At 41.2% G+C, this 58,573-nt stretch overlaps 1 protein-coding gene across 2 annotated transcripts; it reads left to right on the forward strand.

Annotated features, from left to right (window-relative positions):
* The first annotated feature begins 11,359 nt into the window (after positions 1-11,359).
* smarca2 (SWI/SNF related, matrix associated, actin dependent regulator of chromatin, subfamily a, member 2) lies at positions 11,360-56,644 on the forward strand. 2 transcript variants are annotated; one of them, XM_068604508.1, is made up of 34 exons: positions 11,360-11,490; positions 13,113-13,370; positions 14,087-14,216; positions 14,516-14,902; positions 16,140-16,241; positions 17,877-18,129; positions 20,257-20,383; positions 20,747-20,920; positions 21,568-21,741; positions 22,414-22,581; positions 23,359-23,409; positions 24,523-24,653; positions 25,403-25,460; positions 25,718-25,815; positions 26,323-26,470; positions 29,038-29,201; positions 30,357-30,423; positions 30,513-30,623; positions 32,649-32,891; positions 34,273-34,386; positions 35,637-35,741; positions 36,169-36,255; positions 36,540-36,586; positions 37,668-37,834; positions 41,645-41,808; positions 41,915-42,142; positions 42,502-42,579; positions 44,223-44,441; positions 46,021-46,244; positions 49,001-49,106; positions 49,863-49,964; positions 50,895-51,027; positions 51,536-51,669; positions 54,917-56,644. In XM_068604508.1, exons 2-34 carry the CDS (start codon positions 13,143-13,145, stop codon positions 54,944-54,946), a joined length of 4,752 nt encoding a protein of 1,583 aa, XP_068460609.1. In that variant the 5' UTR covers positions 11,360-11,490; positions 13,113-13,142; the 3' UTR covers positions 54,947-56,644. The 2 variants fall into 2 exon arrangements, with proteins under 2 accessions (XP_068460609.1, XP_068460610.1); XM_068604509.1 differs by lacking the exons at positions 11,360-11,490; positions 13,113-13,370; positions 14,087-14,216; ... (6 more) ...; positions 22,414-22,581; positions 23,359-23,409 and adding an exon at positions 24,112-24,239.
* Positions 56,645-58,573: the final 1,929 nt, after the last annotated feature.

Here is a 58,573-nt window from a genome sequence, read left to right on the forward strand (position 1 = left end):
AAAGAAGTTCTTGTTCACGTACTTTAAGTATACAGTATTTTGAGGCTCGTGCTTTTTTACATTTATATAAGAATTGTACTTGTAGGATTTTACAGTTTAGTATTGCTACACTTAACTTATTAGTTTATCTATAGTTATTGTAGTTTATGTGAAATAGGCAAATAACTCTACTGACTACTTGACTAAAAAACATGCAGGAGTCACGGGGAAATATATTAAATACTACAAAAAATGGGACAATAGAAGAAGAAGAAGAAGAAGAAGAAGAAGAAGAAGAAGAAGAAGAAGAAGAAGAAGAAGAAGAAGGACTCTGGATGTGAATCAGCCTCCTGTGAACGTTCTCTCTTCTATAATGCCGTAACAAAACCTCAGTCTGACAAATATGACAGCTCAATCTGTTTGTGAGCGACAACAAGTCATCACAAGATTCCTGTGCAGGGTGAAAAAGTTACACACACACACACACACACACACACACACACACACACACATAGAGCCCGAGAGAGGAGGGGAAAATGCCTTTTGAAACTCTGCAGCCTGGAGAATGGCAGAGGGGGATTTGTATTGTGAAAGGCCTGAGAGCGGCGGGGTGGGGCACTTTGACAAGCTCCTTTGTGAGCAGAGGAATCACAAATTAATTGCAGCGCTGGGCGGCTGCCGTCGCTGTCAATGGGCTTTGAGTTCGCAGTGCCAGGTGAAATACCACAGGCTTGGATTCAACAACTAAATACTTATCTCCGGTATTGTTCTGGGAGTGAGCGCTGAGTCGGGAGTGAAAAGATGAAGGCTGATGTATCTGATCCCGCTCGTCTGTCGATACCTCGGTAATGGCTTAAGCCTCGAAACCTGTCAAATGGCACAGGGTTGAGAAAACATACATCATCTTCTTACACACTGTTAACTCGGATAAGAATGGTGTGCATTACAGCAAGTGATAACCTGTATGAATACCTAATGCTAAGACACAATGCAGCGTGAGTGTGTGCATTGAGGAAGCATCAAAGTGACACTTCAGATGTTTCTCTCTGTTCACTTTTTAATCTACGTGGAACATGAACATCACGAAGAAAGCATCGGAATGAATAAAAGCCCCAAACTTCTTTTTTTTAAAGGTGATGCAATCAGAAATTTAAAACAAGTTAAATATGTCTAAAAAGCAATCAAAGTGAAGTTTAAGAATCTATTAAATTCTGAGGTTTTAAATGGGAAAAAGAGAACTGATAAAAAAGACCAACAAAGCCAAAGTACACAGCACTTCAGTCCACAGACAGACAAAGGAGCAGAGGTCACATAGAGGTCACAACAATAAAATAACAGCGTGATATTGTTTCTGTAAAGACGTCAAACAGAAGATGCCAGAAACGTTCAGGCTGATGTTCTGTCTCTCTGCTGTTTGTTTGTCTTACAGTTTCCACTCTCTTGGTGTAGCTTTGCTTTATGAAATAAGCTCAGGCAAAGAAATGCCATTATATCATATTTTCAATATATTAATATTTCACCTCATATCTTATGAAATAGTGTTTTACATGGTTACTGAAAAATACAGACTTCCAACTCTTTGAGGAATTTCTTGCCAGGCGTCAGTTGAGGAGATCGATGTAAATGTATGATGTATGATTGATATAAATTCATTTATTATTAACATGAACCATTTCAAGAAGGTTAGGTGGTGACATTTCATGAGAGGTAGAATAACGAGTGATGAAGCCGAGTCTGAAGACGGAAATTCATTTTTTTTTCTTCTTAGTGCAGATCTTTCAACATGGTGATCTTTGGCTTTTGACACCTTACATCCAAACCAGTGCAGGTCACATGTTGACTAAACAGAAGCAGCTGCCATTTTAAATTGTAGAAGCGTGATTTTTTTTTTACATAAATTCCTTCTATAATGGCATTATTTTGAGGGTGATTCATGGTTGTTATATGACAAAATGTGTCCAATCGATAATTAAAGAGAATAATTTATGAGCGGCAACAAGCAATTAGCCCCCGCATGCCACACATACCGTAATAAATCACCCCTAAAGCTTCTTGTATCGTCATTCTGCACCAATTCAAAGCACCACATTCATGCATTTTCTCCTTTAACACGGCTCACATTCCTTTTCACAAAACGCAGATAGACATATTGCACCCGTCTGTACGTCTTAACACCACTAACCCCACTCCCGTGGATGTGGTGAAGATGAAGTGGTCTTAACAGCTCACAGATGCTCGCCCTGCGCTGACGGCGGGCAGGTATGACTTCACCCCCCCGCCCTCTGAGCTGCAGCGATTCACTGTGACAACGTCAAAACACATGCTGCCGTTGCACTTTCGGCTACAAGTTGAAAGGGTTGGAAACACATTTGGGGTGAAAAAAGAGCCAAACTAACCATTCGGCCATGTTTCGTCCGTTTCACCCGATTCCAACGGGCGGTGAGAGACGAGACAATGGAGGTGTTTCAAAAGCAGTTAATTTGTTGCAGCACATTCTTCAAGAAATGTGTCTCTGCGCTTCATTTGCCGATCAAACGGTTTACTGGGATGTCTGTGTTGATGAAGCGTTTGGGTCTGTGGGAGGCGCTGACCATTAAAAACAAATGTTGGCGGGGTTGAGCCATGTCTTTGAGATTGAGGCCTTAAAGAAATTAGCAGCTATGAGAAACAAATCCCTCCTAGAATATATATAGAGTACCACAGTATGTAAGAAGTGGACGTAGTCACCATGATGTTCGCCATCGGTTTGTAGACGTGTGGTTTTAAAGCTTTTTGGCCGTCGCCATCTTGGTTTTTCTGCAACCAGAGGGGTTGTAATAACGAACGCTTCTACGACCGTCATGTTACGATTAACTTCTATGAACTGAAAACACACAAAAACACCAGCAAATTCTGAGATCACCAAAAAACTCTGAAACCCTGCTTCCATTTTAACATCCTGTCTTTGTGAAGCAGGGTTTGTGTAAAAGAGTAGACTGGACTAAAGGTCTACTCAAGTAAAGCACGCACACCTCAAAACTGTAATTAAACACAGTTCTTGAGTAAATCTTAATGCATTGAAGCTAATGCTAACGTGACTTCAGTACTGTGCTTCAGATCTAAGGAAGGTTTTCCAAATGTAAAGCCGTCGTGGATGAAACATTCATAATGTACAGTCATACCCTGTCAACAGTTTCATAAAGCTGGTCTTGGGGTAAAAGTATTTTTTGGCCACACGAGGACAAACAAGACTTCATTGTGATGCTGAATCGACCTCTCCTAAAACCTTCAAGGAGGCTGCTGTCGCAAACCGTGCACACCTTGAACAGGATGCTTTAGCGTCTCTGGAGAGCTCACAGGTCGCACGAGCAAATGTTCGACAAGCGTTGAAGTGACAGAGTCCTCGATGACTCTTGTCCACTAGGAGCAAGTGTTGTGTTGTTCTAGACTCACGGGGGGAATAGGTTCGCATCTTGTTTCCTCCGGCCCGTCAGGTTTCATTCAACATTTCCATAATTGGTCCCTAACTAAACAACCAGATATTACTTTAACCATGACGACGTAATTTTGTACCTGAACAACATAGACTTGTCCGATGTTTTCTTTTTACAATAATACTTTCTTTTTGTTCCTCTTATGTTCAAACACCATCACAAAAAATGATGTTATTACAAATAGTTAAACAATAATGTCGTTCATGTAGCTTGTGCTCATACTGAAGAAAACTGAATACTTACACATTTACATTGTCATATTATATATTTAAAAAAATCTGCATTATTTTTACCCAATGGATCCTCAAACAAAGTTAATCTTTATTTTTATCTGTCAATGTACCTTGAATACATGCATACAGTCTTTTAAAAATAGACTTCCTTCTTCACAGGAAACAACTCAGTTAAGTTCATGCAACAAAACTACTCGGGCTAAAATAACTACAAAAAATGCCAATACTGAAATACTCAAATGATGTAATAAATGAATCAGCGTTGACTTCTCATTTCACACGATTCCATGGCATATCTAAGAATTATGATGCAATATTTTTTGCAGGTATAGCGAACAGCCTGATTTAAACTAAACCCGAGCTGTCGCAGATAAAACCCTTTAATTTAGAGGACGATAGCAAAGCAAAGTTGAATCAAAACTGCTGCAGATCTTCTGTGAGATTGCTTAACAGTAGGCTATATACAGAGTGTTTACTTATCATCTGCTCATAATCCACATCTGTCCTTGTGTGTAATCTGTCATCAGATATATTATCAGGCAGGGCCATCCCTGATCATCAGGAGCTGCTGCTCTGGTCCGGCGCTGTGGCCTCCAGATGTCAGGCAGCTTGTAGTATTAAACAGCGTGCTTTATTTAACAATGAATGGCAGAACACCTGCAACAAAAGCAACTACAAAGAGACTTCCTCTGACAGCATTTCCTCTCCTCTCGGCCCCCTGCGTGACCCCGGCACCATCTTGGAAAAAGATCTCCGCGGGCTCGTTGCTCTGGACCAGACGCCGGTTCCCCCGAGAGAGAGCTCAAGTGCAGCTCACGCAAATTGAACACCGGCAGGCAGAAATTGAGGGTGGAGTGATGGAGGCCCACACCTGCCCGTAAATCTTGCAGAAGTTTTCCTTTCACGAGAAGCACTTGAAGAGAGAAATAACAAACATCGGTCAGAGGGCCAGGGCATGAAGCCGGAAGAGAGGGAGAGCAGTTAGACAAGAGCAATGTTTAGGAAATCCTTTCCTGAGACGACACAACAGCCGGGGGCCAAACTGGAAACCTCTGAGATCCAAAAGTCAACCATGCAGACAATAAACGTCTGCGTTCTTTTTCTTAACAGTCTGTCTGACTGTGGATTGCTCCCGCCATGTTGCCCAATAACTTGTAAAGGATGACTAACAGATCAAGAACATGAGCATGCCAAAGGAACAATATAAATACATGCTGTCTCATAATAAGCTAATAATGTTATTATTACTACTTCTGTAGTGATGAAAAAGCAGCTTGCCTTTATCGACTACTAGCCTGGCCACACCAGATGTTGCTACGTTGACAGAGATCTTTTTCACGGCGGACATTTTGACATCTCAGGAAAGGAAGATTTATATGTTAAATAATATTGTTGTTGCTCACTGAATTGTGTATATTTTGATCCTTAAATAACATTTATGCTTTTCCTACAAAGACAAGCCCAAAAGCAGTGAAAAAGGTTGATAGCAAGCCATCTCGACAGTCGCGTCCTCGGAGGGAACGGATGGAAAGTCCATAATGAGGAAAGCTAGCTTATTAGCCACGTTGTACGTTGTACTTTTATTCAACAGAAAAATGGTTTTGAATAGAAAGAGTGTGAAATTATTGTCCTGTTTGTGATGAAGGTAACTAGCTTGCTGACTGAGTTAGAGTAGTTTGTCTTTAGTAGTTTCACTGACTAACTAGCGATTCACCTTTTAACAGAGTAAACTGTGTGCACTGTTTGTTTGTGACAGAGATAACTAGGTTGCTAATTGTCAGTAATTATCTTTTTTTTGTTCTTTTGTATCTCTATATTGAATTGAAACATCCAAGTAAAGAACAAATCTACTGTGATTGACTAGCACTAGCAGGGTTGGCTAATAGTTTTGAGACAAGAGTCGATGTCACAAATAAACCTTTTTAAAACAATTAACGGTGTGATTTTTTCCTGTTTGTGATAAAGCTAACTAGCTCTCTAACTTTAAATAAAGAATGACGCTACTGGAGAAAAACAACTCTCTAAATGACAGTTAGCAACTGACAGCAAGCAACAGCTAACTATCATTTAGAGAGTTGTTTTTCTTCAGTAGCCTCAGTCTTTATTTCATTCATTTATGTACAATCCTGTGTACATGTACAAACAATAAGTAAGTTTTAAAACAACGATGACACAAATAAACCTTTTTAATACAGTAAAATGTGTGAACTTTTTGTTTGAGGCAGAGCTAACTAGGTTGCTAATTGTCAGTTATAAAAGACCTTTTTTTGTTCTTCGGTATCTCTTAATTGAATAAAATTAAATAGAAAGCAATGAGTACAAGGTGAAAACAGAACAAATAAAACTGAGGAGGAAAATGTGAAAAGTGTTCTTTCAGCTATATTTATATTGATTGTATATTTGCTCACGGTAATAAAAAAACTATGTGGAGCAGTTAATGTGGAAAAATACAAAACCCACACAAGTAGCGACAGATCTAATGTGCTAAAGGTTACGTTTAACCATAAACACATTCGCCAGTATCACAATGAATATGGCCGCTTTATTATTTTCGATGCAGGCTGTCTTCCCTGTTTAAACATTCACTCCATCATCTGACTCAGTAATAAAAATAAGTGCACCACAATGTAAGCATTGGTTATTCAAATGACACACGAGGACACGGCCAGAGAGCAAACAGCTCGCTGCCAAATGTGGCTCATGTAAAACCAATTATAACACTCCTTTTGTTTACACACACCTGTGAACTGCAAACGTGTGTGTGTGTGTGTGTGTGTGTGTGTGTGTGTGTGTGTGTAATTGTTGACAGTAAAAGTTAAACAAAAAAAAGACGTCTTTGCCAAGCTCCATCATTCAATACACATATCATATAATACATGAAGATTAATAACGCACAGTTTTGTTCCAATAGGTCATCGCTGAGAAACTTCTTTCAAATCATAAAATATTGCCAGATGAACTTTTTTCCCCCGGTCATCTGCTCCTACTCTATCATTCTGAGTTTGCATCGTGTGAGCTGATGGGAGCCGTCCAAAGCATCCAAATGAGACTGACTGCCCTTTTAGCCACTCCAAATGAGTCAAGTTCCACATTTTGTGGCCCGTATGAGAGCGGCTGTGACTCGAATGTCCCTCCTTTTCTTCCTCTACCTTGAACACCTCGTAAAACACGTCAGCAGCGCGACCAGGAAGCGCTCGGTCCTTTGGACCCCTGGTTCTCCCACCATCACCCCTGAATGACGAGCCGCGACCCAAATGGAGGAACATTTTAACTTCTCAAATTGATTTAATAAAAATAAGGTGCAGTTTGAACCTGGGATAGTACAGGATATCACAGAATGCAGGAATTATATTCTTTTTCGTAGTCGATTAAAAAGCAGAAAGTCCATCTTAAGGACACGAGGTAATACAACATGCTTAACAATCCAGTAACTTCAGCTTTTTTTAACAGACTCAGCAGCTTTCATTCCATACATTAAATAAAAAGTCCAACTACTGAGAAGCAATGTCAAAAAGACTAAAATGATGTAACTTTAACCTCAAATACTCACTCACTGACTCTATGACCAACATGGACACATGCAGTGTCCTGAGGAGCAGCTTTATCCACAAACTCCAAATGAATTACACAAAATGTGCAATTGTGTCACAAGACACTGAGAGCAAATCAAATGCACAGACATTTCCACTTATTTCTAAGTTATATTTTCTATATTCTATTGCATATATTATTTTGTTATTTGCATATATCATTGCATATATTTTACAAATATTTCCAGAGAGGAAGAATTCTCTCCAAGCTGCATAGTTGTAATAAGGAGAGTAACCGTAAATACAGCTGATTATTTACCACAGTTTGACTCGGGACGCAGTTAGCCACACACACACACACACACACACACACACACACACACACACACACACACACACACACACACACACACACGGACGTCACTCCCATGGGCAGTGTCAAGAAGGCCGTCTGTTTTTGTCTTTTTTTTTCTGGCCACAACGAACACCAGCTTGACTGCAAGTTTAAATAAAATTCCTCCCTTTAGAAATGTAATTAATCTGCAGCCTTTTTAGTGTTTGTAGCCGGTTGACTAGCTGCTTGTTCAGCCAATCAACTAATCCTTTCTGAAACTTTCCAAGACTTGATGCAGATTCACAAGATTATAAAATGTTTCAACAGTGCAGGGATTTTTCAACCAAAAAAGTAAATTAAAACCACGTTTCTTTCTGTTTTTCCATACATCTGAACAATGTGAAAATATTGTTTTTCTTGTCGAGTAAATATTCTTCATCTAAACTGAACTGATTATTTGAGGTTTAGTTATATTGGTGCCCATACATTCTGAATGCCTTCTTGAAGCCAAAACCCTGAAGAATTCACACTTGAGTCCTTATTATTGTGGAGTTCAATTTAATATTCTTGAACAACATGTATTTAAATTAGAAACGAGAGAGTAAGCGCTGTATGTCTAAGCTATTTGATCCAATATGTGCAAAAACTTTCATCCGTATCACAGAACAAATCACTGAAGTCTGGTTGCTTTTGCACTTTTGCACACAGAGGAAATAACAGCATTTCCGTTAATTAGGACTTTATTATATTCACAAACTTCTATTTATTTGAAAGCTGAAGGTATACAGGACCTAGAATGTCCACACTGTTATGAGCGAGCATCCTGTATGTAATATAAATGTACAGTGTGTGGTCATTGAAAATGTGTTTCGATATAGTTTCTTCACTGAAAATGAGCCGAGGCCAATGAAGACGAAAGAAAGTGAAATGATCTCTTTCCTAACCGCTTCACATAAAAACTAGTTTGTTACTTCTAAATATTAGGCAGGTTTTTATCATATGCCTTTAAGTGGGCCCTTATTACTATTAGTGAAAAAAGTACAAATATTAGCTTTGAGTTCATCCAATTCAGAGGTTTTACCTGAGATTATTTAAATTCAGAACCAGAGATCAAAATTAATTTGCATTTTATGCTTATTAAGTGCTTTTTTCTGAACTATTAATATCAAATATATATTTTAAAAGCAAGACGGAAATTATTCAGTCTACAAACAATCAAAATCAATGTAAATTACCCATTCAAAGCTGCTTTCCCAATAAACAATATATACATTTTATAATGTTCAAAGCATGCTTTCCATAAGTTATAATCAAAATGATTGTGCTGTGAACTAAAACACAATTAATAAATTCATCACTATCTAAATTCCAATAAAGTGCTGAGAAAGTCAGTAATGTTTATTTGATTATAGATGCACATTAGCTCAGGGTTGGTGGTGCATGACATTGTGACATGTATGCTTTGAACGGCACTTGGTCCCTTTCAGATAAAATGTATAAATAATAAATTAGGAAGTCCTAGATAAAGATTTCATCTGCATGAGTGACCTGGGAATAAATGACAGTATACAAAATAACAAAAAGAAGAGTTCAAAGTTTGTATAAGTAACCTTTAAAGCAATTTAAATGACCTTCTACTGCTAAAGGAATAGTACTAACTAATTATTGTTTCTCAACTGGATTCATTATTCAAAAATTAAAATACCAACAAAGAAACATAAGTATTTGTATTTGTTTATTGGTACATTCAATTTGTGTACATCTTGATAAGGATATTACATTTTGCCTTTACAAAGACAACCAAAGAGGGGAATTTATCAAAGAAAAAGTGGGAAGAATGATGCTTCAAGGGACCATCTTTGCACCTGTCAATGAGTGATCCATTGTTCGGCCCTTCCATTTAAAAATCTGTGGGCTTTGAATAAAATGTCACGCCGGTGGTTCACCGGAGCCTTTTTACGAATGGTTTCAAGGTGAATGGAAGCCACAACCACTAGTCCTTTCACTGCCAAATGAATGCGGCCGAGCTCTTTCCTGGCTCAGTGAATTTGAAGGGGGCGTCGGCTTTAACCGCAAAGTTAATTAGGTATGTTTATTTGGGTAAAATTTACATTCAGGAACCCTGTGCACATCCTTTATGGAGACGTATAAGGAAGGGCAGAGTTGTTGAGTAGGGGAAGTCAAGATCAAAGATTAAATGCGGGGCTTTGTTTATTGATATGTGAGGTATTCAAATGATGGGCTGTCGGGCCAGAGTGCTTTGAATGTCTTACAAGGTCACCCAAGTGTCATCGCCTGTATAGATAGATGCCCCATTTTTTTTCTATGAGCTGTTAAATAAGAACGATACGAACATTATTTTCCCGAGAACATTTATACAGTATATATTCTCTCCACTGAAGCTGAAGCCAGTACTTGTGTATCACACAGCATGTGCAGCAGTTTGTTAAAGATAGTGCCAAAAAGATATTTAAAAATATGTATTTACATGTGTGATTTTAAGAAGAGTTTTGAATATTGACATATTTTAGTCCAAAATCAGGTTCCAGTTCTAATATGTATTTTAATCTATTTGGGTAAGATACACTTGATGTAAATGCAGACAAATTATGAACTGTACAATGAAGAAAAAATATAGGCTCAGTCAAGCTGAAGCAAACAAACGGCCAGTACAAACAGCTTTATTTTTTCATAATGAAAACAAAGTTTCTGATATCAGAAAGATGCAAATAGGGCTTGACTAAAAGCTGTGTGTCATTTGCATGGCTGGCCTTTGAAATGCCACGTTGCTGTCATCATACTTACTAAGTTAGTGTACGTAAATGAGGGCGAGCAGTCCATCACTATGGACCTACCATGTTTGTTTAGAGCTCTGAAGTCTGTGGGAGTTCATTACCTGCCAGGTGTTACAGCACAGTGCTGCGGAGGCCAGTTTATTGAGGCACCTGCTGGTCACTGCTGCCATCTTGTGTTCCCTTTAAGGACCGCTCAGAGGAGCGTGAACGTTTCAGAACATTTTAACCTCAAAAATAAATAGTTTCCCAAGTGTAGCTTTTGACTTAGAGACTTGTTAGAAAAGTGCACTGTCCAAACATTACCACATAGTTGTTCCAAATATATAATCTATATCTCTGTAGGTCGCTGCCAGTCAGATTTATTTAATTTAATCATTTGATTTATGACGTTACATTAGATTTTTGACATTTTTGGTGCAGTATTCCTCCTTTTGTTAAAGGGCTGCTAAAATATAAAAAATAAAATAAAATAATAATAATTGCCTATGATTCGAGTTAAGCCATTATATAATGGTTATATGTCCAACAAACCAGGGTTAAAGATTTAACTTGAATCTATACAAATACATCATATTTTTTCCACAAGATTGCAGTCCACAAAGTACCTGGTAACTACCGGTGTAAAAAAAAAATGCAGTGGTGCAAAAAGTATACACATTGCATAGGGTAAAATACTGAAAGTACAAATTCTTCAAAATGAATGCTATTTCGTTGCATATATCTACTGAAATAAATACAATTTTGAACAACATGAACGACAGATCAAAATAACAGTATCTAACACACGTTATTACATTATTATTATAATTTGATCATGGTTGACAAGATCTCCAAATGCGTAGTACACTGTGCGTTGTCTTGTTTGCAATCATGGCCACTCAACCAGAAAGTAACAGTAATGTATATAGGCCAGATAAACGCCCAAGAAAAAAAACATATGATTGACGTGAGATCCAGCTAATCACTGCGCAGAGAAGGTGGGATTTCCGGTGACATTGACAAATCATCAATGGCGATAGAAGAAAAACTTTAACTAGTCAGCAAAACAACAGCCAGGGGGAGTGAACTTTCCGACAGCAGTCATATTTTGAAGAAACATTACAATATATTTCATCTAATTGTGTGGCGTTACAGTTCAGCCAAAAGGTAAATCGCCCAACGGCGCTTCATCCGTGTTAAAGAGCGACATGTAGCGGCTCGACATTCAGCTAAATGTCCAAACTTCCTCAAACGGACAGTTTGCTGGCTGAAGGCTCTGTACTCGGGAGCTAGCTAGCTAGCTGCTATGCTAGCTAACCGACGTTAGCTCAGTTCCACAACGTTTGGTCGAAGCAGACGACCTTAAAGCTCCTCGGTGTTTAGTCCTGAGCGTCTAAATGTAACATGATAAGGGAATTTGTTGGTCTTTTAAGATATCGCACAGGTCGCTTGACTTTCATCGACACATTGTTTTTTGTGTGTTGCCTGCTTGCCTGGCTGTATGCATGTCCGTGATGGCCACCATGATCCAATCAGAGTTATCGTTAGTTCTACGATGAGATGGACGATGTTTGTACCTCCTGCATCTGGCTGTGTGTGATTTGCTGGGAATTGGGTGACATTCGTCGTAATTGTGTCGCTGACCACGTCCCATGTACAAAATCTTTCACATTGAGTGGGAAATGATGTGACGCTCGTGAGTTAAACAACGTTATGTTATCATATTATTATTGTGTGCATTCGGGCACCACCGGTGGCAATGGCTGTGAGCTTTGACAGCAGGAAGTGACAGCCTGACAGAGGATGGACAGATGTGCAGTGATGGAGTGGAAGACGGGCGGTTGTTTACATTGCAAGGCTTGCAGTTCACGTGCTCGATGCAGGCAATATGTTTGTTGTGAAATGTGTCAAGCCACACTGACTATGATTTACATATATTTGGGGGATTTGCGCCTTTTATTGGCAGAGAAGGGAGAGACATGCTTGAGTTATTAATAACGAATTTATTTATCATCGATTGTTTATTCATTCAGATAAGATAAGATAAAAGAAGATATTCCTTTATTAGTCCCTCAGTGGGGAAATCCCAGGATTGCAACAGCACTGCTCACAAGTAAATAAGATTTAATAATAATAATCAAGTAATATAAAATAAACAGTAGAACGGTAACACAATTAAACATTTGCAGTAAAAATACTATTAAGTATACAGATGGAATAAAAATATACAGATGACCAACACTACATATTAATACACTAGATATTAATACTGGCCACTTCGACAATTTGTTGAGCAAGTAAACAGGTTATTGTTGTTTGTATTGATTTATGCCTGTGCTTTAAGCAGAACTCCATTTTATAGATTAAAGATGCCATCTGCTTTGTATTCCCTCAAAAGGGCAAGCTCAGCACCATTATATAAAAACTATAAATAATCTATTATCACCACTCAATTAAATATATTTAGATATGCAATGATGATGATGACATGTGTACACATTGATGCTATCTAATGTCTAGTCTCTGGAGTCAACCGACACATCCAACACATTGTTGGTAAAATATATATACGCGCCTAATGTTATACATGCAACAGAAATAGGAGGACATATAAAGTGTATTATTGTCCAGTGAAGCAGCTGTGTGATAAAGAGTTTCTTTTTTTATAATAAGAATAATCTTTATTTAATATATTTCAACTCAAAAAGACATGAGCATGTTATGGTTGACCTTTTCATTGTTTTGATAGCTTTGAAATTGTCTCTCCTCTCTCTCCTCCCTCCCCGAAGCTGTCTGGTATGCTCCCAGCGGTCCAGTAGATGTCCACCCCTTCAGACACGTCAGGTGGTATGTCACATCCTGGACCTTCTCCGGGGGCTGGTCTATCCCCGGGGCCCATCTTGGGCCCCAGCCCCGGACCGGACCCCTCACCAGGCTCTGTTCACAGTATGATGGGACCTAGTCCTGGACCTGGAACACCCAATGCACCTCATGGCATGCAGGGACAAAGTGAATATTCTCAGGACGGCATGTATCCTATGCACAAGGTACAGTGTGCTGTGAAGTCTCTCACATTGTTATCCAACTGCCACTGTGACTCTCGGTTACCAAAATCTACATACCACTCAACAGATTACCATTGTTGTGTTTTTTTTGGGATGTGTGTAAAGCAAATCCAGCTGCCACTTGCATATTTTACCAGCATTTGACTAAGCTCTTGCTAAATGACAATGTTCTAGTTATTTTATAACTCTTTGATGTATTGGTGTTTATGACAAAATGGTTAGACTGTATTTGTCACCTTTTAATAAAAATAAAAAAAAAAGAAAACCAAGCCTACAAGCAGCTATATATCTCTGTTAGAGTGTTTTCACAATATTGATAAATACACAGCCAGTTTCTAGTAAATCTCTTTAGCCCTTGATCGACTTTGTCAAAGATGTGACTTACAATGAATAGAAAAGAAAAAAAAGTGGTTTAGCTCTGTGCAAGCGGTAATTGAGTCATTTCAATTACATTTTCTATTCAATGTTCTTGGTGTGCCCTGATATCACATCCCATTTGCTTTCAAGGGCTTTACAGTCTGTACAAGCAAACAATGTCGTCTTGTCCTCGGCCCGGTCGCATCCTTTATTATGTGGAATGATTTGAAGACACTCCTCAGTGGTTGTTTCTTCTATTTCATGGTTGCATTAGAGATTACAGTTTGGGGTGAAAATGCGTCGTATACAATGACTGAATCTGGATCTTTTTCTGCTTTCAGACCATGGAGGGGATGAATGAGAAGACCATGGCAGAAGCGATGCACTTTGGCCACATGAAAGGTGTGGGGATGAGATCTCTGCATAGTGGTATGGGGCCTCCACAGAGCCCGATGGACCAGCACAGCCAAGGTATTTATTTTTCTCAGTAGCATCAGAAACTCTGTCACTTAAAACAATCCATCTTCACAGTTTGCATATATCTCCAGACATAACAAGGCCAACCAAATTGTGATTATTCCTCCACGTACTGTGGAATATATTCTCATAAAAATGGGATTCTGTCTTGGTAATAATCTTTTTCAACACCGTAGATTTATTTTACAATCTCTTCGTCGCCGCCGACCGCTTTAAGGGTACTAATGTCAATTTTGGTTCTGTAAAAACCTTTAAAAAAAAAAACCCAACAACTGTTCCCTCCTCTACTGTAGGATACATATCCCCCCATCCATCCCCCATGGGTGTACATGAACATGCATCTAGTCCCATGTCAGGAGGTAGGGGACCCACACCGCCCCACATGCCTCCCTCCCAGTCGGGCCCCATGATGCCCATGGACCCCCAGTCAGCCGCGCCCAACATGTCCAACATGAGCCAGCAGGGCCGGGGACCTTCTGCCTTCAGTCCGGTCCAGCTGCAGCAGCTCAGAGCTCAGATCCTGGCCTACAAGATCCTGGGCCGTGGGCAACCCCTGCCTGATAACCTCCAACTAGCTGTTCAGGGAAAGAGGAGTCTACCCACAATGCAACAGCAACAACAGCAGCAGCAGCAGCAGCAGCAGCAGGCAGCTGGTGCCAGCCCTTACAACAGGCCTCCAGGTAAGAAGACACAGTAATACAAATTGGTTCATTAGATTTCTTTTTGTGTGACTTTGTGATCCAATGCAGCAGAATCTGTACACACTCGACACTTCAATGTGGCTGGCGCTAAGTTCCAACCTTAGCGCTTGCTCGATGACAATGTTCTAGTTATTGTATAACTCTTTGATGTCTTCAGCAGGCTTTGTTGTTACAGTTTAGTTTTAACAAGACACTTGTTGCAAGAGCCAGACCGATGTGTCAACCAATATTGGTTTATTGCAGATAAATTAGATTAGAATGTAATCAAATTTACATTTTTTCAACTTTGCCCAGCCCTAATATCTATGTGTATATCTATATCTATCTATATCTATCTATATCTATCTCTCTCTCTCTCTCTCTCTCCCTCTCTCTCTCTCTCTCTCTCTCTCTCTCTCTCTCTCTCTCTCTCTCTCTCTCTCTATATATATATATATATATATATATATATATATATATATATATATATATATATATATATATATATATATAAAATGAATAACTATTCACAGACATGAAAAGGTTAATAGTTTAACTGTATTTGACTTGCAACGTGCTATCTCTGCTTGAGGATAAAAGCCCTCTTGCATCTTTCCGTGAACAGAATCCTCTTCGTTTGTTAACACTTTTGTAAAGTCTTTTAATCTGAAATAGTTGCCAGAAAAGGTTGTGGAAGATGCATTTAGTTGCACGGCTCGATGAATGAATAGATTACAAGCTTCTTATTGTGGATTTTTTCTTTACTTTTTTTTCTTACCGTACCTTTTTATTCTGTCTAAAGTACGTATAAAAGACCTTCATGATGAAATGAAATGAAACATTCTGACATCACTCAAGACAAAGTCTCTGCTGTAAGGAGAGCTGGCAGCAGCATCAATGCTGCCTTTTGTGGACACCACCAGCATATTTAGACATCAATTTATCTGCTGATATTTTTACACTTAGTTGAATAAATGATCAGAACATTGATTAAAGGCCCATAATAACAATCATAATAACTTAGAGTCCAAGTTGACATATTTAAATAACTTGTTTTGTCCGACCAACAGTTCAAAAACTAAACTTATTCAGGTTGCAGTGATATAAAACGTAGAAAAGCAGTGAACTATTCAACAAAAAACACTTTTGTAAACTGCAACTACCGTCACACGCTCATAATATGTTTGTAAGTTCACAGCAGAATTAATTAAAGTCTGAATTGTTATTGTGTTGAAAGGTATGCCCATGGCTCCTTTGGGTGGCCCCCAATCCAGTCCCTGCCCGACCCCAATCATGCAAGGACACATTCAAAGCGCAGGACCCAAGCCTTGGTCCGATGGTGAGTACTGAATACATGTAGAGTTAATTCAGCAGGCTGCATTACCTTTTGATTTACAATGCAGCTTTTCACACCACACACTTATCATCTAATGTCTGAGGGAGAGACTAAGCGGGCTGCACCCAGCTGTTTGATGTGTACTCTTACATCAGAATCTCTTTGAGAGGAGACCAAAGTGAATCACTTTGAAGCCCCAGGGGATGGTGTGGGAAGATACTGCGAACTGAGGCTGATGTTTTAAAAACACCGTGTGACAGGACGCCACTTTTGCTTTCTGCTGCAACGAGGGAAACGATTTGAATATGTTCATCGCCAGCTGATGGGCAACTGCAGTTTTCTCTCAAAGCTCACGTTGACGAATATGATACATGTGATATAATATAATACTGTAACTCAATTTCCATTTTGGGAAAATATATTGACAAGGCTAAATTACCAGTAGGATGAATCAAAAAAAGAAATGATCCAGTTCTTTTTCATAATGCAGCTTTTTTTAAGTTTTATTTTCTCATGTTTTTGTATTCAAAATGTTTTCTTTGATTACTAAGCTTTTGAAGTACATTTTTATTTTTTTAGAAATGTTACTTATAAACATTTGACTTTTTGCGTAAGTTCTCTGCTGGAAAATCGTTAAAATTAAACAATTGATCCAAAAATATTGAATTAATTGAGAATCGTCCCAGTTGTCTGTAGCTCTCTAAACATACTAGCACAGTGTTCACCCAGGTCTCCTGCCTCACAAGCGGTACCTATAGACTTACACCTGCGTCACGTTTTCCATGTGATGAAAGCACATACAGCGCCTTCATATCCAGGAAAAGTCCCTCCCTGTTAACTTTTTTTTTTTACAGGGAACCCGTAAATGTACAAATTGTAATAGCAGTCTGCTGCTTTAACGAATGGATCAGGTATCTTTACTGATTATGACATCATTAAAGATACCTTTTTAAAGTGGCTATATGGGAACGATGCTGTGAATGTGTTCTGTCTCGTGGCTTCAGGGAGATATTGTTCTGTCTTTAACATATTCCACCCAGCGGGTACAGTCTGACAGTAAAGTAAAACAAATTTTTACATTTTTAAAGTGCATAAATGTTTTGTGAAAAATCTGAAAAAGTCAATAAAGATACAAATGGAATAAAAAACAAAACTCATCTCCCACTGAGGCCAATTTACAAGTGAAGAAATATGGTTTTAACGATTAATTGCTGCTGGATGGAAAATTGGTCCCAAGTGAGGGAACCAACCCAGCAAAGATATCTACGTCTGAAACATCATTCACCTCGGAGTGAAAAGACAGAGAGAGAAACTCTTTCAGAGTCAGGTGTAAGAGAGGAAAGGCCAGCAACGGTTACATGTAGGTGTCTGATGACTAAAGTTCTTGTTTCACTGAATTGTAACTGGTTATTTAAAACAGTTTAATTAAAAAACAAATGATGAACCTTCCCACCTGTGTGGGTGTGACCAAAGTGATTATGATCGGAAAGAAGGGGGAAAAAACAGCAATAATAACTGCGATAATGCCATGAATCATTGGTGTCAAAATATGATTGTTTCGTGATTCTCATGAAGTCTGTATCGATATGGCCTCCTGCGAGATGACCCACTCACTCACCGAGTCTTTTCGGTCTCCAGGTCCGGGCGGTGACAATCAAGCCGGCGCTCAGAAGCACCTCACCCCGGTCGCCGGCGGACGGCCGTCCCCCGCCCCTCCCCAGGCCTCGGCGCTGCCCGTCGGGCCCATGGCGGGCGGCTCGGTGGCCCCGCAGCCCCCCGGGCAGCAGCAGCCGTCTCCCATGCTCCAGATGCAGAAGCAGAACCGCGTCACGCCGATCCAGAAGCCGCAGGGCCTGGACCCAGTGGGGATCCTGCAGGAGAGAGAGTACAGGTATTTATCTCCATCGCCCATTGAGATGGAAACACTTCATTTCCATAGAATTCTCAAACTTTACATATACGTTAATTAATTTAATCCTCATCAGTAATTCTATTTTTGTACATTTACAAAGTCATCTGTCAATTCTTGATCTTTTGTTTTGGCCGCTCAACACACTGAAGTTATTATTAACAGCCTTTAGTTAAACTTAGCCCAAAACATCACACGCATGTCTCGGTTGTAATCATCACAAATTGTTAAAAAATGTCAACCACTTTTCTTTATGCTTATTAGCGGGCGATATTTCATCTATTTAAGATGTCCCTAAGACTGAAACAGCCAACGAACAAATACTTTTTGGTTTTTAACTCTGTTGAAATAATTTAAAGTTAAAATCCAAAGTGATAGAGCGAACACAGTGCTGCACATAGAAAAGTGCATTCACAGATTGTATTTCTCGTTGCGTATGTTCTATAACCGCGGTTCTTTAATTCGAGATTCGATGCAGCATGTGCATCAAGGAATCTGGTATTTCTCTCCAACATGAAACGTTTTTTCCTCCATTAATCAGATAAACCACCGTCGAACCATGTAGCTGATATATCCTGTCCTTAATTGTGTTAACTCCGTCTTGAACAGTGACTGACGTTTTGCACAAGTGTTGTACCACCTATCAAGAGTGAACAGCAAGTGTAAAGTCAAGTAGTCTGTTGGAGCGCTGCGTGGTCTCTCTGACTGATATCTGCTGCAGCATCAGCCCACAGGCTGAATCTTTTCATTTTTTCGTTGGCCGAGAGACGTTCGGCGCCCATTACAGCCGACCTCGCCGCCACCCGTCTGTCCAATTAGACCGACTGTGAAACTGGTGTAATTTAACGTTCATTGAGTTTATTGATGAACATCTAATGCTCCCTGACAGTTGAGCGATCGACACAACAAAGTCGGCGCTAATTAATTTTGATCCAGTTTTGCTTAGGCGCGTGAAGGTGAGGATGAGCTCATGAGAATACTACAATGTACTACAATCTACGCACCGTTTAGTATCTCTGCATGGATTCTGCACTTTCTTTAAACCGCTTTCGATGACAAAAATTCTGAGCGTTGAATTGAATTGAAACAATGGAAACGATGGAAACAAAGCAAACAACGTGCCGTTGATTTCCACGCGCAGAAACACAAGTGCAGGCCGAGGCTTTTTTTGTTTTAGATGTACAGATATCTCCTCTACTTCTCAGGGGCAACCCCAGAAGAGTCCTGTCCAGTTTAAAAAGAGCCAACATGAACTGGCTGTGTTGCGATAGTACTTCCAATAGTACTCAATAAGGTTCCGTGTGGATCTCATATCAGTACGATACTGCCTCCATATATTTTGGTTTATCGATCTTAAAAAACAATCAGAATGCAACCTTGGTGGAGATTGTGAGGTCTGTCCCGTAGGGCTGTGCAGTATGGCTCAAAATTCATATCCCGTTTTTTTTTAAGATTCTGACGGTGTCACGGTATTTTTTTTGCCGCCAATCGACACATCAGTGTAGTCACCTAGCTGTGCTAAACCAATACATGTGAACAAATAATAAACTAATAAAGACTGCTCGTTAGATCCTTATAACCTCTGCGGAGAAATTGGAGCCAGCGAATCATTAAAAAAATCCTGCCGAGATCAGGTCTCTCAGCTGGCAGCAGAGGGCAAAAATTATGTTTTGTGACTCAGCAACAGTTGTATTCAGAGATTGTCAACTTTCAGTTGTGATTGCTCATCCGCCATTGTTCCCCGTTTGCTGGTGCCAAAATGCATTCTGGGATATTGAGAAACGCGGAAGACACGCCACACAAACAGCTGTTCGCCGCCAAGCTACTTGCCTTTCCCAGCATGCAATTTGGCTGTGTAATTTTGCACCATGACTGAACTTAGAAACCCTGACAGCTAAGTAGCTTCGTCGCGCACTCAGTGTTGAACTGTGAAATGTTAACCTTACTGGCACAGAGCAACAACAGATGTTGTGTCCGTGCACCGGTATGACAGTATGTGAAAAATTCATACGGTAAACAATACTGAAACTGGTATACCGCACAGCTCTACTGTCCCGGCTTGTCCACTGTTGTTACAGTTTGATTTACTGCTGTTGTAACGTTCCTCAGGCTGCAGGCTCGGATCGCACATCGAATCCAAGAACTGGAGAGTTTGCCGGGCTCGCTGTCCCCTGACCTGAGGACCAAAGCCACAGTGGAGCTCAAGGCGCTGCGTCTGCTCAACTTCCAGCGGCAGGTACAAGGCGGTGGTTTTGTTGCTGTTTTATTGATTCACCCAGAATGACTCGCACTTATAGACACATCGACGTTTTCCTCATTGACCCATGACATTGAATACAGACAGCAGGTATTAGTTTTCTGTCCTTTGGTTAATTAAATCAAAAGGAGCCATAACTAGCCTATCCACTTTCAGCTGTATGTAATGCATATTCCAAAATAACTTAATGCGCATCATGTGAGATGTAATTTTTTAATTTGTTACTTCTTGTTATGAAGCTACAGAACGTAATGTCGTGTCATAAGCTGCCGTTTGAGGTTCTCCCAAACATGCACAGTTTGGACAGTGTCGATTGGCGCTAATCTGTGTGCGTGTCTCCAGCTGCGACAGGACGTGGTGGCGTGCATGAGGCGAGACACGACCCTGGAGACGGCCCTCAACTCGAAGGCGTACAGACGCAGCAAGCGGCAGACGCTTAGGGAGGCTCGCATGACCGAGAAGCTGGAGAAGCAGCAGAAGCTGGAGCAGGAGAAGAAGCGCAGGCAGAAGCATCAGGTGAGCAGCGGTTTGTCAAAATGATCCTGTGAAGTCTCAAGAAATATATATATATATATATGTATGTATATATGTGTGTGTGTGTGTGTGTGTGTACAGTGTATATATATGTGTCTATGTTTATGTATACAAATATAAACATGAAGTTGCCATGAATGCCTTGAAAATGACAGAAATCATTAAATCTGACATTTTGTTGCAATTGTGAATCTCTTTAACTTTGAGCTGACATTAATGAAATGTTCACCACATGTTTTCATCAAGCTGCTACAGAAAACATGGAAACAAGACCTCGATCGTCTTATCCCAGTCAAAACAATAATATAGCAGGCGTCATGAAGCTGGAGGCTTGCGCGGCGGCAGCAGCGTCAGAGCCCAAAGCGCTTCGTGATCCTGAGACCTACATGACATCATGCTCACGGAAAGCCTTGGAGGCAATTTCTTTCTGAAATGATAAGAATCTTTATGGTCAAAGATCAACATCAACAATAGCCATAGCTAATTAATATGCCAATTATAACAATTTCTCACACGTGAGTCTGGTTGGGTTAAATATTTGAAGTGATGACATTTTGGACAGACCTGCCACGCTGTCCAAAACAGACATTTAGACCTCTAACAAGTTCTGTGGCTTTGTTTTTTTACAGGAATATCTCAACAGCATCCTGCAGCACGCTAAAGACTTCAAAGAGTACCACCGCTCGATGTCCGGTAAGATGCAGAAGCTCACGCGGGCCGTCGCCAACTGGCACACCAACACGGAGCGGGAGCAGAAGAAGGAGACGGAGAGAATCGAGAAGGAGAGAATGAGGAGGCTCATGGTACGGGGCCTGCAAAATCACACATTATGAGTCATAGGATGTACTTTGACAAGCATCAGATGAGTATATTACAGTTTCACGGTACAAAAGAATAAGAACGGACTGGCCAATCACTGTCACAGTGTTTCCATGAATTTTAAGATGACGTCAAAATGACGTCCTCTAATGTCTCGTTCTGTTCAAAGATATTTACTCTCATGGAGGAAAACGGAGAAGGAAAACCAGAACCTAGAATTAGAGAATCATTGTTTGTTTCTCATTCAAATCGATAAACCAGTTGGCAAATAATTGTTGCGGCTCTATTTCCGTTTTCTTGCAATGAGTTTTACCTGATAAAGAACGTTACAAACTCAATAAGTGCAAAGTGGGGTAGGATCCTTTCCCAGTCAAAGATAATGATCCAAGGCTGCCAGCAAGGCAGTGAGTACAGAGCGTTGATTCGTGCCAGTGACTAGGAAATGATACTTAATGCTAACAAGTCTCTTGCTGATAATCAATGCATTTAAAGGTCAGTTTGTGCTCCAGCATCGGATCGATGCTGGAGCACACCGGAGCTGCTTGGATGTATTCTAGTGCAGACTCACCTGGCTTTGAATGAATATCATCAAGGATGTTTGATGATATTTTTGCCCATTAACTTCCTGTCAACCATACCTGCTCCCCACCACTCAGGCAGAGGACGAGGAAGGCTACAGGAAGCTCATCGACCAGAAGAAAGACAAGCGTCTGGCCTACTTGCTGCAGCAGACGGACGAGTATGTGGCCAACCTCACCACGCTGGTGTACGAACACAAGGCGGCACAGGCCGCCAAGGATAAGAAGAAGAAGAAGAAAAAGAAGGTGGGTCCTCACTTTCTGGCTGTTTTGCCGCATGTGTCACTCGATCACTTGATTTTACAGGAGCTCGACCAATAAAAATAGCAGTAAACGACTTTAGGGTCCAAACACAGTACTCGTGCTCTTTGGCGTCTATCGTTACATAAAGCGAATCCAACCTTTACTCGGGAGCACCGACCGCTATTGAACCGCAAAATGATTTATCGCCTGTAATCCCCCCTAATCTCACGGTTCGTTATTTTGTTTGTTTCAAACGTCTCTCGAGTGACATCGTGAGGGTTTCTGTCAAAGATCGCATTACCTCCTCGCGTTGGAAAAAAGCTTTAAAAATGATCTCAAACTCGAGAGACATTGGCGGGCTGAGGGTACACGCTGCCTCCACGCGTAATCTCACACCGTCTGTCGGGGAGGCGGAACCGATCGACTGGTGTCGTCTTTTGATTGGAACGAACACGTGCACACTCGCGCTTGGTCCGAGATCCCTGACACGGATGTTAGCCGCCGAGCAGGCTCTTTGTGCCACCAATAGACTGTATGTGTAATGAGGACTGTGGGAATAGCACCTACATTTAAAAAATAAAAACAAAAACGGTACCACACATGATGGAGAGCTTCTCCTCGCTCTCTAACAGAGTAATGGAGGAAAGTATGCCGCTATTGAGAAATGACATAACACTGTTCCCTATACACACACACACACATGAACACACACATTGTTCTTATAGAATAACAACTTTTGTGATACAGTCAGGTGAATGCGTTCATGTGTTTGATGTCTAGAAGGTGGATGGAGATGGTGAAGGCACCAGCGCCATTGGACCAGATGGAGAGGTGAGAGGCTGAGCTCTACCTTGTCTTTCCTTTTTTTGTTTTTATTTGTTCCCTCATTTTAGTCTTTTCACATTGTTTGAGCAGTTATAAAGTAGTTACGCGCAACATTGTTATCATATTAATATATATAAGTGTGTCATAAAGAATTGTTTAATTTCCTTGTAAGTTGAATTTGATTGAAAGGTGCATTACAATAAGCATATAATAAAATAATAATAAACACAAATAATAAACATAGTGCAATAATACATTATTATGGTATATAGTATATATTTTATTTGAGGTTATTTACCTATAAAGCGAATGTTGTAGTGGGGACGGTCATGCTCTGCCGCGTGAACCCAAACCTGCACTTTTCTGCTCTGGCAGAAAGACGGATCCCTTGGTGAGGATCCAGTCGGAAGCAGACTCTACCCTGAAGGGTGCTACAACCAAAGCACCTCTTAGGAAATAAATAATGCACCAAGCATAGAATTTAAAGTGTGAAGTGTCTGCTCGTCCTCGCAGCTTTCCTCGTCTCCTAATTGTGTTCTCCCTCCTTTTGAGTCACAAGTGGACACGCTCGCGCCTTGATGGCCAATTTTGGAAGACATATTCACTAATGTTGTTTACCTCTTAAGGGGGCTGTTGAAATCTGAATTGCTGGAATCTAATGAAGATGCTGGTTTTAGCCATTTGAAAAAAAACAAAAAAAAACAATCAGTGAAGCAAGAGCAGAACTGATCAAGCATTGTTTAGTTGAATTTGGAATACAAATGGAAATACAGACACGCAGTTGATTGTCCAGATAATTTAGTCTCATTGTCATATTGATGCCATAGTCAGCCGAGGTTTGTATAAAAAAGCCGCCAGGGTTCAGCAATCAAGTCTGTTTTGTTGGTCTGACATTGTTAACGGTGACTTCAGATTGAGAAAACAACAACATCTATTGTAAATTCATAGTAGGGAACGGATTTGAGACTTTTATCTTTCTTTAACAATTTAGTTCCTTATTATCGGCAGGTAAAACAACAATCAGCAAAGGCTAAAAACACTGTAATTTGTCTGAGGCGGTTCAACGCGAGTTCAGTTTGATCCATCAACGCACATTTCTCCTCTCTGTTTGCCGTGCAGCCGATGGACGACAGCAGCCAAACCAGTGAGCTGCCCGTCAAAGTCATTCAGACCGAGACCGGGAAGGTTTTGCAGGGGACGGAGGCTCCCAAATCCAGCCAGCTGGAGGCCTGGCTGGAGATGAACCCCGGGTGAGGCGACGCACATCACGGCATCGAACCGCTGTTCACTTCGAAACCCAAATACCGTGGCTGCTGTTTGCACCCGACAGCAACCAGAGAATAAATTGCTCGAAAGGAACCTTGGCTAAGTCCCGCCTCTTAAACACGGACTGGCCAATCATAGCGTAGCATTTCCTAACTTACGTTGGCACACCATTATTAATCAATGTGACATGGTGGTTCACTGTAACCCTGTAATCTGTAGACTTTAGCTTCTATCTTTATCTGTTTAAACCTTTTATCAGTTTGACACCTGGATATCTCTATCTATCTATCTATCTATCTATCTATCTATCTATCTATCTATCTATCTATCTATCTATTTATCTATATATCTATATATGTATATATAATTTTAAATGTATTGGCGACCTTACTGCATGCTTCTCTCTGAAACCGCTTTAGTTCCCCCCCCCGCCCCAGATATTAGGTCCTATATATTCAGAGAGTGCTAATGACGTGTGGTCTCGATGGTAACGTAGCTCTGACAGCTTGGTGGAGTAGCAGCTTGGGGCGGGGCTTAGGGTCAGTTAGGTTTTCAGGCAAACTGTGATCTTTAAAATGGTTAGAATCATAAAGCGTGATTTGAGGATTCAGCATCCTAAATGAAGCAGAATGGCCTTTTCGGGGGCCGGCGCTTGTTGAAGGTGTACGTTACGTTTACGTGACGGAGAAGAATTATAGTAACTGTACTTCCTGCTTTCCTCCTTTACAAACAGGTATGAAGTCGCCCCACGGTCGGACAGCGAGGAGAGCGGCTCAGAGTTCGAGGACGAGGTCAGTGACTTGGTGTTTAATGAACTCCGTCCTCTGAGGATTTCAGATCTTCCTCTCTCTCGTTCACTCCTCATGCAAACTGTGAATCTAAAGAGCAACTCCGAACACACAGCCAGTGAACACACACAGCAGAGTCCAGCAGGGGGCTGTAGCTGTATGTACATTGGTGCTGCAGAGCTACGTCTGATTGTTTTCAAACTGTTGTTTTTACATCAAGTGAGCTCTCAGTCATGAGTTATCACCTGTTGCCCTCTCAGGAGGAAGAGGAGGGGGTCAAGGCAGAAGCAGAGGACGAGAAGATAATCGATCCCAATGGAGTGGAAGTGGAAGTGGCGGCTGCCAATCACATTATCGAGTAACGTATTTTATGTTTTTACTTAGATTTACTTGGAAGAGCACCTTTTCTTATCGTCCAGAAATAACCAGTTAGAAATAAAGTTTAAGGTCCAACTCTTAGCTTATTGGAAGTTAAGTTTTCTTTTTTGAATTTCTTTTTATGACAAAGTACTACTTTTAAAAAAAAAGAAAATGAAACATTAGAAGTCCAAAAACATGTTTTTGACCTTGAAACAAAATAAAAGAATCTCCTTCAGATATACCAAGCGGGAGCCCCACGTCTGAGCGACCCGCTCAAAGTTTTTCGACACCAAGATTAAAAGGAAATTAGAATAAAACATTAATAAATAAAGTTTTGTTCGACTTTGTACTACTTGCGAGGAGCTGCGGCTGAACTCCAGCTGAGCCCCCGTTGTCAGACCCAACTACGCCTTGAAGCGATCAATCAACTCCAGAAAGAGCACTCGGGGTGAGAGTGGATTTCAAATGTTCCCTCTTCTTCTTTTCATGTCGCGCACACATTCAGGTCAGCCAAGCAGGATGTGGACGACGAGTACATCATTCCCACCGGACAGACCACCCAGGCGTCGTACTACGGGGTGGCCCACGCCGTCATCGAGAGGGTGGAGAAGCAGTCGACTCTGCTGATCAACGGCACACTGAAACATTACCAGGTACATGCGCATGCACACACACATACATACATGCATGCCTGCACACACACATGCACACATGCATACATGCATACATACATACATACATACATACATACATACATACATACGTATGCACACACACCTGCATGCATACATACATACACACACACACACACACACACACACACACACACACACACACACACACACATTCCCTCAGTTTATAGACTTCTGTAACAGCCTTTTATTATTGCTCACTTTTGAACGGCGGTTGTTTTGGTGGAAAAAAAAATTCAATCTGAAACAAAACACTTTTATTTTTTCACTCCATATAAAAAGAAAAAGGTTAGAGCCTTGTTTTCTCGAATCATCGAGGTTCATTTTTTTTTTCCTTTTTCCAGCGCAGGGTTGCACAATAGAAGTCGTGGCACCTTCACGCAAATTAAAACGTATAAGCTTAACAGCGACAGAGGTTGATTTGCATGGTGCGTTCAAGCTCCACTACGGGCGAAGGAAAATTATGACTCTCATCATGATGAGTTAAATTGTAATCTTGTAAAATTAACTTTTTTGGGGTGAGAAACTTGAATAAATGGAGTTGTGGCGAATAACAACTGTTTACCTATGCGTGCTTTAGATCTGAGTCACATTTAAAAACAACCTTCTGCTCCAACATTGTTTTCCAGAGTGACGCTTCAATCTCGGGTCGGGGCGATAATTCAGTTTGATAATTTATCGTCCGTCGATGGAAGCGCATCGTGATGAACTCATGCGTTGAGATATCGTGATGCACAACCACGTTGTCTAGATCGATAACAAGAAGCTCACACTAAACAAAAAAATACTCCGAAAATCTGCTTATTTTGCAGAAAAGTTCTTAATTAAACGAGCACATCCTCCAGTACTTTTCATTTTTTCAAGTATTTAATTCACAGAGCCGAGTGGTTATTTCAAGTAGACTATTTATTTATCCAACGCTACACTATGATGGATATCGGAGATATTTGGAGAAGATTTGGGCCGGAACACCCGGCCCTACTTTAAACCCAGCTGGACTGTAGCGAGCGGGCATGGCAGTGAGCGATGGGGTGTTGCAGGAGATACGGAACCGGTAATTGGATGCTGCTCACATTTCTTTCCTTTTTCAGTCCGCCTGCAGTCCTGGCACTTCTCTGATTTATGGTGTGCTTGGCTTTAAATGAGATATTGTGACGGCTCCTTGGGGGGAGACTACAGCGATGTGAGCTGTACAATAATTGGATCAATTGTTTGCTCTGCCAACAGCGATCTCTGCAACAAACCTGAATTAATGGACAGAAGTTTTGCATTTTTGTTCACCTGTTTCTCGACAATTTATACCCTCTCCCGGCCTTATTTCTGTAATTTACTCTGTCGTCAGGCATTTCATTAACTAACGTGCAGTTGTTAATTGGGCGGCGTTCTCCTTCTCCGCCTCTGGCGCCCTTTCCCTTTCCCTTTAGTCCACACCGCTTTGCTGATTGTTCTCTGCAGGCGGTAACGCAGTTGATATTTTTGCCACTGCGCTTAAATCCCTTTGGGATATAAAATGACAAAGAGATCGAAGTACGTTTCTAAAATGTGACTGTGAGAAAAGCATTAAGTCAACTCTTTTTAGAAGCAGCAAGAGCAGAGGTCTTTCAGAGTAGGAGGCGAGCAGACACACCGCGGTGGATGCCTGAGAGTCGGCCAAACAAGTGTGATTTGGTTACAGATGCAGTAGTTTCGGGGGATTTTAAAGTCTTTCCACTTTCCCAGAGTCTTAAACTTCTAATTTATTCAGGACAGACCTTTTGTTCAGACTGAAGTTTAGCCAAACAGCATTATTCAGTTTTCTTTTCTCAATTGTTGAGTGTTTATGGGATTCAAATAACCTAATTATCTCGTCATCGGTTTCCACAATTGCATTTCGACAGGCAGAAGAATAACATGAAAAGAATCCACCTATTGATCATCTTCTAAGAGCGGTAACGATTACTTGATTAATCAATTAGTTGACCGATCGATTTTTAAAAATGTTTTCATCATTTATAATGTGATTTTTCAAAATAATAAAAGACCAAATACTCTTTAGGTTCGGCTTCTCAAGTGAGGATTTTCTAAATTTCTTAATTTTATTTGATTGGAAACTAAATATCAAATAAGCCGACTTCTTTTGGCTTTGGAAAAGGGCAGTCAAATTTTTCATTGTCTTCTGGCGGTAGACCAAGCGATTAATCCAGAAAGCCGTCTTAAACTCTTAAGTTGTCTGTTCTAAGTCAGTTGCAGTTCCCTATTTACTCGAGTTTAAGAAGAATGCAACATGTATTGTGCACATTAGCCACCAGAGACATGTCCCATTGAGTAATCGCATTGCCATGCCCGCCCTTTTAAACAAGCTGTACTTTTATCCGCACAACATTTAGCATCTTTGATGTGCAGGACTTTTCCATTATGATTTCAAATGCGCTTCCTGTTTTGATCCCCTCCATCTTTTTTTATTGTGCTGCCGGAGAAGCAAAGTGGCTTTCAAAGCAGGCTCATGTTTCAGGCGTGCCTCTCTCTCTCTCTCTCCCTGTGTTCTTTAGGTCCAGGGGTTGGAGTGGATGGTGTCCTTGTACAACAACAATCTGAATGGCATCCTGGCTGATGAAATGGGTCTCGGCAAAACCATCCAAACCATCGCCCTCATCACCTACCTGATGGAGCGCAAGAGGATCAACGGGCCCTTCCTCATCATTGTGCCTCTCTCGTCAGTACTCCTCGGATCGCATCCATCCCTCTTATCCCCCGGTGTTACAAAACCCCCGAAATATGTTGCGCGAGTGGGCTGATGCGCGCCTATCAGTTTAAATTTACAAGATAGGGCCGTCGTGGAAAACAGGGGATTGGGGAGAGTCAGCTCAAATGAAACTCAAGAGTCAGGTGTGAACACTCGTCTGCCTGCGGCGAGTGATGAGTCAGGGTTGCTCTCTCTCAAACAGCAGATTGTACGTTGCTTCCTAAACCCTTTTAGTGCTGAAAGTGCCAATACGTATGTACTCTGCACTACAAACAACCCATAATGCAACATTCTCTATGAGTCTTTGTTCCACTAGAACCAAATCTAAATGAATTTCGGATGCTGCGAGTAGATTTTCTGAGAAAGAAAATCTCATCTTCTCCAAACAAAATGTACCTGCTGAAACAAGCTGCGCAAAATACATTACATTGTTCCTTTATAAGAGTCTATTAATATCCTTCCATGTGATTATTTTCCATCTTTTTAGTTGGTGAGATAAACATATTGGCACCTTTTTTTAAATGCGCTGGTTTCCCACCGTCAACTTCTCTAAACACAAACGTCTCCAGCCGTCTTTTCCAGGTGAACTAATTTCACCTCATTAGTATTTCTTTCTCGTGGTGGTTTACAACTGCAGGCGTTAAAGGATTAGAATGAACAACGGGTGGTTTTTATTCACTTTGCACTTCCTTTTGGTAGTCAAACTGAGATCAGCAGAGGCTCACATCTCAATGTCAAATGTTCTTCTCGACATGCACAGCGAGCTAACGCGGAGCTTTAAACTCCTCGCTGTGTGTTGGGAAAAGTTTGGTTAATGAGTCGCAGAGAGATTGCTCTGCTCGGTGGGGGGTGGATACATTAATGTGGGATGTCCACTTGATCTTCAGTTCTTGAGTTTCTATTCTTAAAAACTAAATAATTAAATTAATAACAGGTACAGTCTGTCAAACTTTTTTTACAGCGGGATTCACGGTAAAATGCAGCAAACCGGAACTGAGTTCCATTTGAAATTCTGGCTTTATGTAACTGATTTTCAGAAGTTGTGGCTCAACTCAACTTTAATATCTGGCTCTAAATTTCGACCATTTCTTATTCTATCGTTATTTCGTTCTTTTTTTCATCTAGGACTCTGTCTAACTGGGTCTATGAACTTGACAAGTGGGCGCCCTCTGTGGTCCAAATAGCGTACAAGGTAAGGATCTTGTTTTGTTGTGTCATTTTTTTCCCGCTGATTGCTTTTGACTGACTTTTGTCTCTCCCTGCGTCTCCTCGCGGCGGCAGGGCACCCCCGTGCTGCGCCGTGGGCTCGTGCCTCAACTCCGCAGCGGGAAGTTCAACGTCTTGCTGACCACCTATGAATACATCATTAAGGACAAGCAAATCCTGGCCAAGGTAAAGCAGATCAAAGCTTTATCATCTTTGTAAAACCCCTGCACGCACGTGTGTGTGTGTGTGTGTGTGTGTGCGAGTGTATATATATATATGTATGTATATATATATATCCATACAAACTTCTTTGGTTTGACTTTTTAGGACCGAAAGTTGACATGTGTCGTTGTTGGAGTGTAAATAAGCTAATAACTGATGTGATAACTGGATATTGGACTCAAATTCTCGCCAAACACATCAACGGACACGTTTGCGACTCTGAAATTGGCAAACAACTCTGAAAGTTGCTTCACCGTCATTGCAGAATTCAAGGAGGTAGTAACAGTTATAGCTGGCGCTTGCTTAAAGTTGATTTGGGGTCTATAAAGTGCATGAGACGCTGTGTCGTAGCTCTCTGTGTGAGAGTCCGTACGGCATCGTTACAGCGCTACAATCAGCCGAAGTGGATCAATAGTTTAGGAGACCTCACAGGCGAACCGCTGACACTTCTCAAAGAATGAGCTTTCTTTGTCTTACCAGTTTGAAAAATAGTTTGCCCGTTGAAGTGTCCTTGAGCAAGACGGCTCAAGCCCCAGCACATTGCTCTTTAATTATGAAGGATGGTTCAAATGCAGAGAATACATTTTCCCACTGTGGAACTGATAAGGGATTATTATTCCACTCTTGTGTGAGCCGTGATTGATTTATCGACAGCCTGGGGGGAAGCCGAGCACAGTAGTCGATCCTGCTGGTGATGAAAGAAACGCTCGAGCTAGAACTGTGGTTCTCAAACTGTGGAGCGCGGCCCAATAGAGGACTTTACAGGTGTTGCCCTGGGGCTTCTTTTTGTGTATGTGTGTGTGTGTGTGTGTGTGTGTGTGAAGGGGCGGGGGGTAGAATTTTTAATTAATCCCACAGTAGGAAATGATTCTCTGCATTTTTTAGCAACAACATTTATTTGATTGCAGTAGAAATTCTGCCATCTCAGAATGCATGGTTTTACAGAGTATTTGACACTACATGAAACTTACTAATGCAATCAAATCAATTTTGTTGCTAAACAAAATTGATTTGATTGCATTAGTATTTTTTTTAATACAAGTCAAAACCCATATGGGCAAACACAGGTGAGGCCACCATGGAAACTGTGGACAAACCCACTTGGAAAACGGGTATTTGAAGCCAAAATAGGCACAACAAAAATGTCTTCCTCCAATGTGGGGCATGACACGTTTGAGAACCACCGATCTAGACGAAGAAGAAGTCTGACGCTTGCTCATCGTTTGATGTTTGTAGGCTTCCTCGCATGTTACTGCAAAGTTAAATCAGTTAAATCAGCTTCAACACGAGAGCATCTGTTTTTGTCTTTGACCGTCCAGACATCAGTTTCATATCTACTTCTGGACCAGTGTGGCGTTTCCGTTGCTTTTTTCTGAAATTCTTTTAAGAGGTGTGCAATTTAATTATAGTGCTACGTGTATGTCATTAAGTTTCTAGTCTGTAAGCTTTATTATTTACTGCACGAAGGGTTTATTTGTACACAGTCAGAGCTGCAGACTACTTTTAATACTCGTACCTAAGCCGGGCAAGAATGTATCTTTTTCTCATTGTGTGTGTGTGATGGTCTCTAGTGTTTTGTTTTGTATTTCAGGGTATGGGTACGTCTCTGTACACGATGCAGTACTAAATGTAACAACATTTTCTTGTGATAAGCAGCCGGATCAAATCAGAATCAGCGGAACGTTCTCTAGTTCATGAAGAAGGTGTTCATGCAGATTTTTGTTCGCATCTCTAAAACTTTTCCGCTCAAACAACGATTACCGGCGCGTGAAATAAGAGGAGGAATACATTTCTCCTCTGACTGCGACACCATGTGCCCTGAGGGTGCTCAAGAGTAGGAAAGTCAAACCTTTTCTTTTTCGCAGTCTCTCCCCATTTCCTTCTGCTATCAAAACAACATTTTGAGTGCAAACGGGGGCATGTTTTTGTCTTTCTTGCTGTCTTTCGTCCAGCGGAAACTCAATTAGTCTCCTTCTCCAACACGTGCAGATCCGTTGGAAGTACATGATCGTGGACGAGGGCCACCGCATGAAGAACCACCACTGCAAGCTGACCCAGGTGCTGAACACCCACTACGTGGCTCCCCGTCGCCTCCTGCTAACCGGCACGCCGCTGCAGAACAAGCTGCCCGAGCTCTGGGCGCTGCTCAACTTCCTGCTGCCGACCATCTTCAAGAGCTGCAGCACCTTCGAGCAGTGGTTCAACGCCCCGTTCGCCATGACGGGAGAGAGGGTACGTGCAACGAGGCCACGCCGGGATCCTCTAGTCTTGTTTTTGTGAAATAAAAGCATTTTTGGGGGTTCTAATGCAACTAATGCTTTTATCTCCTTTAGGTTTATTAATTGTGTGTTTTTACAAGAAAAAGTAAAACTCAGATAGAAATTTTAAAAAAGAACTCCCATTTTTCTTTCCATATTAAGCCTGCAGCTGTTAAAAAGATATCTATCTTCTGCCCCCCTGGGAACTCCCAGAGAGAGAACATGAAGTATAAATGTCAAACTTTTTGAGAGGAGTTGATTTTGCTAAACGTGGATATTGTGTACAAGTTTCTTCAGACCCTTTCCTCCCCCCATTACTTTGCTCTCCTCCGCAGTACACGTCTCTACTGAAAATGAAGCAAACGTGCCGTAAAGTTTCGTTTAAAGTTTGAGAGTTTCAAGGCACAAAGGAGGTTTTATTACATAAACACAATTTCCACTCTGGAAACGTTCTGGATGAATCATTATCATTTCCAACAGTGAAGGTCGGATACAGAATTAGCTTCCTGACGAGCGATTAGGAGGTTCTGCAATGTGATTGTGAGTTCTGCTAGCGTTTGTCCTCTTTGCTCCGGTCACAGTAGGTCGTTCTGTCCATCTTTAAATGGCACCTTGCCCGAGGCTGAGGGAACCTGGGAACCCATTTTGCTGTATAAATGAAAAGCTTTTTTTTCTCCAACCATAACCTTACATCACCTCGTAAACTTTAAAACCTGCTGGTTTCTAACGGGCAGGTTACTCTGCACTCACACTTTTTTAAAAAAGAGTGGATGGTCACCAGTGCAGCAGTCGTGAATGCATGAACGAGGGAGAAACATTCCCTCTGTTCTGTATCGCTGCCAGTGGAGACATTTGTCACAGAGTACTTTTTTTTTGTTTGACAACGAGTACCACAAAAGCCCTGAAACCCTCCAACAAAAAAAAAATCCTCTCCCTGGCAAGCAGGATCATCCGGACTCAGTCACACGAAGTGTTTATGTGTAACGTATCCCGTCTCCGTGCGTCGTGTTGTCATCGCCTCATACTGCAGTTTTTAGGGACAAATTAGCCGCTGTAGCACTGCATCCTGCATCCTGAGGCGACTGTGGCTCAGTGGTTAGCATGCCCGTCTTTCAATCAAAGGGTCGGTGGTTTGATCCCCGGCTCCGCTAGTCCATGTCATTGTGTCCTTGAGCAAGACACTTAACCACTAATTGCTACCCGTTGCCGTGTCTACGGTGTATTGAGCAACAATGTAAGTCGCTTTGGATAAAAGCGTCAGCTAAATGACATGCAATGTAATAATGTAATCCTGCTGACCAGGACCACAACACTTTGTGACTCAATATTCTTGTACGCTCTCTTGACTCGTTCAGGTCGACCTAAATGAGGAGGAGACCATCCTGATTATCCGGCGTTTGCACAAGGTGCTCCGCCCCTTCCTGCTGCGCAGACTGAAGAAGGAGGTGGAGTCTCAGCTGCCAGAAAAGGTGAGATTTTTCTCTTGATTTTGATTTGCTCTTTGACATATCCATATATAAAATGGCATGTTTTTTTAAGTCTAGGCTTAAGGGCCGTGCTCAAACTAATTCCCCTCGTAAAATTAATGACTTCTGCAGAGGGAGTTTTCACAGAAGCAGATGTCTAATTTCTCAGTCACGTACAACCGTTTTTATTCTTATTTTGGGGTTGTACACGCTCCTAAATTAAACTTGTGTGGCAAAGTCTTTGACACCCTTGAAATTAACCGTACTTTACTGCTTCGTCAATTATTAGAGGCCGTAGCCTCTTAACCACTGGAGCGAGCTACCTGAAGCCAGAATAATATTCTGCGTATTTGTTTTCTCATAAGGATCCAATATTCTCTGTGGCGCTGGTATAAATAGATTTAACAAGGCAGCGAATTGTCTGCCATGAAAGCATTTTATGGTAAGTGGGTCCTCCCATTACCGTGATGCAGAGCCGCTCATCATCTGAACTGAATGGATCAGATCAGAATGGATGAGATCACTGTAGCCATCCAGGATTCCCAGAAGCATCTGAAGATAAAGATGATTGCAAATCCATTTGAGTGCCTGCTTCTCTCTTGTAGGAGTCTATGAGCATCTTGAGAACCTTCGGGAACCAAAAAAGACAATTTTTAAAGCCCCACAATGTGGAAAATTAGACTTACATGTCTTTTTTCATAATAAAGCAGGTTTAGGGGCAATATAAATGCTCAAAATCCAAATTCATGGATCAAATGCCCACATTCTGCAGTTTACAAAGACAGGCGTTTACAGAGACAAAAGAGAAAAAAAGTATATTCAGAAAAACAGTATGAGGAAAAAATGTTTTTTTTTTACAGTAATGCAAGTAAGCACGTTCTAGAAGAAACCCAAAATACAAGTTTGAATCAGAAAGTGAGCATGCCATGCAACGTCGACGGCACCGACACTTAAAGCAGTGATTCTCAAACAGAATGAAGAAAATTGCAATCACTTTCAAGTAAGTCAGATTGCTCCATCAGACCCAAGAAATACAAAATTGCAATCACTAAGCACATGTTTTTTGCAATATAAAACAGAATTAGTGCAGATATGTCAGCCATCAAGTTGTATCAGTATTAACGGTTCCAGTGAGCTGCTTTCCTCTACAAATATTTTTAAAACAGGGTTATAGACTTGGTATGGTATAGATTTGATCCCATCCCCGACCCTCGTCTTTCACTGACGCATCGTCTTCATCGTCATTCCCACAGGTGGAGTATGTCGTGAAATGTGAAATGTCTGCGATACAGAAAGTTCTGTACCGCCACATGCAGAGAGGCATCCTCCTTACCGACGGCTCGGAGAAAGACAAAAAGGTAACCGCAACGAAAACAGATTCATCAACTATATATCTATGTATGTTAACTTGCTGTTCTGATAACATTACTTTAAAATAATAGTGTGCAACACATTAGTTTTTACTTTATTACTGAATTTGGCGCTCAATGCGAATAATGGCAGAGAAATCATTCGATTAATCAGTTCAATTTTTTCATCTTTGCCCAGCCCTAATTATTAAGCAGTGCTTTGTATTGTCAGTGTGTGACATGAGGTGACGATCCGAGCTGTTGAGCTCACGAGGCAGTGACTGTTTCCTCTATTGTGTTCCTGCATCAACACGGCAGCGTGTGCTCACTAAAGAGCGACCTCGCGCAAAACGTACCCACCGTGAAGGAAACACGCACATCTGTTGCAACATGAAGACAAGTGTCGTCGTTTTGATCTGGCCTTTTATGTCTGCAGGGCAAAGGAGGATCGAAGACCCTGATGAACACCATCATGCAGCTGAAGAAGATCTGCAACCACCCGTACATGTTCCACCACATCGAGGTGAGTGCTGCTAACTAAAGAAATGTTTCTTCTTGTGAACGCCTGTGTCATTCCCCGACTGTAACCATCAGTCAATTAAATTAACGGCATTATCTATTTAATTGAATCCAAATCTATTTTGTCACATTGTTTGCGTCGTCCTGCACAAGAAAACGTTTGTAAACTTACATATTTCATTTAATAATGAACTGATTATCAGCCTACTTTTACGAAACTCAGAGGAACTGACAGGACAGATTTATTTTAATGAAGGTTTTAAATTCAGTAAATGTTCTCTCTTGTAGGAATCTTTTGCTGAGCACTTGGGTTTTTCAACCGGCGTCATCAGTGGGTAAGTTTGACTGAGAAAATAATTAAAAACACTGCCATCAAAAACCTGATTTTAGTGTTTTACTCCCAATGTTATGAAGCGTTGGAAGTGACAAAATCCTTCCTTCGAAGATGTACTATGTGCCTGATATCCTCTAGTTAACATTCATAAGCACCATAAAACATCTAATAAGTAAGTGTTTATTATTGCAAAGTAATTTCCAACCGGCTGCGGGTAGAAGCACCAGCACCCCCAGGTGCAGCAGCAACAACAACGCCGTGACTCGTTTATGATTAAATACGACTACAAATGTATAAAACGGTAACATATTCAGCATTTCACTCACCAGACACACATGACCCTCTGTTGGAATGGCGTCATCCTTAAATCCTGAGATTCAAGGTTCTAGGTGAGACGCTAGCTTCACTGACCAATCACATCGCATGTTAATGGTCACGCGGGCCCGGTGACCAATCACACGTCCAGGGTCTCGAAAAAGCTGTTTCCTGTATTTTAACCAGACTACTCTTACAAAGATAAAGAGAAGTGAAATGAGATTGGATAAAACATGCTGTTAAATAGGACCCGATTTAGAAAACATGATGGAAAAAGGTGCACATTATTCATGTTCCGCATTTCAACATGAATGCTATTTAAAGTGCTTGGAAGAAAACATCCAAAATCCTGGAAGCAAAGTGCGACCGGAACACGGCACAAAAGACGTTACAATGTAATTAAATTTGATCATTAAAGAGCTAAAAGTAGAGAGGATTAAAACAGGCTCAAATGGAATAAGATGGGGACGAAATACAAGAAAAAAACTAAAGTGCAGCGGAATATCATTATTTGATTTAATTAAATGCAGGGGCACACATAGGAGCTACTCAGATCTTTTACTTAAAAGGAAAAAGAAATGCCACGTGTAGAAATACTCTGTCACAAGTTGAAGTACTGCAACGTAGTATTACTGTTGCTTAAAAATATACTTAAAGTACAAGCTGGCATGCTGATGTAAAGTGCTGCAGACTCAGTGACTTTGATGATCAATATCTAGGTATTGGTGATCGTCTATAACATCTTCTGCTTCGTGACCCCCACGCAGACTTGAACTGTACCGAGCCTCTGGAAAGTTTGAGCTCCTGGATCGCATCCTGCCGAAGCTGCACGCCACCAACCATCGAGTTCTGCTGTTCTGCCAGATGACCACGCTCATGACCATCATGGAGGACTACTTTGGCTACCGCAACTTCCAATATCTACGTCTTGACGGTAGGCTCACGCCTTTTGTTGTTGTTTTAGAACTCTGTCGTCAAATTTGCAGGTGGTCCCATCTTAATAAAGCGGAAAGAGATCATTTCAACCGCTCTAAAGTCGATTTTGACTGTAATAATTTATGGTGGTTTTAGTTTTGCATGAAAACTAGGGGTGGAATCACCAGAGGTCCCACGATACGATATTATCCCGGTACTTAAGACCGATGCAATATTATCAAGATACTTAAGACCAATGCAATATTATCACGATACTTTAGACCAATGCGATATTATCAATGTACTTAAGACCAATGCAATATTATCATGATACTTTAGACCAATGCGATATTAATAATGTACTTAAGACCAATGCAATATTATCACGGTGCTTTAGACCAATGCGATAATATCACAATACTTAGGACCGATGCAATACTGCGATATTATCACGATACTGTGATGTATTGCAATTGTTTTTTTTTTAACTGCAAACTGTAAAGGTAAACTGTCAACATATTTGATCTAATATGATAAAGTTTTTAGTCTTTTATTTTTATTGCATTTTTATGGAACAAATTTGAACAACACTTTGATGAATGTTAACAAACTGAACTGGTTACATGACAGTCTTCATAGTCGCGTCATTCGAGCTGGACGCGCCAAGGAGGGGGCGGGGCTTATCTCTGTAGTTTATTTCCGTGCAAAGAGTTTTCATTTCGGCCATCCACCATGAAAATATTCAATATTTCTGCTTTATACTTGTTGTGGAAATCTCAGAGGTCAGAGCATCAAACGCCGTCGTGTCTGGGTTCATAATATTATCCGTAGATATTTCACTGACTTCTCCAGAAACTGCGTCAGTATGATGGTGTTACGGATTAACAGATGGCTGTGTTAATGCAGCTTTAACACATGAAGCATAGACTTCTATACAACCAGAGGAGTCTCCCCTTGGTGGTCAGGAGAGAGAATGCAGCTTTAACACATGAAGCATAGACTTCTATACAACCAGAGGAGTCTCCCCTTGGTAGTCAGGGGAGAGAATGCAGCTTTAACACATGAATCAAAGACTTCTATACAACCAGACTTCTTTTTGCAACCGATACAGCATAATACAGCATATTAATAAGTAATAATACCCGTTAAAAGTAAGTAATACAAACAATTAAAAGTAAATAAAAGAAAATATCAAAAGTAAGTGATACCAAACCTAATAATTTTGTTCATTGAGTACAGTGCTGACCAGACTTCAACAGATTTTTCAAAGTTTATTTAAAAGTGTTGATGGAGCTGCAGCTCTTCACCACATCAGGCAGGCTGTTCCACTGATTTGTGGCTTTCACAGTAAAGGATGATTGCCCAAATGTAGTGCCGCGAAATGGGATAGTGCAGTCCAATATGGAGGCTATTCTAGTGGATCTGATTGCAGTGACTGAGCGACTGTACACACAGTTGAGTGTGTAATGTGTATTTTGGCAGTGAATTTAGGATTTTGAAGTTTATTGAAACGCTGACAGGAAAAGACAAATGTAAATTATTCAACGTGAAGGTAAAACGTTACAATCAACTCCCTCACATGATTAGTATCCACTCACACAACTAATAACAGTCTAGTCTCAGCTGTGGACTGTGAATCTCCCATTTTTGCATAATTTAAAGTCCCAGTGAAATGAAAAATACACTTTCACAGTTTTAATCCTGTGTGCCCGTGTTGATCCCCATCGCATCTCTGTCGTTTCTCTTCTATGAAAAGGATTTGGATGTTTGATGACTCGTGCTATGCTCCATTGGGATGCAGTTAGCAGACGGAGCAATGTACCAGAGGCAGGAAGAGATGTGTGTTTGACTGTCCGTGGCAAAAACTTTCACTAGAAACTTTCCAGCGGCTCTGTCTCACTTCCATAGATCGTATAGATCGTATACATTGTGACGTCACCCGTTGGTTTGTGGACATCCTTTATGAAGCCTCAAGGTCGGCGATTTCGCCGTCGCCATCTTGGATTACGGCTGTCGCCGTGTTTTTTTCTTCTGCAACTAATGATCAGAAGTTACGTATTTAAGTGACGTTAGTTGCTGTACATGTTTCTTGTAGCGACCTGTCAATCGCAGTAAGCCCCGCCCTAAAGCATACTTATGGTTTCTTTGACTCTTTGACCTTGATTTACCAAATGAATATCATGTTGCATTGAAGAAGACTTGAAACTACAGATTAAGACTAGTGCTGTCAGGCTGTAGGTCAACCGGAAGCAAAACAATAGGCACGGCGTTTGCGCTTGGAAGCTAGGCTAACGTTACAGGTTGAAATGAATGGGGAGCGCGATACGGCAAAATGAATGATAAGACGCTAATGAATAGAAAGTTTACTTTCAACGAGTTGTCAGACGGTTCCCTTGACAAGACCAAAGTGCTATGAGCCATTTGTCACTGTGAACTGAGCTATCATCATCGTAGCTATCCAGGCTGAAATACCACTCGATGGCCGAGCACACAGCTGATGCTAACTCTGCGCCCCCTCGTCACAGCCAGACCGAACGAATGACTTCAGACAGAAACACATGGACACCACAACGAAGAACACACTCACTGCAGCTAAAGCTAATGATGCTACTGGACGAGGATCTAGTGATGTAATACACATCACATCAACGACAGGACCTACGAAGCCTGACTGCTATGTTCACACCCCTCTCTCTCTCGCTCTCGCTCTCTCTCTCTCTCTCTCTCTCATGAATGTTGCAACAACAATATTGCTAAAGTATCAAAACACATCAGAAAAACATAGAAATATACAACTTATACAGATAACAACAATAATAATAAAACAATAAGTAATTAAAGTCGTCTCTCTCTACCTCTTTCTATCACCCTTGTTTACCTGAAATGTGCACTTTATAATTGTATTTTGAACCGTCCTGTTTGGCAGTTGTTTTTTTTTCAATAAAATAAAACATTTGCATAAAGCAAGCCAATCCACTTTTTCATGTTAAGAGCATTAAAATGAAGAAGAAGAAAACGTGATTAATTGCGATTAATTGTGAGTTAATTATGACAAAAATGTGATTAATCGCGATTAAATGTTTTAATCGCGATTACATATTTTAATCGCTTGACAGCACTAATTAAGACCTAAACTCATGTTTACAATGTTTTCTGAGGGAATGCATCAGGAGAGTAGAGTCATTTATAAAGACTTCTATACAACCAGAGGAGTCGCCCCATGGTGGTCAGGAGAGAGAATGCAGCTTTAACACATGAAGCATAGACTTCTATACAACCAGAGGAGTCGCCCCCTGGTGGTCAGGAGAGAGAATGCAGCCTTAAAACACTTCTGCATTGGCTTAACTCTTTGGAACTGGAGGTTTCCGCCTGGCCACTGCAGCTTTGGGCAGGACATGAACTTCTATCACATGATGCCAAAATGACAAGCGGATAATCAGCCACAGTCATAAACACACCAGAAGCTCGTATACTGTTTTAGTTGTCCAATCAAATACAAAGAATATTATTTAAATCCCTTTTGTTACCTTCAAATATTCTGTTTTATTGTTAAATATTGAACAGAACAAAAGCGGCTCTCACTTCTATTTCACTGGGACTTTCATCCGAAATATAAAGTGGTTTTTGGATTGCCTTGATGACTATTTAGAATCCTGCTTAATTGAGTTGTCACATGGCCTTTTTTAGAAAGCCTCTGAAACAGTTAAATTGTTCCGCGATAAGGCGAAATGCACTGGAGACATTTAGACTTTTCAATTAGCCTTCCATCTGAAGTACCAGAAGAAGGTTTTTTTTTTTTTTTTTTACAAGTTGACTTCATTTGTTTCAGGAACCACCAAGGCTGACGACCGAGCGCAGCTGCTGAAGAAGTTCAACGAGCCGGGATCGAAGGACTTCATCTTCCTGCTCAGCACCAGAGCCGGCGGCCTCGGTCTCAACCTGCAAGTCGCAGACACCGTCATCATCTTTGACAGCGACTGGAACCCGCACCAGGTACAGCCACCTTTTCTTAAATCTTCCATTACGAAGTACGTTTTATGTTTCTTCTTCTACATCGAGACGACTGACGTGATCCCTCTCTCTATTTTGCTGACTCCAGGACCTGCAGGCTCAGGACCGGGCTCACCGCATCGGTCAGCAGAACGAGGTGCGCGTGCTCCGTCTCTGCACCGTCAACAGCGTGGAGGAGAAAATCTTGGCGGCTGCCAAATACAAGCTCAACGTGGACCAGAAGGTCATCCAGGCGGGCATGTTCGACCAGAAGTCCTCCAGCCACGAGCGCCAGGCCTTCCTCCAGGCCATTCTGGAGACCGAGGAGCAGAATGAGGTGCGAGTCCGTAACGTGTGTCCAGTTCGTTGTGATTTTATCCTCCATCTTGGGAGAAAGACGAGGTATCTGTACTTGATCAGATATGTCTTTATAAAAGATATAAAAGGCATTAAATGGATATTTTTCCCTCCTGAAGTTCAATTATTCATGCTGCTTTTGATTGAGTTAGTGCAGAGACAGCTCTTTAGATACGATCAGCGAAACTTCACTTATGATATGGCATGTTTTTCTAATGCAATCTCAGCCTTTTAATTGGTATTTGATGAGATCAGTATGCCGTCCTTGAGTGATTTGGTTTTGAGCTGTTTTGCTGAAACTGTTAAACCTCTTTTTTTAATGTTTTGCTGTAACTCCAGGAAGAAGATGAGATACCCGATGACGAAACCCTCAACCAGATGATAGCGCGCAATGAAGATGAATTTGAGCTCTTTATGGTAAGAAAAGCACATGTTTTTTTTGTGTAATCCACATTTAGATTTTGCAGAGTGAAACTTTGTAATGAACAGACTTTAAGAGGAGAAGCTGCCAGCTGGCTCTCCTACACCCACAAGATAAGTACAGGTTGTCCATCACTTCGAGTCCATTAGGTTAAGTATCCTCATTTGTTCAGGAACCTTCAGATTCAGCAGGAACTGTCCCCCAAGGGTTTCTTCTTGCATCGTAAAAGACTTAATTGCAAATAATTCAGGGGTCACAGTGACAGTGTCACTCTCGGACACGCAGGTTTGCAGGAAACACAAAACCTAGCAGTTCTGCCTCTATTTGAGGAAGTCTGCTAACGCCAGCTGAAGTAAAAAATAATAAGAAAAAAAACTAAAACGGACATCTTTTGAAACTACAGTTGAGTTTAGGCAACAGCACAGGCCTCATTTCGAACAATTGTGCTGCATTAATGCATGAAGTTAGTTCTGGTGTTTAAGGAAAGCACGTTTGTGCGGATTGGCTCTCGCAAACCGGTCGGTTGCGTGCGGGTGTTAATAACCACCACCCTGTGCACTCGTGTGATACAAACATTTCTAAATATTACAGAATATAAGTCCAAAAGTGAAAAATATGTTTTTACCCGGTAAAATATTATTCAGTCCATATTTTTGGGCATTAAAATGAGGCCTGCGACTAACGATTATTTTAATAAGTATTTAATCGGTTAATTATTATTTTGATTTATCGATTATTTAGGTTTTTAAAAAAAATGTTTAAAGCATTAATTTGCAACCTTATGTTACAAAAACAGAACTGACAGTGCAAATTTACAGTGCAAACAATCCTAACAATAAATAATTTATAAAAAATAAAAAATACAAATCAGAAAACTTAACAGGATTTGTTTGAATGTCAGAACTTGTTCTCTACACACAAGCACACACAGACATGCACAGACACACACACTCACAGACGCACACACTCAGACCTCAGAGTACAGGTATCGAATCTGCTACCTTTTGATTTACAGGGCAAACCACTCTACCACGTGAGCCACACACACACACATGATTCCAGGTCCGCATACCGTCAGATGGTCACACAGACCGGCGAGCACGCATATTCTTCGGTGGAGCCTCATGTGTTTCCGTGACGGTGCTGCTTACAGAAGCGGACTATCACAAATAGTCTGTCGTGTAAACTCACGCAAGTAAAGAGTGCACTCTGCTGCATTAAAAAAATCCCTATTTATGCCCACGCAAAGACCCGTGACTCACTGAAAACGGGTCTGACACCAGCGTTCTACAAGGTGCAGTTGACACGACTTGAAAATTACTGGCAAAAGCTGTGACATCTCGTAGAATTAGTGGCAACTGCCTACGTAATTTGTGGCGTCTGAGTTGGAAACCGGACGTGAACGGACATGCCTCTACGTCATTAGGGGCATTTGCGCTGAAAACCGGACACGCCTCTATGAGGTGCCCATGCTACGAATTGAGCTTGCCCTCTCTCCAAATATGACAACAGACTTTCGAAGCTTTATTGGAAAACCTCAACAGAAGCTTGGAATGTAAAAATAAAGATATCTGCCAGCAGTAATTTAGTGACATAATCCATCTGCTGCATGACCAAATGTGTTCTTTCTCCTACATAGCGCATGGACATGGACCGACGGCGGGAGGACGCCAGGAACCCGAAGCGAAAGCCTCGTCTCATGGAGGAGGACGAGTTGCCTTCTTGGATCATCAGAGACGAAGAGGAGGTCGAGCGGCTCACGTACGAGGAGGAGGAGGAGAAGATGTTTGGCCGAGGATCGCGCTGTCGTCGGGACGTGGACTACAGTGACGCGATGACTGAAAAACAGTGGCTGAGGGTAAAGTCTGAGTGTAATCTAATACAGATAGATCACCTAAATGACATTTTATTTGTTTAAATCTGAAGTTCCCAAAGTTCCCTATCTTGTCTGTGGCTCTCAGTCTTAATGCCATTTGTTCCTACCGACGAGGTTTAACACAAAAAATCTCAAATACATCGTTGCCATTTTTTATTTTTAAAGGCTCAATAACTCAGTGAACAGCTGGCCACTGTAGTTTTTTAGCAATGGGACGTTTGCTTGGCTGTGCAGCGCGTGGTGGCTTAATTTTTAATCTGTAATAGTATATCATTTATTAGTTGATTCACATTCTGTTTTAATAATCTAGATACTCAATGTAACTAAAGCTGTCATATACATTTTAATATTTGCCTCCAAACGGTATTGGAGTAAAGTAGTACTTTAAAATTGGTGTCTCATATATTTAGGTATAGGAATGGGCAAAGTTGAAAAAAATTTAACTGATTAATCAAATAATTCTTCTGCGATTAATCGCATTATGCGCCAAATTACATAATGAAGTAAAAACTTGTGTTTTGCAGCTTTTATTTTAAAGTAACAATATAACGGCACTCTGGAGCAACAGCAAGTTAACATACATTACATAAATCAATTTTTTTTTTTTTTCTGAACAAGTACCAGAAGAAACATTTGTCTCATCAGGGAACAACACAAACAGTGTGTTCAGTAGTAAGGGTCCCTGTGAGGGACAAACCACTCCTTCTTTTGTCCATGTTCAGTAGTAAGGGTCCCTGTGAGGGACAAACCACTCCTTCTTTGGTCCATGTTCAGTAGCAAGGGTCCCTGTGAGGGACAAACCACTCCTTCTTTGGTCCATGTTCAGTAGTAAGGGTCCCTGTGAGGGACAAACCACTCCTTTTTTGGTCCATGTTCAGTAGTAAGGGTCCCTGTGAGGGACAAACCACTCCTTCTTTGGTCCATGTTCAGTAGTAAGGGTCCCTGTGAGGGACAAACCACTCCTTCTTTGGTCCATGTTCAGTAGTAAGGGTCCCTGTGAGGGACAAACCACTCCTTCTTTGGTCCATGTTCAGTAGTAAGGGTCCCTGTGAGGGACAAACCACTCCTTCTTTGGTCCATGTTCAGTAGTAAGGGTCCCTGTGAGAGACAAACCACTCCTTCTTTTGTCCATGTTCAGTAGTAAGGGTCCGTGTGAGGAAAATCAGTGAAAATGTTTGTTCTCATGTGGAGGTAGATCCAAAGAGAACTAACGTCAGGATCAGCGGCAGCTTTGCGCATGCGATTAATGTTCAGTCTTGATGCAGAGACTGCAGCGCGAGGCTCCTGTAACTGAATTGAATGTAAAAAGGTGATTGGCACACAGTCCCTCACACCAAACACACAGTGACAGTCTTCCCTGGAGAGACTTTCTCAAGCGGATACATCTCATTGGCCGTGGCTCAGGTGTTGTGGCACAAACAAGAATAGCAAACATCTTTGACTACAGCGAAGGTAGGAGGTCAGAGAGGCTCCGCTGCAGAAAAGTTATAAAGCCGCCTACAAAGGTTCGAAGCGATTGAGCACCCACTCCGTCTTTACTCTCTTTTTTTCCCGATTCCAGGCCGTTGAGGATGGGAACCTGGAAGAGATGGAGGAGGAGATCCGGCTGAAAAAGCGCAAACGCAAGAGACGTCCGGACAAGGAAGCTTCGAGCAGAGAGGACGGGGGCTCCAAGGCCAAGAAGAAGCGTGGGCGCCCGCCGGCTGACAAACACTCTCCCAACCCGCCAAAACTCACCAAGCAGATGAACACCATCATCGACACGGTCATCAACTACAGAGATGGGTGAGCACATTTATCCACAAAGTAAAACGCAACAAATGTGTTTGCTGTGATTCAGAGCTATGTGGAGACACTGGTAGACAAAAAATATGAAACGAAGAGAAGTCACAACCCCTCCAGGCCGGAGGAAGGTGTACGGACGAGTCGCAACTCACATGTAAACCTGCAGATTGCTCAGAAATATATGTAAAAGATAAATGCTAACCCTATAAGGACTTTTGAAGAAAAAAAAAGCCCAAATGTTAAAATAAAGAGAGAAATTACTTCTAAATTAAAGCCCAATTTTAATCAACGTCTCTGGGTTGTGTTGGTATCAGATGCTACCACAACAAAAGCGACACTTTTTAATTTAAAAAAATAAGCCGCAAAGCCTTTGAAGCCTGTTTAGTGGCTCTCCATTAAATCCTCATGTTTACCTCCTGAGCGGCTTGTGAAAAAAAAAAAAACGGCGATGACTTTGTGTTACAAGTGTTAACTGTCTGAAATTCCTTTCTGTACCCAGATATTTATGAAATGATTTATTTAACATTGCAACAAATAGCCGAGTTTTGATGCGTCCAACTCGCGTGCACCTGAATGTCGGCACAAGAACCGACTGTAGAAGCTCCGGTTTGGTCGGGAATGCACTTGTACTGTAAAAAACGGGAGAAAAATACTCTTTACTTTACTTTTGAGTACCCAAAAAAGGACACCTCCGTCTGTGAGTGTAGTAAAATAAACCAAGCTTTTGTTTTCTGACAGGAAGATGAGAGTCCCTCTCTCTGGCCTGCAGGGTGAGCGTGAACAGACGTGAAGTCACGTCTTTAGCACGGCACACTTTGATAAACATCCTCACATTGTTTCTGTCACTTTATGCGCGAGTGTCTTCATGTGGTCTGTCCTGTTGAGTCTGCTTTAAATATGTAATAACATGCGTGTCTTTGTAATATTCACTCGAACCTGCACTGGCTGAGTGTAATTCTTTCCTCTCCTAGTTGATGGGTGGTTCGTCCCGGAGCATCTCAATTACAGCTCTGTGGCAATTTCTACGACTTATTAAACTTGACGTCTCTTCAGCGGAGCGAGGCGGCGGGTCTCGCGGCTCCATTTCTGCGAGACAGATGGAGGAGTGCTTACGAATACACTGCATCGTCACGCTGATGCTGGTCGGAAAACCGTCGGTTGTTTTACCGTCACGCCGTCACTAACTGTAGTTAGTTAGTGTTACTTTGGATCTTTGGTGAATCCAAACAAGCTCTTTAACACCAAAGTCACTCATATTACTTACATATATAAAATAACGCGTTATGATTAAATTACAGGATTATTTTTTTTTAAATGCATTTAACGCGTGCACAGAATGAGCTTCCAATATAACTATTCAACTATTTCCGCTCTCATGCAGTCAGACGTAGAAGTCAGATGTTCACTCTGTGGGAAGACGTTGTCGTTTCACCAGCACAACCAGCTTAAGTAACATCTCAACGCGCAGCATGTTGGTCAGCGAGGGGCGTTCAAGAGCAATGCGTCAAACCAGCCTCACTGAACAACAAAGAGCCCTCACTAAGTCTGCATGAGACCAGCTGAGCAGCACAGTTACATTAATATTGTTGAGGATGAAGGTTCACCAAAGTGTTGCGAGTGGAAACGGTGGACCCGAGCATCAAAGCACCGCAAAGACACAACCATGACAAAAATCCATAACTGTACAAAGCTGGAAAGAACAAAAAGGGAAATGACTTGGCTGCTACAGATCATGTGGCGCTGACAGGATCACTGGACTTCTGTGAGTAATGAGAGTTACCTGGTGACCAGACGTCCTCTTGTTCCCGGACATGTACCTCTTTTCCAGACTTAAAAAATGCGTCACTCAGTTGTCTTTCCCTAACTCCTCATGAAGTCTCCTTCCCATCTTTCCTTGACCCCGTGACGTTTCCACAGAGGTCAAGGAGAAGTGCTTAGGGGTAGACGTTAGCAGGTGAATATTTGACTATTCGACCGCAGCGCAGAGCAACAACAGACGTTGTGTCGGTATGACAGTATGTGAAAGATTCATATACTGAATACTGAAACCGGTTCAGCCGGTATGCCGCACAGCCCTGGTATGTATTACTAAAAGATGCAAAGCGACAGAAAAGTAATTTTGAATCAAGTTGAAGAGTTCTGTCTTGTTTTTTAGTGCAGTGCAAAAGTCAAGAGATAAAAAAATTACAAATAGAAAAATTACTTCAGGGAATTACTTTAAAATATATCTCTTTTTTTGTTTTTGTAAGAGCTTCAGTCTTAAAAAATGAGGAAAACATAGAATCAGAATATCTATTTTCATTTGTGGGCGGAAATGCCTTCAAGTGTTCATGCATCCCAAAAAATATCCATATTATAAAATATAGTTGACTTTTTGCACAGTGCACACCAGTCGGTTATTATTTATTGACCTGGAGGTGATTAAAAGTAAACGGCGGTGTTCAGGTTCCCCACCCGGAGAACGTTCAGGGTGCACGTTCTCCGGTTGGGGGTGGAGCGATGGGGGTGGAGGTCCCATCTGTTTGTTCCTCCTCCGGGCTACTTGGTAAGGATGGTGTGGGTGTTTTCAAAGTGGGGTTGCATGAAGGTCATCCTCATCAACTATTCTCACCCACAGAAGACGGGTTGGAGAAACTTGATGATGGCAGCTGAAGATTCTTCCTGCAGATTTATAATAAAGACATTTTCTCACTGACCGTTTACGCGACTGTTGAAAACGCCACATGGGTGACGTGACATGGTTCTCGTGGTTTCAGGGCGGGGAGGCAGCTGAGCGAGGTCTTCGTCCAGTTGCCGTCCAGGAAGGAGCTCCCGGAGTATTACGAGCTGATCAGGAAGCCTGTGGACTTCAAGAAGATCAAGGTGCGTTAACCATCACCCAGCAGGCAGCCGGGGGTCAAAGGGCAGAAGACAAAACATCGGTGCTGCTCTTCTTTGCTTGTTTTCTATGAAATTAAACTCAATATTTTGTATTTTTTTTCACTCTAAAAAACAAGAACATTTAAAGTCCACCTTGAAAAATTTACATTTTAAACTACTGCTGTGGTTAATAATCCACAGACTAACAGATTACATTATAGTGATGAGTAGTTTAATTTAGAAAGATTTAGATGAAGGAAGGGAAGACATTGAGTAGCACAGCAGATGAAAGCTCAGAGACCTGAGAGAGATGAGTTTGAACAAGGTTCCTTACGCTCATGGAAAACCTGGAAAAGTCATTAAAATGGTTATGTTGAGAGAAAAAAAAATCCCAAAACTGGAGTAAAAGTCCTGTGTTATATTCATTTATGCTAACATTCATATATGTTTATGACGTTCATTTACGCTGAGTTTGAAACAATGAATATGCTTTTAAAAGAAAGAGGCTCAAATATCAGCAGCATACATACAGGCATCTATATAAATGTTTATTCTTTTAATCAAACTGTTGTCTCTCATTCATTTGAGTCATTTAAGGTTTACTGTATGCTTTGAATCCTTATTGTTAGTTTAAATACTACATTTTATCACTTTGTACTGTTCACACACACATTTCACACAATGTTTGCTCATGAACATTTGGTTTAAAGTCATGGAAATGTGGTTTAACGTCATGGAACGTTGTCTGAACCCTGACAGGATCGCGTGAGGAACCATAAATACCGAGTCGTCGGAGACCTGGAGAGGGACGTGATGCTGCTCTGTCACAACGCTCAGACCTTCAACCTGGAGGGGTCCCAGGTCAGTGTCCCCCGCGTGCAACCGGAGTTCCTCCCATAGGTTACAAACCGTGTGCAGGATCTATTTTCTGTGAGTCCGCATACCTGCAGACTTTGCCCACTACTAAGAGCAATGTGACGTCAAACACGAGGTAACCAGTGGAAACGTTGCAAATTATACTCACTTGAAACATGAAGGATTAAAGATGGAAAACATGATATCAGAGGGCTCGAGATGATTTGAAATAGAGCGATTATTATTCTAGCCAAGACATCGTGATAGTCAGGTAATCGTTATTTATGGAGCAGCACTCTCTGCTTTCAGCTTTTCTAATATAAAGACTTTAGTGCTGTTTTTCCTTCTGTTTTATAGAAGTGCATATTAACTGTCTTTTTCGGAGCATTTGTTTGAGAGAGAACAAGACACACAAAGAGAACATATGATGGCGATAATGGGCCTTTTCACTATTTTATTGAATTACATTTTTTTTTAGACAAAACAATGAGGTTGTTTAAAAGCTTCATTAAAGTCCTCCTTTCCAGGGATCGAAATCCTAAATTCAAAGCTCACAGGGTTTGTCACCCATAAACTCTTCCTTTGTTCTACTTCTTTGTTGTTTTGGGGGATTTTTCCTTTTTTTTCTTCTTTTTAACATTACATAAAAATGTAGAACTGTTTTATTGAGGAACTCGTCCATATTTTATCTCTACCTGAATGGCATCTCCTGTGGTCAACGGTTCAATAATGAATGGTACCGAGCTCCACCCACCACTTCTACTCTCTCCATTAGTGAGCGATCTCTTCTTCTTTTATTTTTCTTGCCTTCCCGCGTCCGTATTTGTCCTTATTTGTCCTTATTTTCCTCAATTGTCCTTATTTTCAGTATTGCATGTCCTTCAACTGTTTACGCTGTCCCATCTGTTCTTTCTTTTATTCTTCTTTCTTATCTAGATATACGAGGACTCCATTGTCCTTCAGTCTGTGTTTAAAAGCGCCAGGCAGAAGATTGCCAAGGATGAAGAGAGTGACGACGAGAGCGAAGAGGAAGAGGAGGAGGAGGACGAGGACGAATCGGAGGCCGAGGGTATAACGCACCGTTTCTCATGAAGTGAACACGAACACGCGCGTAAAGATTTCTACACTTTGAGCGCGGTTCTGGTTTGAGATTTAATTTTCCATCTGGCAGCAGCTGCTGCTGACTTCAATCTGTAGCAGGGAGGATAAATATACAATATTTATACAAGATCCCAGTATCTTAAAGGATTCTCTGTCTGTCCTTCGCATATCTCACCGTTCTATATGAATAAACTTTGATAAAACAAGTCCAACGTGACTGCAGTTCACTTTACAAACAGAGACCTTGACCCAAAGTGTTGAGTCAATACAAAGTGAGGAAATAAATTACCGTTCCCCAGAGCTCAAGTTCAACATGTTTTTTTTTTGTTAAGTATTGACTTTAAAACAATGCACAAATGCTGGTCGACGCTTAAGCATAATGTGTGTTTTCTGACGGAGCAAACGGGGATAACAAACAGTTGCACAGAGGACTTGAAGTGACTCTTCCTCTCTTCTTTTTTGCTGCATTCATTCAGCCAAGTCCGTTCGGGTCAAGATCAAGCTGAGCAAGGAGGCGCGCGGCCACGACAAGGGCAAGAAGAGGCAGAGCCGCGGGAAGGCCAAGCCGGTGGTCAGCGACGACGACAGCGACGACGACCTGGATGCCAACGTAGGTCGTCCTGCTCTGCTGGAACATCTGGGAATGAAAAACAAAACCGCCACAAAAAAACGCCGTAAACTTCTCCTCTGCTAAAGGCACAGCTGATTATTTAAAACTCGGCAGAGTTCTGAATGTGCAAATGAGAGAGATACATTTATTTTTGATGAAAAAATGATAATTGTAACCATGAAATAAGTTTAGTGATTTCCGCCTCCGCAGCTCTCAAAGAACATTCGTAGTTTCTTTTGCACGCTGAGGGCTGTTTCGCAATATTTAAGTCGTGCTGATTTGCTTCAAGCCGTCTAATCAGCAGCTGTCTCACACCTGGGACGACTGGAGCCGGCACCTAATTACAGGTAAACAGTCGGTAGAAGGAAAAAAAAAATATATATATATATATATATATATATATATATACACACATATTAACGGTACTTTTGGGTCATCTCTCTTTTTAAGCTGCTTAAATACATCGATGAGGGTGATCATATTGACATTTCTTACCAAATGTATAGAAACAAAATATTTTATTGTTGAAAATGGCTTTTTAATTAGTCCTCATCCTTTATTTTCCCGGTTTGAAAGAGGTTACCGTTACGGACTGGGGCTGGGAATCACCAGAGGTCCCCTGATACAATACGATCACCATATTTGGGTCCCGATACGATATTATCACAATACTGCGGAGTATTGGGTATTGCGATACCTTGCGATTATTACCTTTTAACATCTGCAAATTCGTCCCAAAGGAAAACTGTCAACATATTTCATCTATTAAGATGTTCATCTCACTTCAATCATTTGTATTGCAGAAAATGGAACAAACTGACCAACACTTTCATAAATGTTGCACCTGACAAACTGAACTGTTTGCATTACAGTCTACATAGTCGCGTCATTCCAGCTGGACGCACCGGAGAGGGGGCGGGGCTTATCTCTGTGGTGTATTTCCATGCAAAGAGTTTTCATTTCCGCCATCCACCATGAAAATAACCACTATTTCTGTTTAATACTTGTTGTGGAAATCCCAAAGACTCATGGTTCATAATATTATCTGTAGAAATTTCACCGACTTCCCCAGGAACTGCCTGTTCATCCGTAACACCGTCCGCTTCCAGCGCTACGAGACCCGCAGCCAGTTTGATTTATGCTTTTTTTAACGTCTTTGACCAACGCCGCGTCGCTCATGTTATCCCGTGCGTCGTGCAACAGCTGTGCAGCAGCTGTCAGCAGCTGTGCAGCAGTGGCGCTACGAGTGACAGGAAGTCTAGACATTTGATTTACACGGGGACGGCGCATTTCTCATTTCTTTCTCCGATAATTTATTACATAAAAGATCGATATGTGTATCAATACAATATCGCCACGCAAACTATCGCTATACTATGCTGTATCGATTTTTTCCCCACCCCTATGCATGTCATCAAGTACAAGAACGTAGCTTTGCTCCTGTAGTAGTAGAAGTTGTTTAATTCGTCTCGTTCAGCAGGTTGCTAGTTAGCGAGCTAACGTAAGCGCTACTGCTACAGTTTCTGTTTTCATGCTAACGTTACATCACACTCGGAGACTAGAGGACGGCCGCTTAAGTTGCTGCAGCCGAGACTCTGAAGCCGGTGCCCGATCTCAACCTGCTGAGCAGTCGCTCAGCTTCGGGGGCGGCGAGGTTCCATTCTTGTCTCGTCAGGTCCGATCAACTTAAAAATCCGGGGCACCGAGCCGCATCGCTGTTCTCCGAGCTACGAGCTACTGCAGCTGTGATACAAGATGATGCAGCGGGGTCCACAGACCGCGAGAGGAAGTTCCACTTTAATACAAAAGAGAGAAAGCAGCACATTCATTCATTCACTGTCGTTGGACTTACTAGTTTGTTTCTGCACCAAATGCAACGGATGTGCAATATTGATATTTTCAGTTCTTCTATTCTTTAAAGAAGCCCTCAAACTAAAACCTTACAGCTTACTGGGTGTCAAAATCATTCAAATCTGTGTGAAGCTCATCCAAGTGCTTTCATCAGACGCGAAGGCCTCTGTCCTGTCAGCGTGGAGGTGATCCAAGTCAAACATACAAAAACACTCTGAGGACTAGAAGAACACTCGACATGCAGCGCAGAATGATCCCAGCCGCTTGTATTCAAGAAGCAGGAAAAATAATCTACAAATATAGTTAGATTAATTGAGCTTTTAGGTTGTAGATCATTAAATATTCTATTATGAAGACAAATCTCTCTATTTAACCGCATACTTACCTTCTTTTGGGTTTACTCCACTCTTCATACCTGACCTACATCCATCTAATTTGCCGCCGGCACAGTGAAACCAGTAATGGTGACATTAAAGCCATGGCAACCACCACTTAGCACTCATTTGGATAGAATGAGCATCGCTCTTTTGTCCCCTTCCACACATCACAGAGGTGAACTGAGGAAGCAAATTATCATATTGTTATACTTTTCCTTTAGTCCTTGGTCCTTCACGTGTGCGTTTTATTGCATGTTACTTATCGAAGCTGCTGATCTCATCAAACGTGTGACACACAACATTTATCCTTCACACCGCTAATGAGTGCAGAGAGTCGGGGAGATGCTGTGGCAAGAAAACATGCATTGGATATCTTGTGACGTGAAACCACTTCCTAATAACAAATATATTGTATCTTGATATTAAATCCATTGCAATCCGACATTGTTTCCACTCCAATTACGTTGGGATCAATATTCAGCCTTTCAAGTTGGATAATAAAAAGAAGAAATGGTATTCATGCCTCCAGTGATGCAGATCTGAGAGGTTTGAGGTCAATGTACGAATGAAGACCTTGGTCAGAGTGTGACAAAGCGTCACGTTGATCTGTGAACACGAGGGCGGCTGCTCTTCAGGCGCCGTGGTCACTGTTCATAGACAAATCTCCTGAGCGGCTTCAATAGTTTATTTAATTCGTTTTTTTTGTGCCTCCTTTCACCAAGAGGTCTTTTTAAATCCCTGCTTCCATAGTGCGTTGGTTGAAGTGTCCTTGAGCAAGACACTGAACCGCCAGTTGCTCCGCGGGCGCCTCGCGGCAGCACACTGCTCCTTACTTACTGAGGATTGTTAAAATCGGAGCCCAATTTCCTCAAGGGGATTCATAAAGCATAATTTTGTCTTTTTCTTTTATTCCATAGTGCTGATATATTCAGCCGCCGCCTCTCGACAGACAATGAATCTTCCTCCTCGCTCCTCTTTGTCGGCCCTCTTAACACCTTTTATCTCTTTTCTTTCCGCAGGATCAGTCAGACAAGAGCGACGATGACTGAGGACAAGAGAACGTCTCCTATCGCACTTGTAAACAAAAAGGACAGTATGTTCCACCGCCGCTGTTCAGGTTCAATTTCTGTGCGTTCATTCGTTTTGACTTCATTCGTCGATCTGTGATGTGTTTTGTCGCACCTTCTCCTACCAGCTTAGAAATGTATTACTTATAATCGATAAGCTACAGCAATACCAATCTGCTTATACTCCTGTTTTTAAGACAATTTTTTTAGTATATTTTTTAACTCTGTGCTTTAAAAGCTGATTTAAATTCTGTATGTATTTAAAAAAAAAAAAAAAGGAAGACAAAAAAGATTTGGTCACGCTATTCGCGCTTTTGCTTGATTTGTACTTGCTTGCTTGCACTTTTAGGAAATGAAATATTAATATTGAAATTGTTAGAAAAAAGTGTCATGAAAACAAACGGATAGATAATTTGAAGAACCGCTGGTGATCACATCAAAGTAAAAAGCAATCAGTCGAGTTTTTAATGTGTGGGTTCACCGTTTCACCTTGTTGCAGTGCCAAATGTGAGAGGAATTGAATGTTCGCTAAGCCCCGCCCCAACCAGCAATTGTTTAATCACAGCCAAGCAACCATAACCCTGCACTTCTTTTTGTTGGCCCAGTTGTGTTACCTCGAACCTGAAGTCACTGGTCAGTGCTCCTTCTCAACATGTGTCCTCTTATTACGTAAAACGTAAAAGCAAATTGTTACAGAATACAAACTTTTTATATCAGTTATACATCTTTTGATATTGTATTGACTCTTTGACTATGTATGCTCCATTTTAGCCACGTCCTCTAAATGGATCATCATCATCATCAGTGACGATGGCAACTGTTTCTGCCTGGCACATGCTAGCGTTAGCATCTGTCTCTTAGCATGACATCACATCGTAAAAAACTCAGCTGGGATCAGAGACAATACGTTGACACACACACACACACACACTATATGTTACAGCCAGCACAACAACATGACAGTTGCAGCTTGATTCTCTGACTATAGATGGATTCTTCTTTTTTTTCTTTCTTCATACTGCTTTTATTAAGAGAAATGTAACCACATTTGATGTAGGCAGCACATCATTTAGATAAGGCCATGTGCTCCACGTATCCTTTCCTCCAATGCGTTCAAGTTGTCGTCTGTCACAGACAATGTTTTGGACTCTGTTGTGATCACTTCCTCCCTCAAAAAACTGGGAGACATCTTGTGCTGTTGAACAGAAGCAGCATCAATCGTAGTTAAAATGTAGCTATTTAAAGCGTCCAGCAACATGTTACTCCATTTTGCAAACCGACTGTAAAGGATCAAGTCTTTTTAGGGACTATTAAAGGCAGTAAACAACAGAAAATATTACAAGGAAAAGTATTAAAATATTTGACTTGAATGACATTGAGCACACCAGTTTATTTTAAACAATGTACTGATTTTATGAATTATTCGGATTGAGGTGATTGTGTTCCTGTTTTAGTTTTGAGCCCTCCTTTTATTGCTTTATATCATTTGTAGCATGAACTCTTCTGTCAATATACTGTGCACATGCAGATATACAGTATATCATTTGTTTTTGGTGTAACGTGCTTTGCCGACTCTCCATAAGTGTGACTTAATCTATGCTTTCTTTGCACAGTGTCTTTGTGGTTGTAACTCATAGCCCAGGGCAAATAAAATCTCACAGATTTTCCGAACAAAAAAAACTGGTGGTGTTTTTTTTTTCTTTCTTCTCTCCACAGTGACCGTGTAACGGCACACTGCTCATGGAACACTGTAAACATCAACCTTGAATTTTATTTGTGTTTTGTTACAAGACTTGTTTGTTGGTTACAAACTGTCTCAATAAAGTTTTGAAACAGGAAGTCTGCAAATACAGAAAGTGTCTTAATGTCCTGATAGATTATACAAATACAGTTTACAGTGTGCGAGTCTCACAGATATTTGTCATCGCACGTCTTTAAAAGTCTTACATTTAGGTAGTAAAACTACTTAGTTAATGTTTTTTTCTTAGATTTAATGTGTTCTCGTCTGTTTTTGTTTCCATTCAGGGTTTTCTGCCATTAAAGGCCAGTAAAAGAAATGAAATCATCGGCAATCAAATAAATTATAAGATAATTGATCTCATAATTTTGATTTTCCATCTCATAACTTTGACTTTTTATCAAAGTAAATTTGTTGCCTTGCTCTATTAGATTATGTTACCAGTGTAGTAAATGGCAAAAAAAAAATCCCTCGCTAACTAATTCGCTGCTAAATTAGTCAAATGAAACAACCTAATTCATCATTCACACACTCATGGCGTGGGAAAGCACATCACTATCTCCACATGAGGCACAATTTTGTGCAGTTTGTCACCAACGTAGCATGAAAGCATGGTGGGATTAGGGATTAGCATGCTACCTAACCGGCCGCTAAGTGAGTAAAATATATCAACGAAGGGCTTCATCCTGTACACTCTTGTCACGACACTTTACCAACGCCAGATGAGTGGCGGCTTTGTTCAGGTACATTTCTGCACCCGGTGTAGCTTGAAAGCATGGTAGCTAACAAGCTAGCTAACATAAGCTAGCTAGCTAACAAGCCAGCCGCTAAATGACAGAAATATAACAACTACACCCACACCAAAGACACTTGTCCTTGCTTTTCTCCCGGTGTGGGAAAGCCCCTTGCTATTTCCAGATTATCAACCAATCACAGCACAGTAAAGTGGGATTAGGCAGGATTATCGCAGATAAAACATTCAGACTTCCTGTTTCAATTCCGTCTGTTCTACTTGTGATCACTGAATTCCCTTCATGTCCGTCAACACATCCGTCTCCACACTATTAAGAAGATGATTTGAGTTGGGGGGGGGGGGGGGGGGGAATATTTGACCCAACGTCATGAATGTGTCCCGTTTTGCACCCGGTGTGTAAAACCAGGAATACAGCCTCACAGCACCGCCAGCTGCAACAGAATATTTGTTTACTCTTGTTTACGTTGACCTGAGGCGATCTGTAGTGTAGTCCCTCCAGAATATTGTTTGTTGACATAAATCCTGCTGCTATACTTGGCTGGGAGGAAAGTTTGTGGAACACAACCAGAAGGGAGAGGAGGAGGAGGAGGAGGAGGAGGAGGAGGAGGAGCAGGAGGACGAGGAGGAATGATGGCAACAGAAAGATGTTGTCTGGGACTCTGTGTTGTTGCTCCGCTCGTGTCCCGAGTGTGTTGGAAAAGGTAAAATGTGGCCAACTCTGTAGACGACAACTTATCCTTCTCTCTAACGCAGCATTTGTTTTCCTCTAAAATTCCACCCAACATCACGTCATCATCAGATCAGATATTTTATGCTAAATAAACAGATTATTATCGGGCTCCCTCAGGTTTCTCTCTTACTGGAAGTCAGAGGATGTTGTGTGTGTACAGATTGTAAATCCCTAATATGAAAGGCAAATATTGGGCTCTACAAAATGAATTGAATTGGTGGTAAATGGTTTAAAAAAACAATATTGATGGAAGCCATACATTTCAGAATACATGATTTTATACTATAATTGGCTTCAGTGGGACCTTGTTTGTCCTTAATTGGTGCAAGAGGCTCTATTTTGGCTACACAGTTGTTGTTTTTTGTGTATAGACTTATTGTAAGCGCT

This window comes from Clinocottus analis, unplaced genomic scaffold, assembly GCF_023055335.1.
Source record: "Clinocottus analis isolate CAN_PGR_092001 unplaced genomic scaffold, fCliAna1.0.p SCAF_7, whole genome shotgun sequence".
Lineage (NCBI taxonomy): Eukaryota > Metazoa > Chordata > Actinopteri > Perciformes > Cottidae > Clinocottus > Clinocottus analis.

What these genes read in the sequence shown, in the direction of transcription:
- smarca2 (XM_068604508.1), top strand. Translation starts at nt 13,143, where the DNA reads ATGTCCACCCCTTCAGACACGTCAGGTGGTATGTCACATCCTGGACCT. An exon ending in CCAATATCTACGTCTTGACG is followed by an intron (nt 37,835 to 41,644) that starts GTAGGCTCACGC and finishes CATTTGTTTCAG; the next exon opens with GAACCACCAAGGCTGACGAC. An exon ending in CTGAAAAACAGTGGCTGAGG is followed by an intron (nt 44,442 to 46,020) that starts GTAAAGTCTGAG and finishes TCCCGATTCCAG; the next exon opens with GCCGTTGAGGATGGGAACCT.